The 72,089-nt window shown below is 36.2% G+C and overlaps 4 protein-coding genes across 6 annotated transcripts in view; 3 read left to right on the forward strand and 1 right to left on the reverse strand.

The window, feature by feature from the left end:
• Positions 1-6,903, forward strand: part of loxl1 (lysyl oxidase-like 1) — an 18,386-nt gene extending 11,483 nt beyond the window's left edge. The window contains exons 4-7 of the mRNA XM_066701669.1: positions 1,834-1,990; positions 2,388-2,483; positions 3,590-3,705; positions 4,965-6,903. Of these exons, the coding sequence (XP_066557766.1) occupies positions 1,834-1,990; positions 2,388-2,483; positions 3,590-3,705; positions 4,965-4,971 (376 nt within the window). The 3' untranslated portion in view covers positions 4,972-6,903. The remainder of the gene's footprint in view (positions 1-1,833; positions 1,991-2,387; positions 2,484-3,589; positions 3,706-4,964) is intronic.
• A 15,747-nt stretch (positions 6,904-22,650) lies between these two features.
• scamp5b (secretory carrier membrane protein 5b) lies at positions 22,651-39,030 on the reverse strand. 2 transcript variants are annotated; one of them, XM_066701671.1, is made up of 7 exons: positions 38,945-39,030; positions 35,753-35,809; positions 35,303-35,428; positions 33,484-33,640; positions 31,398-31,499; positions 30,306-30,423; positions 22,651-30,025 (listed from the first exon to the last, which is right to left on the reverse strand). In XM_066701671.1, the coding sequence occupies exons 2-7, from the start codon at positions 35,757-35,759 to the stop codon at positions 29,831-29,833; spliced, it is 705 nt and encodes a 234-aa protein (XP_066557768.1). In that variant the 5' UTR covers positions 35,760-35,809; positions 38,945-39,030; the 3' UTR covers positions 22,651-29,830. The 2 variants fall into 2 exon arrangements, with proteins under 2 accessions (XP_066557768.1, XP_066557767.1); XM_066701670.1 differs by lacking the exon at positions 38,945-39,030 and adding an exon at positions 37,308-37,527.
• A 154-nt stretch (positions 39,031-39,184) lies between these two features.
• ppcdc (phosphopantothenoylcysteine decarboxylase) lies at positions 39,185-58,308 on the forward strand. 2 transcript variants are annotated; one of them, XM_066701672.1, is made up of 5 exons: positions 39,202-39,491; positions 41,536-41,631; positions 47,117-47,245; positions 47,999-48,167; positions 49,422-58,308. In XM_066701672.1, the coding sequence occupies exons 1-5, from the start codon at positions 39,336-39,338 to the stop codon at positions 49,496-49,498; spliced, it is 627 nt and encodes a 208-aa protein (XP_066557769.1). In that variant the 5' UTR covers positions 39,202-39,335; the 3' UTR covers positions 49,499-58,308. The 2 variants fall into 2 exon arrangements, with proteins under 2 accessions (XP_066557770.1, XP_066557769.1); XM_066701673.1 differs by lacking the exon at positions 41,536-41,631 and having other exon boundaries at positions 39,185-39,491.
• A 5,866-nt stretch (positions 58,309-64,174) lies between these two features.
• c4h15orf39 (chromosome 4 C15orf39 homolog) overlaps positions 64,175-72,089 on the forward strand; it is an 18,866-nt gene continuing 10,951 nt past the window's right edge. Inside the window, exons 1-2 of the mRNA XM_066701674.1 lie at positions 64,175-64,427; positions 71,373-72,089. The exon at positions 71,373-72,089 is cut by the window's right edge and continues 2,487 nt beyond it. Of these exons, the coding sequence (XP_066557771.1) occupies positions 71,414-72,089 (676 nt within the window). The 5' untranslated portion in view covers positions 64,175-64,427; positions 71,373-71,413. The remainder of the gene's footprint in view (positions 64,428-71,372) is intronic.

Here is a 72,089-nt window from a genome sequence, read left to right on the forward strand (position 1 = left end):
TCTAAAACCCCATAGAACAGTTCTTCCATAAATAAAATACATTAACATGGGCAATTATATCGGAGACACCTTATTTCCAGTTGTATAATTAGCTTTATTTTTCATCTTGTGTCAATGAGCCAGCAAAAATATTTTGTGAAATATATGTGCAGAATATTGTTTTTATTTCAATTACTTTTCCCTGAGTCCATTGCTAAGAGTCTGCTTATCCAAGCTATAGCACTGACCTTTACAGCACAGAGTTAGAGATCCCTGCACCAAGATGGTAGAACAATACTGAACATGAGTTATGGGCAAAAATATTTTTTTTAGCTCTCCTGTAATGTCACTAAGAGATTTCAATTAATTTGAATTCTTATTTTTTACAATATATTATTACACGAATACCATATGGAAGTAAAATAGCTACAACGTGCAATTCATATTATTGCTCTTTAACCTTTAAAGGTTTATGCACAGTTTGAAACATCTACTGTATAACATTTAATTATAAAATGTTCTTAGGATTACAGAAAGTCTAGTTTCTATAGAGAATCTGCAGAAATGCTGCAAGTGTTTTCAAATTAGAAAAAATCATAATATTTATTACACATGAGCACAAACAGGAATTGAATTAAGACACAGGCCTTTTGAGGTACCGTGATAAAAAATAAAATGTTTGGAATTCCCTCTAAGCCACAAGCAGAGAACCTCAGATTAGTGTTTGCTTTGCTAATTCTGCTCAGCCACAGAAGGCCTAGGTTTTGCTTTTCCCAACATCTGACCATGAAGGATTGTAAACAAAAAATAAAAACATACATCAAAAGCATCATGCAGCGTGGTGAATTAACTGAATTACTGGATTCTGTGCATGCATGCTGTGGAGTGGCCAGATTTTGGACAAATCTGATAATCAGTTCATTTATGTACAAGCAAGCAAATGTATGCAGTGTTTTCATTCTCATTTGTAGCAGGATGTTGCTTAGGGACTAAACAGCAAGGCAATGAAAATATTGTGAAAATATAATATATAGTGAAATGTTTTGAAATTATTCATTTTCATTGTAATTAATATGCATTAGAAACATACAATCTCATAGTAGATATTAAGTCTATGTAGACTGATTGTGTGACATGAATTAGGTTTCCATACATCAGTACAATTAATGGATTGCTTCATCGTTGCATTTGTGTTGCTATTAATTAAAATGCACTATTCAATGCTATGTTATGTATTTAGTCAGGCTGGAAGAAATATAAATGTCAGCTATGGGAGCTGCTGCTTATTGTTCATTTGAAACAGAGATGGTGTATATGTGTCATCAATATGTAATCCTGATTGTTGTACTTTGGCAGATAACAAGGTTAGCTACCTTCCTTTTATCATTCTAGATGACATTCCTCAGAACAACATGCATGCAAAAAAGTATGAGTCTTAGAAAAGTGTTCCCTGTCCAGATCAGGGACAATTTTGCTGGCTATAGGGAAAATGCACACCTAAAAGAAAGAAATGTTTCTGTAAATTGGATGTTGATTAGTTTGTGGATATTGCACTTTGTTTGTTTTTGTTTCTTTTCCCTTAACCATGGGAGCCTTTTGACTGGAATTTTAATCCATTTACATATCACCGAATCATACATTTTACCCCCCCCCCCATTTCCCCCCAAAAAAGGCCAATGTGCATGGTTGCAGGCTTGTGATTGTTTTTTTAAATTCAGAATGAAATAAACTTTAAAGATGTCTTTGTATTTGAACAGTTAAAGAAGGTTTCTAAATAGTGCATCCTAACTAAATGACAAATGTAGAAAAGACAAAAGTAGGTTTCTCCCTTTAGCATTTCGCCTCTTCCCACAGACACTACCACAGCATGGATGAGTTCAGCCACTATGATCTGCTGGATGTCGCAACTGGGCGCAAGGTGGCTGAGGGTCACAAGGCCAGCTTCTGCCTGGAGGACACCACGTGTGACTTTGGTCACTTGAAACGTTATGCCTGTACATCTCACACCCAGGTACAATATCCCAAGAGCCCAGAGCATTTCCCCCTTTCTATTTCGGAAGTAGTAGGAACTATTTCAGATAAACATAATCTAGAACTACATTATGTAATAATAATAATAATAATAATAATAAGAAGAAGAAGAAGAAGAAGAAGAAGAAGAAGAAGAAGAAGAAGAAGAAGAAGAAATGTACATAACAATATAGCAGTATTTAATCCTGTTTTATCAATATGACATTTGAAAATAAGTTTCTGATTTCAGAACAAACTAACCTTTTATTAACCTGCTCTGAATGGTTGTGTTGACATCATTTTTCAAGGCATGTACTTGTAAAGAAACAGGGGAAGCAGAGACTGGTGCAAAATAATGCAACATCATATAGGATTCATCTTTTTTTGTGTCTCTGCAGGGTCTCAGTCCTGGTTGCTATGACACATACAATGCTGATATTGACTGTCAATGGATTGATATTACAGATGTTCAGCCAGGAAACTATATACTCAAGGTAACAGTAAAACATTTGTAACCACCCATACATTCTGTGGCACCGTGTGGGGGATGGACATGGTGCCGGGGCTCAATAAAGGCAGGGTGTAGGAAACAGGGGCACACAAACAGGGATATGGTGCAGGGAAGTGTGGGTCTATTTACAGTGCTTGGTGCAGACAACGGAAAACAGACAGAAAACAGAAATAAAAACCTAACTCTAATTCGAGCCTACCTACACCTACACACATGTCCCTCTCTAAACATGAAACTAAACGACAACAAAGACGGGCCGCAAACAATACAAATCGCAATGCAGCTCGTACTCCAAATTCAATTGCAAAGTCCGTACCGCAATTCAGTGTTCTTTGTTTCGCTCTTCTCCTTTTCCTTTTCCTTCTCCTACTCATGCCTTTCCTTCTCCTTTTCCTAGCAGTTTCTCTCCTGTTGTATTAAGGACAGGAGACCCTCACAGGGGTGCTCCCCCCGTTCAGTTCACCTCCCCCGGGTTAAGTCAGTCAGTCCCGCTGTATTCCTCCCGGCATGGCCATCACAAAATATATATATATATATAACTATAAAATTCTCCATCTCAGTTTTAATTTGCAGTTTATGGAATCTCATTAACATAATTAAGGGTATATTTCAATCATTTCCTTTTTAGTACATTTTTGGTTTCATGATAAGTGATGTTACTTGTTTAGGGATTAATCTCATTCAAAATCAAAGTGTTCGCCTCATCACAAGTATAAGGGAGATTGGCTTAAATGAAAACCTTTGTTTTATAAAATCCTTTTTGGTCATGTTAATCACCATCTTGCAAACATTTAATAAGATGTCATTTATAATAAATGTTTGTTTTAAAACATCATTAAAGAGCTCCTTTGAAAGCATTATTAAAACAAGGTATTATTTTTTAATTAGAATTTCAGATGTTGGTGCCTCTTAACCTGAAAGCTGATAATGCTTAGTTAAAGGAAATGTATAACTGGACAAATTCTCTCAGAAGATATAGAAATTATATTAATAGCAGTGTTCAGTTTGCAGAAGAATGTAGCATGTTTCATGAGACATGTTCCTTCAGAGAATATTCAGAAATATGTGCTGTTTGTCTCCCTGTTCCAGCTGCAAGTGAACCCCAAATATACTGTGCTGGAGTCAGACTTCACAAACAATGTTGTGAGGTGCAATATCCATTACACTGGCCGCTTTGTTTCAACAACAAACTGCAAAATTGCGCAGTAAGTACTTCTTCCAACAGTATGAAATCTTGGATTTGAGAAGGAACCCCACATGCTTCCTAAAAGGCAGCATGAAAACAGATGTATCATATGTATTTGTTTTGTTTTGATTGATCTGCTGCATGTGTGACTGCCATTACAATGTTCAGACATATACATTTTTATATCTTATAAGAAAGACGACAGCAGCTCCTGCTACTATGCACCACCAATAGTGCTTTAGAATTGGGCCAGATGTTTTCTTAAAGTGTCTAACCATTGCACTGATATGGGCAACATCCTCTGGGAAATTCATGTAATGTTTCCTTTCACTACAGAGATCTACAGAAAGATCCATATTAATTAGAAATATCAATGAGAAATACTTCCTTCCTTGAAAGGAATTACTCCCAGGACATCAGTGATTTATTCGTTTATAAAAAGGCCATGCTAGTGTTGAAATTGTAGATTGTAAGCATAATGTTTGTTTTTCAGGTTGTATTTCTGTCATCTGCCTAGGCAACAAGATATGTTAGACAGTTGTTATTGCTTAATGAAACAGATGACTGATCACAACAATTCAAACTCAATTATTTGTCTTACTAAATTCCTTTTAGCACTTGTGAATGTTTGCTTTTGCTGTACAGTTGCAGATATTGCAATACACCACCTGTTTTGAGGAACAAAGACATTATTTCTGAAAATACAAGATTGCTTAACTTAGTCAACAGAACACTAACATTAAATTGGGAGGAAACACATTATGCATATGCATTAAAAGATTTACATTAGCTAATTCACTCCCATTAAATAAGCATCAACTTAATGTATGCAGATTTATATGCAGATTCCCCCCAATGTCTGAAAGGAAGAGATGATGAACATCATCAGAATATGTACATGAGAATATGTGTAAATTAAGTATCTGTATTAATGAGACATAACATCATTGGGGCAGCAGCAATTTGCACTGCCTTCGTTAAACAGAAATACTTCTCTAATTTACTCATCCTTCTGAAGATATTTACAATGGCAATGTTAGAATAGCCAAGAGCAGGCCAACAAGAAAGCACCAAAATGGATTGGAATTGGCAAACACTGAAATGAAGAAAAGCAGATTATTTGAACTACCACTACAGTTAATTATCATAGGTTATTGTAAAGTTAATTGGTTACAACTTCATTAGTAAATCTATGGATTCTTACACTTGCCCTTTGAAAAGTATAGAGACTTGTATTTTTCTGTATAATCAAGATTTGTCCTCCTTGACCCCACACAGGTCCTGATTGATCACTCTCCTATTGCTGATAAAGAGGGAGGACTTTCCAGGGATTTGCAGTTCAATTGAAATGTGAATGGAATCCTTTTCTTTTATTTTTAACTCAGAGTGGGACTAGAAACCAGGAAGCACTGACAGTGATACTAAAGTATTGAAATGCAAGGAGGAATTCTGGGTCTCCAGTAAAATTGGTGGCTGCCTTTATTTTCTGTGTCTTTCCTTTTAATATAGAAGAAAATTGAGAGGGAGGACACTACAAAGATCTTGGACTTAAAAAAAAACAACAACAACAACAATCAAACCCAGTAACAATTGATGTTTAAACAAGTAATACATTCAATCTGGTGGTTCTCAAAGTGAGGTCCAAGGACTGTTGAGTGTCAAAACAGTAAACATTGGTTTGTGTTGTTTCATGCTGTGTTGTCCGATCTTAGTGTTAGTTTCATGATCTGCAGCCAGTCTTCAGTTTTTATTATTGGTCCTATAGTACACAGAGATGCTAATTATATGCTAGTCCATTCAGGTCTGTTATTATTTTTATATTTTCTAAATGTTTAGACTGTTCATACAGTCAATACAGGCAAAACAAACAAGGTGGAGATCTTGATCAGAATGTAAACTGCAATTAACCCACTGATGCATGGTTATATGTAACTTTTTTTAATGAAAAGATCTTTGGTAGTGTATCTGACTGGAGGTTTTTGTCATTGTTATTATTTTTATTATTTTAAGTAGTTTTAAGTAGTAGTAGTAGTAGTAGTAGTAGTAGTAGTAGTAGTAGTAGTAATGATACATGGTAGTAGTAGTAGTAGTAGTAGTAGTAGTAGTAATAATAATGATGATAATAATAATGATAATAACAATGTAATAACACCAACTTTCTCCAGATCCATTCATATTTCAAAATGTCTCATTTGGCAAACTGTAATTATGTTAATTAAAGTACTGTTAAAAACTAGAATTATTATGAATCAGTAAATGTGGTTGGAAGTGCATAGAATTATAGCACTGTCTCTACCTACCTCTGAATTAGTGAATTTTAATTTCAGAAAAAAGTGTTATATTACCAAATCTAAGTGATTTTCATGACCTCTTACACAGTCCCATGCAATAAGCTATCATTGAATTCTGTAGAATGTTACAGAAACTCAACTGGATATATGCAGAACAGACCAGATTGTAACATTTATTACAAATTAGATTGTGTTTATACAGTACTGTACAAATGTATTTTAATTGTATTGATTCCTTGGAGAAGGCCAACCAATTGATTCACAAAATGGTCAATTTATTGTGTTACGGTAAGATAGAATATGCAATATGAGCAAAGGTGCTATCAAATTCTTTTTTCTCTATAATATAAAATTATATTTTTGTCACAACTTTCAAAATCTGTGATCACTGTGATTTGCATGAAATCTCTTAAGATATGATTCCCTCTTAAGTGACTAGTTTTCAAATAAAATAATAATTTAAAACCAACTTGGATACAAGTGTTATAAAACAAATCCCACAATGTTATGTTAGCATGTAAGAGTACTTACACCGTGAGTCTTACGAAAACATGATTTTCAAATATAAAAAAGGCAGTGTGTTTTGAAGTCTGGAACTAAAGCCTTTTAGTTGTGGTTATAGGTCATACTCTCTCCAGTCTTGTCGTTTCCATGTTTATAAACCACCATACAAGTTTATTTCTGGAAGTTATCACCGTTCAATGACCCAGCGATCTGCTTAAAAGAAAATAGTTTAGTCATTACTGATCTGTAAACATCATTTTCCAGAGATTATAGAGTCTAGTATATTCTAGTTTGTAACTGAAACTTTTTGTGTTATTGTACTACATCTGTTGCTTTAAATAGCCTTTCCACAGAGTGCAAAAACATGTTGGGTAATATTAACAGAATTTATTAAAGGCATGTCCACATCTGTTTTAACTACTTCCAAAGCAGCTGTCACATTATTGAGACACAGGCACATGCTGTTATTCTTCTAATTCGTTCTTAACACCATTTTCTGCTCAAGAAATACACATGGTTTTCTGTTTTAAGAAATTACTGAATGACTAACAAATTACCATGCACAAGGGAGCTATTTACAATACAGCATGTAGGCCACTAATATCGTAACTTGTGATAACAAAATGTGTTTCTCTAATTATAATTTAAGACAATTTGAAAGTTATGGAATCCCAGACCTGAGAGTTGCCAGTTCATTGAATCCCTGTTTTTCCCCATCAGTAATGCTCATTATATTTTAAAGTCCTGAATTAAATTAGCTTTCCACTTCTTGACTTGGGGCCAGAAACAAAAGTGTGCCACGCTGACATTGTGTTCCTGCACACGGAAACGCAAAAGGTGGGTAAGGCAGATTTGCATTTTCCCCCACTGAGCTGACATCTGGTAAGTCTAGCTAAGGCTCACTTCTGCCTTGCTCATCTGTCTTTTTTCGAAGCCTTTGACAGGGACGCTGAGATTGATAAACACTTGTAGGACCACAGTCCTCCACAGTCACATGTGCGTTGCAGTGGTGAGATGAAATTGTAATCTTTCAAAGAGGTGTTAAACATCGGTCATGAAAACTAGAGATTAAGCAACAAGGATGCACAAATAATCATCATTACTGGCACCCCATGTCCCACTGGACGCAGTGAGAGAGAGATGAGAAAAGACAAAATCTGTCATTCAACTCATTGTAGCAGAGCAACAGCCACTGAGATGACACCTGGGGAGACCAAGTGGGAATCACAGAGGATTATCTGTCCTCCATCCCTGAATAGCTGAGACACATAAGCCTTGATGAGTGACATATTGAGAGACAGAGGACATTTCAGTTGAGTTTGATTTGACTCTTATTATTATTTTGTTATAAGATTTTTTACCCCTACAAGAATGTACTACTAAATCAGCCTACTTCCTACCTAAGCTGATAAAAAGAGAGATGGAGGTGTAACTGGATGCTTAACCAAATTGCGAACGTGTAAATATTTATTTTATATAGATATTTATTCAATAGACTTGACAAAACTCACAGCACCTCTAAGGAAATTAGTGTTCTTCTGTGGAAGGTTACCCTCCTCTTTCATGGTCCTGATGTGTTCGTTGCCTTGATTTTTATCCAATCAGATAATCATTAGTGTCGGTTGCTTTGAGTGGGAAAACATAATCACTGACTTAGTAGACATGGATGGATGAATGTAGGAAACAGTTTCTGATGAAAATGATCATGGAACATAAAGTTATGAGGCTGTACACAAATGAGCCCCCCCATCCCCAGTTACCCCATTCAACAGTGAGCATCGCTCTGATTGGTGTCTGGGAACCCTGCCAATGTGTCTAATTATACAGTAATTACAGAAAAAAAGAGTAATTAGAGAATCTATTGGAATGCGAATTGAATTTAGATTACAGATATATCCAAAGCAATTTGCAGAGCTTGGTAATCAGAAAGAATAAATAATTCTGCACACATCTGTCTTATTCTTTGATATTGCCATTCTGATGGAGTGCAGCTGGGCCTTTCTCAGACTCTGCTTGAGACTTTTGGATGCAGCCACATGGACACATGGTTCGTAATGTTTTCAAAAGGGTGTAGATGCATATTTTCTTTGGTCTGCTAGTTTGCTCCAGGTCCACACTTAGAGGATCTATGATGGCTGACAAGCTAAAGCTCCATTTATTGAAAATTCCTAACTGCAGTAAGTCTAGACCTTTAATATGAGGATTTGTGTTAATACTTAATAAAAAAAAAACACTACACAAAGTCATTTCCTCCCTTTGAAGAAAGGAGAAAAGACAGATAAAAAGAAAAATAATATCTCAGAACAGGTCATTTGAAGGTTCTCCAAGCAACAAAAAAGGTTGATCTCCCTGCTTTGCAGAATCAGCAGTACAATCATGAATGCAAACTCAAATTTAAGTAATCTCAAATCCTACATTTTGCTTTGCAGATTACTTTCTTGATGTAGTACAGATCTGCTGCACAAGTTAAGCAGAGTACGGTATGTCTGGGCTGAAGTGAACAAGGTGATAGAATTTGATATGGATGTTCATGCTGTGCAGAACAATTGTAGGATGGTAGGGATGGTTGTTTTTTAAAATATTTATTCATATATTCAGAGGATTCAGAGTTGGCTGTGTTAGCAGTGGCCACTACTTCAATGTTACTCATGGGCAGAGTATGTACTTATGAAGTAGTAAGTATATCTATAAGTAATATATATATATATATATATATATATATATATATATATATATATATATATATATATACAGTTAGGTCCATACATATTTGGACAGTGACACATTTGTCATCATTTTGGCTCTCTACGCCACCACAATGGATTTGAAAGGAAACAATCAAGATGTGCTTTTATCTGGGGCACAAAAGTAATTGGACAAACTAAGACAATCTTTAATTAAATTGTGAGTTTCAATACTTGATTGCAAATCCTTGGTGTTTTGCCTTCAGCAAGTGAAATGAATGTTCAATTGGATTCAGGTCAGGTGATTGACTTGGCCATTGCAGGACATTCCACTTCTTCACCTTAAAAAAGTCTTGGGTTGCTTTCGCAGTATGCTTCGAGTCATTGTCTATCTGCACCATGAAGTGCCGTCCAATGAGTTTTGAAGCATTTGGCTGAATCTGAGCAGATAATATAAATACATCATATTTCATCCTGCTTCTTTTGCCAGCAGTCACATCATCAATGAATACAAGGGAACCGGTTCCCTTGGCAGCCATACATGCCCTTGCTATAACATGCTTCACAGATGAGGATGTTGTTCCAGAACTGTACAGGGTTCTTTAGATGTTTTTTGACAAACTCTAAACTGGTCTTCCTGTTTTTGGGGCTTACCAATGGTTTACATCTTGTAGTAAACCCTCTGTATTTACTCTGGTGAAATCTTCTCTTGATTGTTGACTTTGACACAGATATGCCTACCTCCTGGAGGGTGCTGTTGATCTGGCCAACTGTTGTGAAGGGGTTTTTCTTCACCAGGGAAATAATTATTCTGTCATCCACCACAGTTGTTTCCCATGGTCTTCCGGGCCTTTTGGTGTTCCTGAGCTCACCAGTGCATTATTTATTTTTAATAATGTACCAAATAGTTGATTTGGCTACACCTAATGTTTTTGCTATCTCTCTGATTGGTTTGTTTTGATTTCTCAGCCTAATTAATGATGGCTTGCTTCTCTTGCAGTGGCAGCTCTTTGGACTTCATACTGAGGGTTTACAGCAACAGATTCCAAATGCAAATGCCACACTTGAAATCAAATCTAGACCTTTAATCTGCTTACCTGTAATTGAACTAATGAGGGAATAACACACACCTGGCTATGGAACAGCTGAGACAGCTGAGCAGCCAATTGTCCAATTACGTTTGAGCCCCTAAAATTGGGGGTACCACATATATAAATGGGTGTAATTCCAACACCCATTTACCCAATTTGAATGTAACTACCTTAAAATTAAAGATGAGTCTACACTTTAAGCACATCTTGATTGTTTCCTTTCAAATCCATTGTGGTGGCATACAGAGCCAAAATAATGACAATCGTGTCACTGTCCAAATATTTATGGACCTAACTGTACATGCACAATATATGCCTATCCTTGAGGTATCCAAGTACAACATCTGCAGAAAAATACAAACACTTACGTATAGATTTACACAGAGCAATGCAGACATATGTATAGGAAATTTGAAACATAGGATAATTTGTTTTTTCTGTTGTTTGTATAAGTACATTCCAGTCATTTTCCATCTGATGCATGAGTGGATAGAGATGTGTCGAATCTAGATTAAAAGGAAAGCAGCTCTAGTTTTCATTTCTCTTATTTATTTATTTTCCTTCCCGAAAGCCCCTTTTTAGGTGTGGCTGAAGTCAATAAACGAAGGTCTGTTCCTCCTCAAAACAGAACCAATAGCTTTGGTTTACACCTGGTACTAGGGATTTTAAGAAAACACTGGTTGCCTCACGACACTGTACATTCGAATACACTTTGGAATTTTCAAACACTTTTCATAAATCACACAATCTGCTCACACTGCCGCTCTGAGGTAAGGCCACGGGGAATTCGTCCCCTGGCCCCTGCTGAAATAGTGCCACATTGCCAGCATTCCTCTCACTCCTTGCCCTGGCAAGAACCTTTATTCCCTCTTCCTTCTCTTTTTTTTCTTCATTTTTGCAGTGGCAGGGTAGAGGCAGTTCCCAGACTAGTTCTCCGTCTGTGCCAACTTGAAGTGAGTGTCTGACATACACACGAGAACCCAACATTAACGGACAAAATACAAACAATTTGGTTTGGCTTGGAGGGTGATGATCTAACACCAGGCTGATTAAAACAAACAACAAGGCCACAGATGTCCTTTAAGAATAGTATGTTTGGTAAGAATGAGATTCTCAGAGACAAGATTATATTAAAACAAAGATCTCTATTTGAAAAGACTGTCTAAGGTCCATTCAATTACCATTAATTGTTATAATATTGTCAGATAAACATGTATTTATGTCTGCAAGAAATATCTTTCAGATTTAATATTGCATAAAATCAAGACCAGCAAACAGACAAATATCATGGCTTCAGCTTTAAATGTTTGCTGTCAAGTGACAAGAAATTCTTAGCCAAGAATCTGGAAGATTGCTCAAGAATTTAATTGTGGTCTTCTAAATCCTGAAGGTGGATGGTTTTTTTTTAAAGGTCTTTTACAGCTGATTTAACTAATGTGTGTGAAACAAGGTACAGTACAAACCATTGTACAGCATAAACCATTTTGAGGCCTGGACATAAGTGTGCAAGTTGCCCACTTAATTAATCAAATAATTAGCATATACCAATTATGTTATTGGGAGCTTGTGGCAGAACGAAAAACAACAACAGGCTTGACATTGGCCTAATCCTCCTGAATAAAACCAAAATCTGTGTTCATACGTATCATACCGACATGAATGAAGAGCTCCAATTTCCAACAAGTGCATGGTTTAAATTTAGATTCCTTTTCATGTCCACATCCTTCAAGTATAAATAACTTTTAAATACTCAGCATTTATGATTTGTCCTGTTTTTTAATGCCAGACATAACTGTGGGCACTCAATTGGAAGCCTCAGATATATGATCAACTATATAAAAGTCCCTGTTGAACATATATATTTAATATATTGAATGTGTATTCAGACTGCATGTCTGTCTCACATTATAAGATGGCTATAGTAGATATTTCAATACCTGGCTAAAAGTGTCTTTACATATACGTCACTATGTCCTGCAGAGTATTTAATACACCTTGCTTGCATTTTGTCAATAATGTCTTAAGACCTGTATGCTGCATATGTGCCTTATTAGCTAAGTCAATTGGAACAAACAATAGCAGCTAAATGTGTGTAAAACACACTTATTTAACTATAAACCACATTAGTTTGTTCAGAAGGAACAGGAGGGGGTGACCTGAAGGCCATAGAGTACAATCTGTTGACTTCAACGCTGTGAAAGAAGTCACACCAAATCAATGTTCCAAAATGTTTCTGACATTTTGAGGGCCTGCCAGCTTCAGTTTTAATTAACTAAAAACAAAACACTTCTTTGGTAAAGGAATGGGCTACAATTATGCCTATTTATTTAATAGTTAATCAAAAAACTATGTTGCTTTGTTGTCTTCCAGCATAAAAACATACAAAAATGCACATCTGTTTTGCTTTTCTCTGCCCTTGTCTCTTTTCACTGCCCTTTCTTTAAGAAGGCTTTGCTTATGGGGGCAAGATGTGTTTACCATTAATTTTAAATTTGCTATGACAACCACTGCAAAAACACAACTGGAAGCTCAGACAGGTCAAAAGTTGAGGCCAATATGTTTAGGAGATAGCTATTTGCAAATCAAAAACTCAGGAAGTTATTTTTTTCTTCTTCAAATACTTAGACAAATACAGTTGTTTAAATTAACATTGATCTGTGAAATGTGCATTCGCCAAGTGCTAAACTTAACAGAAAGTGGAAAGACTGTATACTATGTGTAGTTTATCTACCATTGAATGACTTACTGCAACTATTTATGATTTCTTGATTGTTTGTTTATTTGTTCAATTGATTAATTAACTGACAGATTGTGTACCCTGAGGTATAGAAATATTTTTAGGTTATGCATGGCATTCAGATTTTTAGCATAAAGGTGATCGATGAAGGATATCAATGTATTTGTTAATTGGGGAGTCAAATTAACAATATTTCTCCACTGAATGCTTCTTTATTCTTTATTCTTTTCAGCAGTAAATAAGTAAATATGTAAGCATGCAGTGGTGAGTAAACTTATTTAAAGCAAAAAAATGAGTACCTGGATGAACAGGCAGCCATAGAATAAACTGTCAACTCCTAAGACTGGAACAAGCCTGCCACCTATTGGAAATACTGTAAATGCATGCCTCTATCCTTTTAAAAAAAGAAATTAATTTAATTAGTTTATTTTGTGTATCCCCCAAGAAAAAAAGAAAAAGACATAACAAACTTAGGAACAGAAACTTGAATACGTAAGGGCAAAATCACAAATGTTATAGTTTTTTACTATAAGAAAAAAGGGAAAAGGAAACAGAAACATATTACAAATATAAATGTAATTTAATACAAGAGTAATGTGGGGTAGTGTAATCCCACGGTATACATATCACTGTATGTGTTTTACTAGCATTCAGCACTGGTAACATGATTAACCTCATTAAATACTACTCAAAATTGATGATTGCTTATCATCTATGAATGTGTAACTTATTACTGTATGGTCAACACCAAATGACTGATGTGAAGTAAAATATTATTGAAATTTCAAATTACATTACAAAAAACATACCCAGAGGTAGATCTAAATATACTACATATTTTGTTTAAGAAAACAAAATAATTAATGTTGATGTAATATATTTTTCCCTAACAAACCAGATGCTACAGCAGGAAACTTACAACTGCAGACATCTTCTCCCTGAACAAAGAAAATGTTTCCCGAAAAGTGTGGTAGATGGCATCATCGGGTTCGTGCAATACGAGAAAACTTTACCATAAATATTTACATGAAGAGACAAATTATCAAATATGACTAGCACCCGTAAATAAATATATACAGAGATAGAAAGCATAAACAACAGCGATGTGCAAACATACATATACAGCTCTAGAAAAAAATTAAGAGACCATTTAACATTAATTTCTGAACTTGGAGTGGTCTCTGCAGATTACATTTTTTTAAATCTAAAAATGTATTCAAATGAAAACTCACAATACTGGGGACCCATGTTTGGATCCAGATTAATGTCTCTGATTACTTGTTTCCATTTGGATTGCATATGTTGTACACGCACCAGAACATACATGGTACATACAGATATCAGTATACCTTATATAGCATTTTCTAATATGAATATTGTTCCGTTTTGCCGTGGATTTCACATAAACTTTAAGCATAAAATGGATGTTCAAACATAATGTTAATAAAATTAGACCTTTAAGCTCAGTGATCGACATACTTACCGGAATAAAATGACTTGATTTGAAAAATATTATGGGGCTAACTTTCAGTCGATTTGTTAATGTTATGATTGAGCAACAAGGCATTGCTCTGAACCCTATCACTTTTATGTTCATTCTGACTAATGTTGTCTGAGGCTTTAATAGCTGAAACGTTAAGAGAACTATGAAGCACAGTCCTTTCACCTTAAACACAATCACACCAAACATTTCTAGTAATAAATGCCTAGAGAAATTGCACATATTCTATACTAGAATCACAAGATATTTGTTAATTAGGTAAGCTGAGTGTTTCTAAACACTTATTGCGTTTACATGGCCACTCATTTTCCACTAGTATTCGGAATAGGCCTATTGAATATTCCGAAAATAAATATATTCCTACAATGTAAACAGTATATTTGGAATATGAAATGGAATATTCCAGAGCTGAATTTTCAGAATAGTGAGGGTGGAACTTTCCTGTAGTATTTGGAATACTAAACAAATTCTGACCCGTGTAACAGCAGTAGAATAGTGGGCGCTCGGGGCGTGGCCTAATAGTTCACCTTATTAATTATTCCTACATCATATCCAGAAGGAAGTGTACACCCATTTTGCCCTCAACCACAAAGTCCCCAATAGCCCCCTGTCCTTCTGTCCCCCCTCTCCCCCTCCCTCTCCCCACGCTGATTAGGTCTGTAGGTGTTTGTTCTTGCCAGAGAGTGTGAATGGGCCAGAGAGTTCAGAGCCTGCTGTAGTGTTGGGTGGCTCCTGCCCCCCTCTCCCCCACAGGTTATGTGTGTAGTTCTTTGATCTTGTTGGTCAACTGTAAAGGGTGAATGGGTCAGATCCTCCTGTAGTGGTGGGGGCTTCTGTGGGGGGCACCCAATCTCTTAATTCCTGACTGCAGACAAACGGTCTCTGTTGTTGTTTTTTTTTGTTTTGTTTTTTTAAATATGCATGTAATGGTTTAGGAAATCAGATTCCTTTATAAGATCATCAAGGTCTGTTGTCTGTGATGTGACCCAGGCCCGACCAATACAAGTTTCAGGCCCCACTCCTCATAGTGTGATTATCCTAGCCACACTGTATCTCTCTCTCTCTCTCTCTCTCTCTCTCTCTCTTAATGTGTTCATTCATTCATTTTTACTTAAATACAGTCTAGTAACTGCTTTCTAACTGTCTTAAAAGCTCGTAAGAGTTAAACTTAAGATATTAAGATGTTTTTTAATTTATTTTAGCTATTTCTATCTCTCAAAAACACAAAATTATAAGTCAGAGTTTAAAAATAATAAGTCTATTTAAAGAAGCTTGCGGCCATTCTTTATAGTGACAATTTGTAGTAAACTGAAGATATAACTGAAGTTATATAAACAATAATGGTCATGAAAAAATGAAATAAAAAAAGCTTGTGGTAATTCTGTATAGTTACAATTTGTAGTTAAAGTCTTCTGACATGTTTAAAGCTCGTAACAGTTAAACTTAAGATGTTAATATATTTAATGTATTTATTTAATCTCTCCCTCTCGCAATGTGATCATTTATTTTGTTAAATATGTCCTAGAAAATGACATCTGCCTTAAAAGCTCATAAGTTAAACTTAAGATGTTTATACCTATATATATATATATACACTCACCTAAAGGATTATTAGGAACACCATACTAATACTGTGTTTGACCCCCTTTCGCCTTCAGAACTGCCTTAATTCTACGTGGCATTGATTCAACAAGGTGCTGAAAGCATTCTTTAGAAATGTTGGCCCATATTGATAGGATAGCATCTTGCAGTTGATGGAGATTTGTGGGATGCACATCCAGGGCACGAAGCTCCTGTTCCACCACATCCCAAAGATGCTCTATTGGGTTGAGATCTGGTGACTGTGGGGGCCAGTTTAGTACAGTGAACTCATTGTCATGTTCAAGAAACCAATTTGAAATGATTCGACCTTTGTGACATGGTGCATTATCCTGCTGGAAGTAGCCATCAGAGGATGGGTACATGGTGGTCATAAAGGGATGGACATGGTCAGAAACAATGCTCAGGTAGGCCGTAGCCCATCCGCCTCAAGGTTGTACGTGTTGTGGCTTCACAAATGCTTTGCTGCATACCTCGGTTGTAACGAGTGGTTATTTCAGTCAAAGTTGCTCTTCTATCAGCTTGAATCAGTCGGCCCATTCTCCTCTGACCTCTAGCATCAACAAGGCATTTTCGCCCACAGGACTGCCGCATACTGGATCTTTTTCCCTTTTCACACAATTCTTTGTAAACCCTAGAAATGGTTGTGCGTGAAAATCCCAGTAACTGAGCAGATTGTGAAATACTCAGACCGGCCCGTCTGGCGCCAACAACCATGCCACGCTCAAAATTGCTTAAATCACCTTTCTTTCGCATTCAGACATTCAGTTTGGAGTTCAGGAGATTGTCTTGACCAGGACCACACCCCTAAATGCATTGAAGCAACTGCCATGTGATTGGTTGGTTAGATAATTGCATTAATGAGAAATTGAACAGGTGTTCCTAATAATCCTTTAGGTGAGTGTATATACATATATATTTAAAAGCTCATAAGAGTTAAACTTAAGATATTAATGTTTAATTTATTTTAGCTCTCTCTCTCTTAATGCATAATGATAAGTCTGAGTTTAAAAATAATAAGACTAATTTAAAAAGCTTGCGGTCATTCTTTATATATATACACTGATCAGCCATAACATTATGACCACCTGCCTAATATTGTGTAGGTCCCCCTTTTGCCGCCAAAACAGCCCTGACCTGTCGAGACATGGACTGCACTAGACCTCTGGAGGTGTGCTGAGGTATCTGGCACCAAGACGTTAGCAGCAGATCCTTTAAGTCCTGTAAGTTGAGAGGTGGGGCCTCCATGGATTGGACTTGTTTGTCCAGCACATCCCACAGATGCTCGATTGGATTGAAATCTGGGGAATTTGGAGGCCAAGTCAACACCTTGAACTCGTGATTCATCAGACCAGGCCACCTTCTTTCCATTGCTCCGTGGTCCAGTTTTGAAACTCACGTACCCATTGTAGGCGCTTTCGGCAGTGGACAGGGGTCAGCATGGGCACCCTGAATGGTCTGCGGCTACGCAGCTCCATACGCAACAAACTGCGATGCACTGTGTGTTCTGACACCTTTCTATCAGAACCAGCATTAACTTTTTCAGCAATTTGAGCTACAGTAGTTCATCTGTTGGATCGGACCACACGGACCAGCCTTCGCTCCCCATGTGCATCAATGAGCCTTGACCGCCCATGACCCTGTCGCCTTCCTTGGACCACTTTTGATAGGTACTGACCACTGCAGACTGGGAACACCCCACAAGAGCTGCAGTTTTGGAGATGCTCTGACCCTGTCGTCTAGCCATCACAATTTGGCCCTTGTCAAAGTCGCTCAGATCCTTACGGTTGCCCATTTTTCTTGCTTCTAACACATCAACTTTGAGAACATAATGTTCACTTGCTGCCTAATATATCCCACCCACTGACAGGTGCCATGATAACGAGATTATCAGTGTTATTCACTTCACCTGTCAGTGGTAATAATGTTATGGCTGATCGGTATATATATATATATAAATAAACAATAATGCTAATTTAAAAATAAAATAAAAAAGCTTGTGGTAATTCTGTATAGTTACAATTGTTTGTAAAAGTCTTCTTACATGTTTTAAAGCTTGCAAGAGTTCAACTTTAGGGGTTAATATATTTAATGTACTTATTTAATTTCTCTTTCTTTATATATATACACAGACAGCGACGGTGGTGTGGGCCTTAAACAATAGATGTAAGTTAAATGAAACCATTTTAAAGAAATGGAGTTACAAGCTTACAAAGATGATCTGTGTAGCCCTGTCCTTAGCTGTATTCTTGCTGGCTAGCTTGGGTGTGTGAATAGGGCAGAGCTCCCCAGAGTTTTATCTTTTTCCCAGGGGGTCTTGGGGGTTTAGGGCTTGCAGAGTTTCCCAAGGGATCTGGGTCTCCTCTCTTGATTAGGAAAGCTGCTTTCATCTAGATGGCCAACAACAAGGTTTGTCTGTGGGCCCTCCAACCTCAAACATCACCCTACTCATGGCCCACTTTAAGTAAGGAAAGTACGGAAGTGAATGTGTTAACTCTGCAGGGCCTGGGGTCCTGGCTGCTGGGGTTTTCACTCTTTGGACCCACTTAAGGTTAGGTTGTTTTTACAGCTTTTAATCCTAGGTTCATGAAGGGTTAAAGTTAGTGGTGCTCTTTTTTAGTTTTCTTAAGATACTATTTAAATATGTGTATATATATATACTATATGTCTGGAGCTATCTAAGAAAGACTGACTATGATGAGGAAAGCGGTCTCCCAACAATCCCTGGTGTGGTAATGAGCTCAAGAGCTAATGGACATTCATCTGCATGGCAGCCATTCTCATTTGTGGTGAAAATATATGCATTTGACTTTTATTTCTCCTATGTAGAAAAATACACAAAGGTAATTCAGGCCATAAAGGGGAGTATGACCATTAAAAATAAAGCCATGTGAGCCTCAAAGAAGGGCTAAAGACAGCATAGAAAGTTGACGATTCACTTTCTGAAGTAAAAAAAGACTCATGGTCTTAATAAAACTACATCTAATAGTAAGGCCTGTTTACGGAGATCTCAGTTGGGTATGAAGCTCAGACAAATACAGGCTCTAATAATGGTCTGGACTATAGCTTCGATAATCAAGCTTGGAGGGCCACAGAGCCAGGCCGGTAATAACCATTCACCTACAGGGTCTCCATAGTCCGTCATGAAATATAGTAGGGGATGGGGGGTTGGCTAGAGCCGTTCTTTGGGAAAGTTTTTTTTCTTTTGGGGTTGCAGGAGCAGCAGGGGTCCTGGAGTTTAACTTACTGAAGTAACAGATGTAAGTTACATGATTTTCAACTTAAATGTATGTGTAAATATAAGGAACTTAACTTCAGCCTCTTATTATGTATTTATTTTTAGCTAAATTATGAATGGTTATTTAAAGAAAAGTTAAATGTAAAGATTAAGTAAATACACACCCTGTTAAGTAAATTAAATGTATTAAACTAGCTTAAGAAATCATAGAATATATATGTTTACACAGGTAAATCGACATAAAACTCAATAAAATCTGCATTTGTTATATTAGTATAGAAAAAATAAATAAACATCTGTTCAAAAGAATAAGTAAATCTAAGCAATCCATGCAATAAGATTAAGTAAAAACCATTAATAAGTTTTAAACATAGGTCTGTGTGTGTGTATGTATATTTATATATGGTACACATTAGAATGGGGTGGAGGATTATTCTGAAGATCGTAATGTCCCAGGGTGTATTGATAATAAAATGTTTGAACAGCTTTCAGCACCGCTAACTTGTATAATTCTTATCATTATAAAGAATGAAAAAGTAATTTTAAATATATTAACACATGATATTAAGTAAAGGGGAATAAATCATTCTCAATTACCTTGAGAAATCCTGAATATATAAGAAGTTAAACTAAACAGAGCAGTCTTGGTTAGTTGACAACCCTCGGTGGTGTGGCAAAAGCCTATTTCTTACAGAATCAAAGAATGATTAAGTCATTTTAAACATTTCACCATCATTGGGGTGTTAAGTAAAATAAATTAATAAAGTAAAACTAAAGTAACATAAGAAATCATTAATACGAATATTTTTATGAAACCAGATTTGTACTTTTTCTAGTTAATATCAGTTCCATAGTCTCAGTATCTCAAAGTGTGAGACCTAGGTAGATGAGAAGGAGCTTCATTCATAGAGGCAAGAGTGAAAGATTATCACATAGAGGGACTGAGAGTGATACACCGTCACCCGGGGGTCAAACCGGCTCACGTGAATCAAGCAGAGTCGTTAGTAAGATAAGCTTACACATTGTTTTGTTGTTGTTGCTTTTCCCCTGCAAAACAACCAGCTGCCGAAAATAGAGACAGTGATAGAAATAGAAAAAACAGAAGGAATGAGGTAGGCACAGAAACATGTGGGTTTTACAGTAGGGGACTTTGTTTTAATAAAAAAAATACGAGAGAGAGAGAGAGAGAGAGAGAGAGAGAGAGAGAAATGTATGTATATAATATTATATACATATGATATCAACTGCTTTGGCAACACTACGAAACTGTTTGTCATGCCAATAAAGCACCCTTGAATTGAATTGAAATTGAAATTGAGAAAACTCAGACTTATCATTATGCGTTTTTGAGAGAAAGAAAGAGCTAAAATAAATTTAAAACATTTTAATATCTTAAGTTTAACTCTTTTAAGACAGTTAGAAATCAGTTACTAGACTCTATTTAAGTAAAAATGAATGAACACATTACGAGAGAGAGAGAGAGAGTGAGAGAGAGAGATATGATATAAATAAAATGTAGCAACAGCTTAACTCTGACAAGCTTTAAACATGGCAGAGGTTTTTTTTACAAAAACAATGCCCCTATACAGACTTAACACAAGGTTTTTTATTTTATTTTTAATTAAACTTAGTCTTATAATTAAGCAACCGGCCTATCCGCAGATGTTTCCAGAGAGAGAGAGAGAGAGAGAGAGAGAGAGAGAGAGAGACAGTGTGGCTAGGATAATCACACTATGAGGAGTGGGGCCTGAAACTTGTATTGGTCGGGCCTGGGTCACATCACAGATCACCTTGTTGATCTTATAAAGGAATCTGATTTCCTAAACCATTACATGCATATTAAAAAAAAAAAAAAAAAAAAAAAAACAACAACAGAGACCGTTTGTCTGCAGTCAGGAATTAAGAGATTGGGTGCCCCCCACAGAAGCCCCCACCACTACAGGAGGATCTGACCCATTCACCCTTTACAGTTGACCAACAAGATCAAAGAACTACACACATAACCTGTGGGGGAGAGGGGGGCAGGAGCCACCCAACACTACAGCAGGCTCTGAACTCTCTGGCCCATTCACACTCTCTGGCAAGAACAAACACCTACAGACCTAATCAGCGTGGGGAGAGGGAGGGGGAGAGGGGGGACAGAAGGACAGGGGGCTATTGGGGACTTTGTGGTTGAGGGCAAAATGGGTGTACACTTCCTTCTGGATATGACGTAGGAATAATTAATAAGGTGAACTATTAGGCCACGCCCCGAGCGCCCACTATTCTACTACTGTTACACGGGTCAGAATTTGTTTAGTATTCCAAATACTACAGGAAAGTTCCACCCTCACTATTCTGAAAATTCAGCTCTGGAATATTCCATTTCATATTCCAAATATACTGTTTACATTGTAGGAATATATTTATTTTCGGAATATTCAATAGGCCTATTCCGAATACTAGTGGAAAATTAGTGGCCATGTAAACGCAATAAGTGTTTAGAAACACTCAGCTTACCTAATTAACAAATATCTTGTGATTCTAGTATAGAATATGTGCAATTTCTCTAGGCATTTATTACTAGAAATGTTTGGTGTGATCGTGTTTAAGGTGAAAGGACTGTGCTTCATAGTTCTCTTAACGTTTCAGCTATTAAAGCCTCAGACAACATTAGTCAGAATGAACATCCTTCTGGATATGATGTAGGAATAATTAATAAGGTGAACTATGAGGCCACGCCCCGATCGCCCACTATTCTACTAACGCCATATTCTGAGTATGTGGATGAAATCACAGAAACTCATGTGTAAAAGGAGTCAGTGTGTCATAAATAATGAGGACAAAGAGCAGATGCTTGTTGTCTGATGATAAAACTTTAAAGAAATTGAAACGACCAACCAGTCTGATGGATAAACACACTGAACTTTTTAAAAGAATGGCAGAAATAAATTGAACTGCATTAATGTATTACAATGAATTAAAACCCACAAATATCTAAAATATTCAGAAAATATGCAAATTAATCTATTGTCAAGTATTAGGCTGCAAGAAGGCAGCACTCAAAAAAACTTCAGGTGAACTTCTAACACACTTTCACTGCTCTCATATTTGCAGCAGGAAGCAATTCTTACTTAACAGCATACACTCAATATTCCTTTTGCCAAACAAGGAATATCAATAATTTTCAGAATTTAGATTACAATGTTTTATATTCTGAATACTTAAAATTACTTAAAATTAAGAATATGTGTGTCATGTAAATGTAGTGACTGGAAGTGTAGTGTGGCTGGAAAGTATATCACTGGGAAAGGGAAATAAATGATACAGTGACAGGAGATGCAACAGTTTCAATTTAATATCCATCAGAAAAAGAAAAAATATTAAAACATAAATAATACAAGATCCCCTTCAAACTGTATTTCAGTTTCTTTGACAACTGAAATGTCCCTTTAAAGGAGCATAAAACAAGTGATCTCTCACTATACTGTACATGTAGGTACAAGCTGAGGGGTTTTAATCAATTGAGTTAATCTTACCATTTATAATATTAATGAATTAATGTAACCTGACTGAGTTTCACTAACTAGCTACACAATGTAATTACTAAGTATCTATTTACTAATTGATATACAGGAGTTATGGTAAATGCTTTGGTAAATGTTTAAACTTTCACTGAAATGATAATGAATGCTGTGCTAGAACTCTGTCTGATACAAATCCTTTAAATACTTATTATTGAATGTTAAAGGACAAAATGTTATAGGCCTACTTAATTGAACTAAGACAATGTATATTCATTAAAGTCATAGACCTCTGACACACACTGAATCACTACAATACAAGAAATTAAGTTAAATTAAAACCCCCAATAAACATACCCAAACCACATGTACAGCAGGTGTCAGAGAATACATGTATCTTCCCTTGCAATTTAATCCACAGGTTTACAGAAACAACACTTTTAAGTTCCGTTATTTTACACAGAGTAGACTCTAATATGTTCTATCTAACAAATGTGCGCATACTTCTGCATATCATCATTAAACATGTCAGAGCTGTGCTCTGTTGCTGGCCAACGGGAGGGAAGATGGTGGATCTCAGGCTCAAGCTGCCTTAAATCACAAGGTTCATTTGAACAGACTCGTGCTTTCCGTGTTCTCTTTGCATGGGTGGTGTATCAGAACATGCAATAGGAGCACGGGCATCTTAACCATCCACCAGCTTGGTACTGCATTAGAATTTGGCACCTAATTTTGAAATGTATAGACCGAATGTTCAGGTTGCTGGCAGACCAGGGGTGTATCACAGATTGCTTCATGTCTAGGACGTGCACAAAGGTTAGTATCAAGACACTATGGACGACAGTATGGCTTGCATGCCCTGTGCAAAACCATCTCCAACTTCTTTGTGGCATAGGATCTGTTTTGCATTGATACAGGAGAAACTAAAAGAATGCCTGCATGTCTATTATGTGAAGGCAACACATGGAAGTCTATCTAAAACGTACTACAGTAGGAATACTGGAGAAAAAATTATTAGGTGCCAACGGATATTTCATATATGTTGTTGTTGAGTCCCATTCCTACCAGGTACTAAAAGGCAGAACAAGCACTGTCACATACACAACAGCAACACTGATTAAAAACAATAAAGCACAAATCTATATACACGTTAATTAAAAAAAAATATATATATCACAGATACAATTGCACCTACAGGTCAGTCACTCCATAATTGAAATTACTGGCACTATGTTATGTTACATGCCTATCATAAGTCATCATACAACTTGAACAAATTGAACTATACATTTCTTAGGAATATCGTCTTTAACATAATCCCATTAGTCTTTTCCTTTTAGAACATAAAGACAATGTTTTATTAAATAAGTAACAGCCCCACTAACACACACAGCGCTCACTGGATTTAGAAGTCAAGACTGCACCAAGCTGCTGGATCAAAAACAGTGCCTTTTACAAACTCAACAGAACTCAAACCCAGATTCAGAAAAGGTGGATCAAGTGTCAGATTAAGCCTCCCCAAAGCCACCCCCGACAAATCACAATACTACATGTTATATACCTACCAATTGTATAAGATACTGACACTATTTAGACAAATTAACCACATTATGAATTCAATTAATTAGCTGAGAAACAAAATGCTGAACGATGGGATGAGAACTGATAAAACCTGCCTCACTCTGCATATCAATGTTGTCAACCTGTTATGTTCATGCTGGATATAGTAAGCAGTATCCCTAGTCTGGTACATAAGGCACCTGGCCATTCTTTGATGTATATATGTATTTATTTAAATAAGCCCTGCTGTCTAATCTTTGGGGCTGCATTAGAATCCATTAAAATGTCCTTAACTTAATGGATAACACATTCAGTATAATTTATTTAATGTTTAGGTTAGTTGATAGAAAAAAACTCAAATTTAAAATCCTAATTTAATTATTCTTACTCGGTATCCATCAAGCTGATACATTTAAAAAACACTGAGAAGTTCATATCAAAACAGAAAAATGGCCTTGCCAATACTGTGAATTCAGCTTTCTGTTTCGTCCCCATTTTTATGTGCTTAGAGTGTCTCTGTGGAAAGCTCGTGATAGCTTATTTGAAATCCACATTGTCCTCTATATCAGCCTTGCAAGTCTTTTCTTTGGTTCCTTATGTAAGTCATCTCCCATCCTAACCCTCTTCATTAATCAAATCTTAAAAATAAAATATTACAGAGCATATAGGGCCTTGATTAGAACTTCAATCAGAACAGTATTTTCATTTTCTTGACACAAACCTAAAACATTAAGAACCTTTAGTGTACTTGAACATCAAACCTTAGTAAAATTAATTTACCTTGCTATTTTGGGGTTTCTTTATAACTCCAAAAGATTTCCTTTACCTACTGAGAAAATAATTCAGCAAGTGTTAAACTGAAGACAACAATGAAAAAATGGGTCTGTAATTTTGAACACTGATCCAAACTGGCATATCATCAAAATATGAACTTATCCCACAGCTGATTTAAGCATTAGTTAAGTATTGGAGCAGTAGCACTTCTGTTCACCCTCATAGAAAGTATCCATCATAAATGCACATAGATATTGCATATTCCACAGCAATGAAAATACACAGCTCTGTGAGCCTTGCATTATAAAACTGCAGTTGAGAGGTACTGAAACTAGACAAATCAATTAAAAACGCTTCCAAATTCTTACACAGTCTGTGACCTTTGATTTAAAGGCTACATGGTCCTTTAAAGAATTCTCTGGATGAAAACTGAGGGATTGCTCGGCTGAAATGGAAATTCCTGGCAATTAACTGTTTGTAAATGAGGAACCGAGTAGCCAAGTAAGGTGACATTGATTCAACTGCTGTAGTTCCATAGTGCAATCCTCAACTTATTACATTATAGCAATGTGGATGGTCTCTAGGCTCTAGTTAATTACCACAGTCTTATGAAACTGAAGGACAGACGTGTTTACTAGTGGAACATAATGGGACATGGACATAAGAAAAGGGAGGAATTCAGTTTATAGACCAGACTATATAAGAGGTGGTTAAATTAAGAACTTGTTCCATTTTGGATCTGTTACTTCAATTACATACAAGGCAACTGAATGGAAATTGTGGCTCGAGAATATTATTAATATTCCACATATTTTACAATGTCTGTGTTTTGCCACAATGACTACAATGGCACTGTACAGCTGCCTTTTGTATATAACCATACATTAAAACAAAATATACAATGTTTAATGGCATGAAATGCATACGATGGAAGTATGATCCATCGATGTACAGGAAGTAGAAAAAGACTGGAGTTATTTTAGGGCTTTGTAGTGAACTCCTATAAAAAGCAGCACATCAGCTTATAGAGCACACTGTCCAATCATTGTATTGTAGTGTTGAGGTCTGTTTTTATGGAAGAGATTCCAAGCCTCAACAGTAACCCTGTAATTACACAAAGGTGCAAAACACAGAAACACATCCAGATATAAAGTTCAGTAAATATATATTAGTGCCGAGTTGTTTTAAAACCTCACTGGGCTCTCAATTATGGAGTTGTAAAGGGGAAAAAAGACAGTTCATCATACAGATTGTTTGAAATGAGAGAAGACGAGCATGGACTGACCTAGAGTAATAGGAAGAAAGCAGGTGCTAGCCTATTACCCAGATTTGTAGCTCTGAAGAGGTGCACTTAATTCCGCCTTATGTCCGAAATGAAAAGCTGTTTTGTATACGAGTAATATCCAGCCTCATTCCATTGTAGTCCAGACCACTAATCTATCATGAACATAGTAAAACAGGGCAAGGTAATCATGAAAATGTGTATTTAGGGTGAGACAGCCACCTACTGGCCTACCCTGAACTACCCTGTAAGTCAAAGGCCCCTTGAGTTCTGTAGTGAGGCACTTTGGTCGAGCGGTTCAATATGGGAACAACCTAGTGTCAAAATTATATTTTAAATGCTATGTCACCTGTTATGCTCTCAAGATAAGCTGATGGTGATCGGCCCAGAAAACGGGTCATGTTCAGTTCATTTACTGCAGCTCTGTAATATTAAAGGGTAAAATGCATTACACTCCACACAGGTTGCCCAATCTTCAGTGAAAACCACGGACTTACAACAGCGAGGTAAGGACAAACAGGTTAGACATTGACCTATAGGGATTAGACTGTTACCTTAGCACTAATATGTATTCCCAAAGCACAGAAAGTAAAGGTAAAATAAGTAGAAGAAATAAACCAAATGTAGTGGACACTGTTATTCATAGTTGTTAACCATATGATTATATTTGTAACATCATTATTTATAGGATAGTTATATACCTGTTTAGTATCGGGGAGATGTGAACATCATGTTCACTGCCATTTCCGTTAGTATAAAAATAAATAAAAATAAAATTGATGTCAAATGTCGATGCATTCTTCACTTAAACAATGAAAGACTGCATGCACATTATGTCATCCACAACTCAATTTAATGTATATTACAAAGAGCTGTATCTCTGAGTGCAATGTAAAACAACTGTTTGGTGTTTATTAGTTCAGAATTTGAGGCATACTGCAGACTTTGGGATTCTTAACTTGATTTTTATATGTTTACATTTTTATATTTTACTGTCACATTTACAGCAACATTTAGTTTTCACTGTCACCAACAAACTCACAGACATTTTTTTTTCTTTTTGTTTTAGTTTCACATAAGACCTTTTATGTTTAACATACTACAACCTTCGATTTATTGAAATTATATGAGTATAGGGAATACAAGTCTATTCCATTTACTAAAAAAATACTTAAAATTTTAAAGATTATGTGTTGCAAGCAAAACAAAATATGGTCACTTTTAAGAGGTTATTTGTTCCAAAACCTTTTGCTGTATCTAATTTATTCCATTTTATTGTATTCTGTAGAAGCTCTTATTCTTTCATCAGATATTTTAAAAACACAACATTTAGTTGTTTGTGCTTTTCATTTAAATGGATGGTATCTTCTTTTTACCCATAGATGTAGAATATAAAAAATAACTATACTCAGTGGTCTGTTTATCTTTAGTGTTAGAATTCTACTAATTTTAGTGTTTGAAATGAAGGAGTTCTGCTCATCAAGAGAAGAGCAAACACAGAGGGCAAAAAGTGTGAAAACTGAAACCAAAGGTACCTGACCACATATACCTTAGTCTAATACTTTGTGTTTCAAGTCATTTTTGATCATTAAAAAATGCATTAGAGTGGAAATACATCAAGTAAACAGCTATGAAGAAAAATAAGCTGTGGTCAAGAGTAAATCTACAAACTGCAGCAATAAAATCATAACAAAAGCAGACAACTGAAATTAACTAAATGAAAAGACTGTAATCTAATGTAAAGCACCAAACTGTTACACAAATTAAAGCCATAATTCAAATCCATGTTTGCGAACAGGATGAATCTGTGAACATTCTCCAATCTGCAAGGTCTCTGAAGACAACAGTTCAGAAAACAGGAGAGTGAAGTGCTATCTATTACAATGGGTAGACTTGCCAATGCTCCCCTGGCTATTGACACCCGTACCAACTCAACGTGTATGCCATCAAATCTACTTGTTATGCAGCACCTTTCACCTTTCCTCTCCTATTTACTCAGGGTAACAAAAAGGTAATATGTAGACCTAAGTAGGGCTAATTACATGATCCCATTCACAAAATCAAACTACCACTCGTTTTTTTCCTGAGAAGTAAGGGGAAGGAAAAATAAATAACAGGAAATCTTTTTTTTTTTTTTTAAGACTGGAATAAACTTGCACTCTTTTTAAACATCAACATGTTAATTTCACACTGTATTCTAAATATATGTATGTATATATATATATATATATATATATATATATACACACACACACACACACATACATACACATACACCAACACATTGTATGTTTCCATGACTGCTACATGATTTGAAAAAGATATTAGGTTTTCACTTTTTAAAGTTTTTTTTTTTTAGTTTTTTTTTTTACAAACACCTTGCACAACAACACTCAAGTACAGCAGCACATGGTGCTATATTTGCAGTCACTAGTGCACATCACAATCTGGAGAGGATTTGGTTACAAATAAAATTAACAAAAAACAAAACATGAAAAATAAGGTAAATTAAAAATCAAAATCGTTTCACATGTCATGACAAACCACAAGCTGGCAGCAGTGACCCAGTGACAGAACTTTCCAAAAACCTGGTCATGATACAGGCCCAAAACTAACACGGGAACTGTACACTGAAGCTGGTGCACAATAAGCATAATTCATTTTAAGATCCTGGCCAAGAATACAAAGGAGTGCAGTTAAACAAAGGTTCATTAAATAGTGCTGCCAGGGATCTAGTCTCCAGGACCATTCACTGTGTATAGAAATCTCAAACCCAATCTGGGAGTAGGGATGGGGGTGTTGGGGGCACAAAATGAAGAGTGACTCTCCATGTGAGGGTTGCCACCAGGAGTAGAGTACAGATATGTTCAGAATGAAAAGAAAAAATATTATTTTTGGCTAAGTTACAGGAGATTACGATAATATTCTAAAAACGTGTGTGGTGACTGGACTGTCGCAACCATGGGCAGTACAGTACAACATTACCTTACTGATTGCAGGAGGACAGTCAGGGTCTCCGTTTTGAGCCCAGAGAATGTGGAGTGGGGGGAGATGTGTGCGGTGTTATGTGTGCTGGTACAGTGACAGAGACACTAAATGTCTTACTCTCTGTTTACACTGTGTAGATAGTGCTGGGACAGTCCTGTTGTTAAAAAAATTTGCTTGACAAGCACCCTTCTTCAGCTGACCACAAACCCCTGTTGCCAGTGTACAGAGGCCTGGAGGGGAATATCAAACAGGAAAGGAAAACAATACCACCTAAAAAGGGGGTACAAGCATGCCTGTCTTAACCAGGTTCAAGGAAGGGTTTGGTCACCGATGCCGACTCGTAATTTGCATGCTCACCCACACCATGGCTGTTTGCTCCCAGTCAGCGGAGCCTACATCTGGTTATCGTAGGAGTAGTTGGGTGTGGCAGAATACTGCGGCTCCTGCTGGTGGATGGCACCCTGAGCAGCGCCCATGGCTGCGTTCTGAGCTGCCTGCTGCACGTGGGGGTTCTTCCAGGCCCCAGTGGTCCACTCCTCCTGGGCCTTGCTCAGGCTGCCTCCACTGCCACGATAGAAGTTGTGCACCTGGGAAGACCCCCCCAACAAAGAGTGGTACTATACTTAGGACAGAGTAGCTGCATGCTTTTTCTTAAAAAAAAACACACTAAAGTCCCATGTGTTTTTAGTTCATGGCTTACAGGGAAAGCGACCCTAAAAGCAAATACTGCACTGCTGCAAACTCTTCCCCGAATCTACAGTCTAATCTATATATCAGTAACATGCCACATGAAAATTCACTACTGATCTGAAATACATAATACATAAAGAAAAAAAAAAACACGATTTACAAAAATACAATACATACCTTAGTGAGAGCTATGAATGAGATGACAGCAATGCCTGTAAACATTATTGTTGGGATCAGCATGACCACTGCAGATCCAATATTAGTGCCAAAGAAAGATATTGTAGCAATCCAGCCACTGCAGGGGAATAAAATATCAATGTTAAACACAGGAATAAAATATGATTACCCACCAACAGTGGCTGACGTGTCTGTAGGCCTATATGATCAGGTACTGATTCCTGTGTGAGTCTATTCTACAAAATGAAGGAGAAGGGTTCTAAAAAAAATATGATGTCACTACAAATATTCATTAACATATATATATATATATATATATATATATATATATATATATATATATATATATATATATATATATATATTATATACACACACACACACACACACACACGTAACAGATTATCCTCTAATGGAGAACCATTCAAGGAAGGATGGACAGCAGCTCCCATCTAAAATGCTCACGATGCTCTGAGAAAGATAAGTCAAAACACGTAAGCATCATGATGTTCACTTTTTCTCCAATAAATTAAGTATGTTTTCTGTGACATCAGTGAATGCGGACTGTTTTTAGATGGGAGTTACTGTCCATCCTTCATTGAATGGTTCTCCATTAGAGGATAATCTGTTTCATATAAACTCCCTGGGATAAGGCACCCAGCATTTAAGGTGTATTAAAACTAGTATAGTGCCAGCAATTTTTGAAACTCACACACACACACATATATATATATATATATATATATAGCTCTGGAAAATAAGAGACAACTCCAAGTTCAGAAATCAATGTTAAGTGGTCTCTTATTTTTTCCAGAGCTGTATATGTATATATGTGTGTGTGAGTTTCAAAAATTGCTGGCACTACACTAGTAGTGTAATATATATATGCAACTTTGTACTCATTTTGAAGTTTAAAGTGTAAACTACAGGTAGCGGAGAGACCTACCAAAATGCAGATAGAAATAGCAAAGTTACAATGGCCATTTCCCAGAGAAAAGGCCATCCAGCTTAGTAGCATATTGGAACAACACATTAGAGCTCCAAGAGTCTTGAAAATAGCTAGTATCGGTTGAAACTGAACGCTGCTCTTACCATACTCCCCAACCTGGAATTCCTACAGCTTGGATAATGCTAATCACAACCTGAGCCATGAAGGTGAAGAAAAAAGCCATGAAGTTAAAGGAACTGTCTGTCCTGCAAAGAAAGATAGAGAGGGAGACCAGTGTGACTGAAAAGGTCCATAAATATTTGGACAGTGACACAATTGTCATCATTTTCGCTCTGTACGCCACCACAATGGATTTGAATGTGCTTTAAGTGAAGACTTTCGTCTTTAATTTGAGGTTAGTTACATCCAAATTGGGTGAACAGTGTAGGAATTACACCCATTTTCATATGTGGTCCCCCCAATTTTAGGGGCTCAAAAGTATTTGGACAAACTAACATAATCATTAATTAAACTGTGAGTTTCAATACTTGGTTGCAAATCCTTTGCAGTCAATGACTGCCTGAAGTCTGGAACCCATAGACATCACCAGATGCTGGGTTTCTTCCCTGGTGATGCTCTGCTAGGCCTGCACTGCAGCTGTCTTTAGTTCCTGCTTGTTCTTGGGGCGTTTTGCCTTCAGTTTTGCCTTAGAACCAATCACAGAGATAGCAAAAACATTAGGTGTGGCCAAATCAACTATTTGGTACATTATTAAAAATAAATAATGCACTGGTGAGCTCAGGAACACCAAAAGACCCGGAAGACCACGGGAAATAACTGTGGTGGATGACAGAATAATTATTTCCCTGGTGAATAAAAACCCGTTCACAACAGTTGGCCAGATCAAGAACACCCTCCAGGAGGTAGACGTATCTGTGTCAAAGTCAACAATCAAGAGAAGATTTCACCAGAGTAAATACAGAGGGTTTACCACAAGATGTAAACCATTGGTAAGCCCCAAAAACAGGAAGACCAGTTTAGAGTTTGTCAAAAAACATCTAAAGAACCCTGTACAGTTCTGGAACAACATCCTATGGACAGATGAGACAAAGATCAACTTGATGGGAAGAGAAGAGTATGGAGAAGGGAAGGAACTGCTCATGATCCGAAGCATACCACCTCATCTGTGAAGCATGTTATGGCATGGGCATGTATGGCTGCCAAGGGAACTGGTTCCCTTGTATTTATTGATGATGTGACAGCTGACAAAAGCAGCAGGATGAATTCTGAAGTTATAATTCTGAGCTATATTATCTGCTCAGATTCAGCTAAATGCTTCAAAACTTCACAGTGCAGATGGACAATGACCCAAAGCATACTGCAAAAGCAACTTAAGACTTTAGTCAATCACCTGACCTGAATCCAATTGAACATGCATTTCACTTGCTGAAGGCAAACCTGAAGGCAAAACACCCCAAGAACAAGCAGGAACTAAAGATAGCTGCAGTACAGGCCTGGCAGAGCATCACCAGGGAAGAAACCCAGCATCTGGTGACTTCTACACTAGAGTCTACACTTAAAGCACATCTTGATTGTTTCCTATCAAATCCATTGTGGTGGTGTACAGAGTCAAAAGTGTCAGACTGATAATTGTGTCACTATATAAATATATATGGACTTAACTGTATATTTCATCCTAATTCAAGGAATTGTCCTTCTATGGAACAAATACTCTCAAAAGTTGTTTGCTTAGTCATTTAAACCATGAAATACCAAATTAAATATTCTGGTCAGAGATATTTTAAAGTAATTATGTTTTTTTATATATACATAACATATATATTACAAATTTAATATGAAAGTAGATACACCACCTGTATTCAACAGCACATCAAACCACACTCTCTAGTCCTACATTTTGCAAGATCTTGTTTTCTCACATTTATAATGCTGTTTCAACATTTATTTATTTTTTAAAGTTAGTCCACACAGATAAGAAAACAAAACTTGTAGGCAGTGTATGAAATTACCAGGGACTGATGACAAATCCACACATAATTCCTGCAAGAAATAATTATTTCAGTAAAGATATATTATACTTAATTCTGTAATTATGTTGTCATGCTTGTGCATTAATAAAGGTCTGTTCATGTGCCATGTAGGGGTATTACATAATTTTCTGCTAAGAGAAGCTACATAAGATTACACTCCATTAACATACAATGATCTAGCTAAATGTATCCCACTTACTTGAAGGCTTTGTAAATGGGCCTAAACCAACACACATAGGAGCAGGGTGTGAAGAGGATGAGCCAAAGAAAAGCCAGTCCAAAGTTAACAGCTCCACCTCCGCCAATCAGCCATGCAAGGCAACCAATCAGATTTACAGCCAGAGTGATGCTGTTCACTGCAAACACACAGAGATCACACAGAGTTGCACACACAGTGCCAGCTCAGAGCAGGAATCCATCCAGCAAAGAGAAGTGACCGCACTAAGCTGCAGTAGTGCACAGAGCTGTTAAGGTGACTTGTTTTCAGCATTATAGCCAACTACATTGTAGCAGAATTCTACTATGGAGCACTATCCCTTAGATAAGCCAACTCTTATTTGTTTTGCCACCCAATAAAGGTAAGGCTATGTAAACAGCCTTCTCTTTAAGCACACTTAAGATTACACAATATGTGTTTGTAACACACATACAATTCAAAACTGTTGGGTGACACATAGGTACAAGATTTATCAAGATTCTCGGCTCAATATGTTTTTTGTAAGCCCTTTAAAAGTGCATATTCATGTGTTGTTGTTTTTTTTTTGTTTTTTTTACAGCACTACTTCAACATATGTGACCTCAGGGGTGAAATAAAGTTTGAGGTACACCTGACAAATCCTTAAAGAACAAGTCAAAGACACTTCAAGATTAATGGTACACATCTAAAATATGCAAGACTAACTTTCAGATCTAAATAGTTAATAATTATCATCTCGAGGTCACATGGCTTTGGTCACCCTCAGTGATCAACATAACTCTGATGCTGATTAGTAAAATTTGTCATAGTGAAATTAAACATAACATTGAAACATGTGTCATCTGAGGAAAGATCTGTTGATATTTGACTGAAACCTGTTTTGCCAGGACAAACCAAGAAGGAAAAGCAAAGAATGTCCTTGAAAGTCTTTATGTTAATATACACATCTCATATGATATTCAGCCCATCGTTGCTTCCAAAACACTAGTTACAGCATACCTTTTCATTATGTTTTTAGTTTTAAAATGCAGTTATAATGGCAATTGGCCAACTGGTAGTCATAATGATATAATTTATTATGGATAGATATCCTGAAAGTGTCTATATTTTATATGCATAGTCTGTTTCTCCAGGATTGCTCCCAATTATTCTTTACTTTAACACCTGTGTTAGTATCTTCAGTTAAACATACAATGTGTCTGTAAAGGCACTGCTCTGTGGATCTGAAGATCATAGGTTTCACAGAAAAGATAGCTACCATCCCCATAGCTGACCATATATTGTTTATTTTTTTTTATTTATTTTTTTTACAAAGTTTGTTATTGAAAATAAACAACACCAGCTCACCCTGGACAATTATTGCAAAACCAATTCAGCCACTGCTTCAGTCTATTGTCTGAATTAGGGAAAGTATGGGGTTTCTTAGACCAGTCAATTAAAAAAGATAAATATAGATTATAGATAAGGATAAAGATCAAAGGAAATTACTGTTTTGTGCATTGTTGTATGTTTTTTGGTTGGCTGCACATTATAACATTGTTACATTGTACATTAATTTTAAAGGCAACCTTATTGCAACAGTTCCTGATGTGGTTCTAGGTCTCTACTTGAATGAATTAGCATATACAGAGATCCATCTCTTGTTTTTGGTGGGTGACATTATTAATCTCAACTGACTATACCAAACATATCAGTTAGGCCTATACCATAAAGGAAGAAGTTAGAGAAAATCTTAAAAGAGCCTGTTCTTGAAATTCAGAAGGAAATATCTAGTATCTAATTTACGGAACTGGTAAAAGCCTGGGTCAGGTTAAATACTTACACATCCAGAGGTAATACAGACGCTTGGCCAAGGTGCGGTGCTGCTCAGGGATCTCATTGAAATCCTGGTAGAAACATGGCTTCAAGGGAATAAACCCCGGCAGAGGGGGGAAGTTGTTGATTTTTTCTAGACCAAAAATTGAATAATCATTATTTAACAAAAGCAAAACAAGACAACAATTAAGAGGCTACAACAATTGTAGTTCCATTTAGGTCTGTGTGCATTGTGGGTAACTCAGCACTGCACTATAAATCCCTAGATATTAATTACTTTTCATTTATTTCCATATACATCCCATTCCACATAGTCAATTTTCAAATTAATGAGTTATTTTCTCAGAGTGCTCAGAGTATGCATTTAGTACCTTATAAAGAGATTTAGTCAAATTTAACCTTCAGCCAAATTGATAACAAGGATTCTTCAAATACAAACTTCAGATCAGTATCTTACCTGCCATGGATGGACCTGAACTTTAAGGGTTTGTTTTTCAGGGCACTTCTTCCTTCTCTGTAAAATTAGAACAGCTAAAATCAGTGTCCTCCAACTTCATCTTAAGTTCTCATTTCTCCTTTTATCAATATTTCTGTAACATATTTAATAAGATGTGTTTCTTTAAGATACAAAAGATCAATAATCTGAGACATGTTATGGGAAATGTTTCCAAATTCAGATTAATACTATTAATTAATTCTAGTATCAGTCTTCAACTTTTTATAATGCCAATGAAACAAATTTAAGATGTTTTGTATTTATTTATATTTTACAGTTGTGATTAGCCTATAGCCATGCAGACTGTTTACTAGGAAAGGATTTCTGTACCTCATTTTGTAAAAAAATATTTCCAAATCAAATATATGAACTTTCAAATTTGGAATGTATGCACTTATTTTCATGCACATTCCCAATTTTATTTTATTTTTATTTTAAATGCATTCACATCCACAGATCAATTTTCCCAAATATTTTTAGTGGTTGCACCCATCTCTTACATTTAGTATTAAAATACAACAGTTCTATATTTCAAAATATGGATGACTCAGTCATTACTGCTGGACGTTTTAAAGAAAATGTCATAACACAGTCATAAAACTCCAAAGGCATGAGGCATACAATTGCAATAGTCAATAGCGAATGGGAGTCAAATATGCCCCTCACTGGAATTATTTTCCCAGCAGACACCACACAGTGTAGTTCACTGACTGTTCCAAAAACAATGGCTAGCTTATATGAAACCAAGATGTGAAAGTAAGCCCAGTATGTAATAGTTTTAATGAGAGATGCCTAATTTTAGTAATTCCCCCCCAAAAAAATACCCAGTTATTGACTGTATAAAATAAAATAGTGCTCTACAGTGTGTTTTAAGGTTAAATCAAAGATGACAGATATGAGAAAAAGAACCACACTTTTAAAGATGTGTGACACTAAACTGAGATTTTCATGTATATATGTTTTAATAATAATATTGTTAATTTCCAAGATTGTGTAGGCTATAGGCCACTACTTACCCGTCATGTATTTAGGCATATAACAATCAATTCATATTCCAGAACGACAATGAAAAAGGTCATTGCACGACTAGATACAATAAATAAGGAGAATAACTGGTGTATGGTAAAATACTTACATCAATCCTAACCGACACAGACTAAACTAATATTCGCATGTCTAAATACATGCGTGCATTATTCCCCCCCCCCCCCCCATATCTTTAATGTCACCACATCCCTTGAAAACGATTTACACCAAAGGGTGTAGCACACATCTTGCTCCTGCACTGAATAACTGTACACTGCCACCCCTTGATCTGATGCTTGACACTGTACCACGACGCAGAAGAGAGACACATATTAAAATGAATCAAAGCGACATTTGTCCACACTGTTCAGCTGCAAATGAACACGGTTCTGTTGTGGATAAGTGTTCAAATCTGAATGACCTAAGTAGGGCCTTGATTTACACTAGTAGTACTTAGGCTTCCGTTGGATGCGTAAAATAATCTCCTTACCTTCTCTTTCTGTATCCAAACAATATACTGTGCAATGTCGCTTTTACTGCATGCTATTTTTTGCAGATGAACTAAGAGAAAACCAGCTTCAATTGGAGGATGTTGTTTGCTATGAGCTGGGGAACTGGTGTATTTCTGTAGAATTATTATGATTATTATTGCTGAGGTCGTGGGTGTAAGAGTCTGACTCTCATTCCTCCTATCCTGCTCCTGCCTGCGCCGTCTCAGCCCTCAGCGACCAGCCAACAGCCGCCCAGAGCCCAGATCTCGCGAGAACTCCACCGGCCCCATCCCGCAGCGCTCTCCGCGGTACTGAACTGATGGGCGAGCGACCGAAAGATGGAAACCCAGGCGAGCTGAAGCCAGGTCACTATTAATGAGGGAATGACATCACTTATAACCACACACACACGAACACACAACGAGCTATTGTGATCTCTGGTGTGTTTCATTAAGATAACATTGAAACAACAAGGGCTCTGCCTTCTCCGCAGGTGTACCAGTCAACCTTTGTTACGCCTCACATCAATGTGCCACTGCCAGCATGCTTTATACATACAATCTGAGCTGTCCCAATACAGTGAGTGTGTATGATGTCTAAAATATTGTTTCCAAATATCAAAAACATCAATGAAGTGCTCTACTGTGCTGTCTATTTGTATTAATTCATATTTTCACATTTGATGTAGACTGTAAAAAGACTGTAAAATCAGTTTGTATACATGATCCTGGCATGGTAACATCTTTACTGCTAATGTACTGCTATATGCGATGTTGCCATGAAACTGTGTATCTGCATCACATCAAAGTCTAAACTATTTATTTGATTTGATTAATGTAGCGTATGTATTTGTTATTTATTTTAAAAGTTGTTACTCGTTTGCCATTTTCTCCCTCCCTCTCCCTCTCTCCCTCTCCCTCTCTCTCTCTCTCTCTCTCTCTCTATATATATATATATATATATATACATACATACATACATACATACATACATACATACAAATAATTTTCTCTAACCATCATTAGTTGATCGTTTAATTTGACAGATGTTCACGTTTATATATATGAGAAAATGGTTTCCTCTCACATAGTTTTTACTATGTTATTCTGCGACAATTGTAACTTCATCATCACTGGCAAAGCTATAAGTAATGACTATACATACACACAAATACAAATATATACATATACTGTTTTTTACTGTTCTTGCACAGTACTACATGTAAATTTAGTACAAGCGAAAACGTTTTTTTTTTCATTGTGTCGGATTACCAAAACAGCTAAAAATAAGGTGAAAATGCCTTTTTTATTTAAACTGAACAAGAAAAAATTAAATGTCCCTTAAATGTGTCCTACTTTGTGGGCATTTCCTTGATGGTAATAACATACTTTCGGATCGCAAATAAACTTTTTTCCATTTCCGATTAATGAATTAAAGGTTAAATGTATTTTTGGTAGTTCACAAAAGTTGATTCTCAAACACGTTTCCATTTTTGAGCGCCACTCCGGAAGGTGGCAGTATAGCAAACCGACTCGGGTGAAACCGCGGAGAGAGAGAGAGAGAGAGAGAGAGAGAGAGAGAGAGAGAGAGAGAGAGAGAGAGAGAGAGAGCGCATCAGCAGTAAACAGTGACTTACTCTTGCAGTGGGAAATGCTGCAAAGCCGAGCTTTGTCGGCCTGAGGCGTTAATCGCTACTGATTGTATTAAGCGCTTTAAACACAGTTTCACATTCAATCAAGTTCCGGTGAGTCCGCTTAAACCAATGTGTATGACGAAAGGGGGGGCTATTTCCAAATATGTCTCACTGTATATCACGTAGTTAACAGCAAATTCTTGAGATTAAAAAATGCGCATTGAAAAAATAAATTTGCATAATTTGTTGTTAATCTAGTACAGTAATACTCTCACGAAATTAGTTTTTGTTTACCATTTGTGCCTCCCGCGGGTCTGTATATTGGTTTGTCCGGTTTGGGTCTTCCGGTTTTCAACAACAACAACAACAACAACATCATCGCGCAGGAGAGCGCATGCGCGCTGGCCGAGAGGAGGCTGTGAGGGGCGAAGCGGACATGCAGCAGCCTGCGGGGAGTGAGCATAGCTTCCGGGTACTGGTAGGGGTTACTGGAAGTGTGGCAGCCGTGAAAATACCCCTGCTGGTCAGCAAACTTCTCGAATTACCCGGGGTGAGTAACAGGTATGAAACATGTAGCAAACAGATTCATTTTCCAATTGATTGCACATTATGGTGCAGGGTGAAGTGAACTGTTTCGGCAAGTCCTCAAAACCACGTGTTCTGCGTGTGTTGCTTTATTGTTTGGCTTTACTTGATTTGTTTGGAGCCTGCTGTGTACAGTTATAACACCGGAAAGTACACTGCTTGGCGTGAATTGTAGCATTCACTTTGGTAAAGAAGTATTCATTAAGTCGACAAGTGCCTATTCACACACACACTATTTTAAAGTACCTCAAAAGTGATCAGTTCAACTTTAATCGCCCAGCGTCTACTACACTGACCCAAACCAGATCTCAGTCCCCTCCCCAAAACAGTTTCATTTCACTTTCTTACTTACTATTCTTTATAATGTTTACATATTATATTTCCATATAATAATGAAAACATTAATTGCTATATTAAAATCATGACATGTATTAAGCATTTCGAGAAATATACTTTCTAGCCATCACATTCAAAATTGACTGGGCAGTGAAATTAAATGTAATGAAATGTTGAAGGAAAAAAAAAAATATATATATATATATATATATATAAATAATGTATGTGTCAACAAAGCAAACCAATAGTTATGCTGCATTAATGATGGAAATGTAATAAATACTAAATAGGCTACATCTGTTATTTTATTTTTTAGTAATGGATAGTTAATAACATCTACAAAGAAAGTTGATGAGTGTGTATGCTTGAAACGTTCATCCACATCTACTTACTTGTTTCTACCACTAGAGAGTGTCAGATCTCAGTGTAGAAGCTGTATTTGGGAAGATCTACCCTTCATGTGCTATTGTTATTGATTACCACTGTATGTCACTCCCCACTGAAACACATACACATTTGAATATGTTCTGGGAACATGTTTATTGGTGCTGATAGTAAACAAAAATATTAATATTTAATACATTCCCCTTAACAGCACAGACTAGGCAATTACTAGATATGTTAATATTATTGCTGACAAATTGTGTCATTTATACTGTAAAGTGTTCTTATAGTTTGTGCAAAAAATGTACTAAACCGACAATGTGTTTCAGGTTTAACAAAAAACTATTAAAAAAAAAAAAATGCAAGACTTCAAGATAAGACTAATCTCTTATCAAATATTAGCATTTTGCATATTTAAAAAAAAATATTCAATGCACTTTTATCTTTATATATATATACACACAGTACTGTGCAAAAGTTTCAGGCAGTTGTGAAAAAATGCTGTAAAGTAAGAATGTTTATAGATTATATTGATCAATTAACTAAATGCTGTTTTGAAGGCAAAGGGTGGTCACACTAAATATGGATTTGATGTAGATTTTTCTTCTGTTCACTCACTTTGCATTTAGTTAATTGATAAATATAATCTATTAACATGTCTATTTTTGAAAGTATTCTTACTGGACAGCATTTTTTCAAACCTAAAACTTTTGCACAGTACTGTGTGTGTGTGTATATATATATATATATATATATATATATATATATATATATATATATAAAGATAAAAGGATGTGTGCAGATGGACATGAGTTTTGTCCATCCGCATCGGCCTGGTTTAAATGTATTTAGGCCTACTTCTGAAGTTTACATCTTGTAAATAAGTCCATATATAACGGGTCTTGGTTTAAAATAAGCTTGATTTCGATATATCAAAAGTAGTATAAACATCTATTCCTCCCCAAATTATGTTGATCATCAAAAAAAAAATGTAATTCCCATGCAGTAAAAGCTTAGAATTAAATGGATTTCAAAGATAGGTGAAATGCATTAATATTACTTTTTTGTGTACTTCAACAAGTAGGTGAACTCAAGCAGGTGTGAACTTGGCTATAGAGAGGTCAGTGATCTAGTAGTTTTCCAAATTACATTCCTGAATGAAAATCTAATGGTAATCAAGCCGAAGGAAAACCTAAATCAGCTATTTCATCCATTTATGGTTTTCTACTAATTAATGTGAACAAAGCCTTCTCTTTGTCACTCACTCCTCTCTCACGCTTCTCCTTTAGGTGGATGTACGAGTGGTTACCACAGACCACGCAAAGCATTTCTACAATCCTGATGAACTTTCAGTCCAAGTCTACAGTGACAAGGACGAATGGGAGGTAGCGTGGCTACTTAAATATGATCTCCGTCAAAAGAAATAATCTTCTTGGAATATAACTACAGATTTCAAAAGTAGATGTACTTTCATTTAGCAATATTTATTTATTGTCTAATTTAACTTTAAGATGTCAGTGCTTATACTGGCAATTGTATAATACTGTCTTAGGGAACAGACAATATTGTGTCTATGCATGATGGATGCCAGGGTTTCGGACTAATGGGATCTACTCAGTTTCTGCTGGAATCATGCCACACATTAGATATTTGGTTCCCCTTCAGTGTGTGTGCTGCAACTTTGTGTGTCCCTCCAACAGCTTAGTAAACTGCTCGAATAGATAGTTCATTGTTGGCAATTGGAGAATATTCAATATTGGGACTAACACAACTGTGTACTGTAACAAGTTATTTCAGTTCACTACCATAGTGTTTGAATCTTATCTATTCATTGGTTGGTGTCATTCTTCCTTGTGTACTTTGTGTGGTCCGTAGACATCCAGTATCAATTTTGAGTAAAGGTGACAGGTACACCAATGTGACTTGTGCTCCAGATAAAATAAAAAAAGTCTTAAGCCCCATTCTCACTGAAATGCCAGCAACGTTTGCCTGCTTTTTTCCTGTTGCCCCCCATTCACTGGCTTTGAATGCCGAAAAAATAACTGCAAGGACCCATTCACACAGAAAACACAGACTGCCGGCGAGAGCGCTGTGGCCCTGGGGCCGAGCCGCTACAGAGCCCGTGGATCCGAGAGCAGAGCCGGACCGGCACAGTGCACACGTCTGTACAAGTGCGATCATCTCCCCGTTTAAAGATATGGCAGTAGCAGTAAAATACTCCGAGATGGATATTTAGGAGACGTCAAACTATTGTGTTATTGTATATTTTTATACAGACAAAACAATCAGCATTCGGCAACGCAATGCTGATTATAATATTCACAAATAGAGCAGCCTATTGTTGTGTTTAAATAGATGGCTGGATGCACCACTATTCACACTGTTGTCATACATTATGAAAATGAATCGCTTTGCTGGTCAGATCTGCACACATCCTGCACAACGTGAACACACCCATGTATTATTTGGTTGTATCAGAAGTAGTCAAATGTGTTAGAGTACATGTAGTATTGCCGTCTTTATTATGATTATTTATTGGCAGACGCCCTTATCCGGGGCGACTTACAAATAAGAGCAATACAAAGTGCAAAACTACAGTACAGTTCAAAACATAATACCATTTACAAGTGTATAGGAAATATACAGTAAACAATACAATGTAGTCATATGTATTTGTTATTGTACGTGTTATGCTGCCATTTCTTATATGCACTAATCATGTAATATGTAAATATCCGGTGTTTTATTAATACAAAAGGAACCGAGCTCACTTGATTATTGCAATATGATCTGAGTCCTGAGAAAACACGGAGTGAATGAGGAAAACGAGCCGAGTGACGAGCTGACAGTTTGTGCACAAGAGTGAGCAGCAGCGCAGTGACGGACACATTGTGTCACAGCAAACCAACCGAACCGATTTAGTTCGAAACGAACCCAGTGTGAGGGGTAACACGTTTGCCTGTATAGAGATAATCTTTTGTATTATTTATTGCTAGGCTACATAACTTCTGACATGTGTGACAATAGTTATCATTACATATGCCAACTTGTTGGTTCATCAATAACACTCAATTGCTGCGACTATATTATTTTCAACCTCCATTTCTAACAACAAATCGGTCACAAGTTCTTGGTCAAAGGTGGCTTAACCTTGTTGTGTTGTGGTCGCAAAAATGCGCCCCTATTCTGATTGGCTGCGTCAGTTAGCTGACGCTCTGCGTCGACACGCAAGGACTTGGCGCTGAATTTGCCGGCAATCATATTCCGGCTCCATTCACACGATTGCCGGCAACAAAATACCAGCAAATTGCCGGCAGTGGTTTCAGTGTGAATGGGGTTTTATTTATGCAGTCAGTATCATTAATTGTCAGTGTTAAAGCCATTAGGTTTCCATATGACCTGTTCACTTAAGGGATATTACTTATGAGTTTGTATTTATGTATGTATATGTTTATTTATTAATCTTTAAAGCACTGAAAATCATCTCCAGAGCACTGTGCTGATGGAATATTGGCATGATTTGGGAGTGTATATCCTGCCAGAAAACATATAATACTAGATTACATTATACATCTCATGCTAGATTATACATATATATTGTACTTTTTACTTATTAAACTGGTACATTGTTTGAACATTAATAGTAACTTTTTTTTGGAGACACCTGCCCTAAAGGGATAAGAATAAGAATGTTTTTACTATTTTTATTTACTGCTTGCACAGGCGTCTCACAAATGTATTTTTTTCCACACAAAATAAATTGTGAGAAAAAGTGTCTTATGATTTCTTAGAAAGCTTTTTGTAGAGGGACATTAGGCTAGATCCTACCAGATTTCAATTGACCTTAAAACACCTTTAAAAATAATTTCCTTTAAAATTTAGAATTTAAAAAATCCTTCTAAAATTCTTAGAATTTTACTAATATGCCCAAAATACAAACTGACTGCATTACTTCATTCAGTGTAGTCTCAGATGCATCTAAAATTGGATATGATTTCATTTTTTGACTCTTAATTTCCTGAAACTATTTTACCTCATACTCAACCCTAAGGCTACAAAAGCAGAAGTATATTGCCACTTTTTAAATTATGTTGATTTTGCATGTTCCTTATATGGAGTTGTTTTTCCACTAAACTTAATTTATAACTATGTCTAAATTCAGAGTTAGGGAAACACTCTAGAGGACTTCCCTCTGTGTTGCCCTGGACCTCCAAAGGCCTTCATAATCAAATACACTGATTCCTGACTCCGGAAAGAAACCTTCTTTAACATATATATCACTTAAAACATTTTAAAGCCAGTTAACGGCTAAATATTTTCCTACATTTCAAATTATATCCATTAGTATATAAAATTATATAATTTTGTGGTCACCAGATATGTAATGCACATGCATGTTATTTTACACATAAGAACCTAATGTGTGCTCCCTGTGTTTCTTCCTTGCCTCCATTCCCACATTAGTATGTGACCTACTCATCAATAAAAGCAATTATATTTATTTGTTTGACAGCAATTACCAAATTCAAATGTTGAGGGAATTATATTTTACTGAGCCAGCTTGAGCCAGCAGTTTAAGTAATGTTTCGTTCATGTTTTTACCAGTGTGCTGTTTTATTCTGAGGGCAGGTGTGGCATGTAGGGTTTCATTATAGAAGCAACCTTTTTTTCTGCTTTTGCTGCTGATGTTCATTTAAATAAACAACATTGTTTTGAGTCATCTTCAAAAGATTCCACTCTGCTTTAGGATGCAGTCTTCAATCTTCACTGGGTGTTGCTTTTACCTCACTTTTGAAGCACAGATGTGGACAAAATTAGTCAGTGCATCAACTTGTAATAGGACATATGGTATTTTGATGAGTATTGATGCATTAGAAAGGCAAGTGAGTGACAAGTGAGACATTGAAATTATCGGCAACAGAATTAATACTTCATGCAGTTTGGCCGGATATAGTTGCGTTTTCTTTTTCTTTCCCTTATCACTGACTAATGTAATACAGTACTCACTGAAGTTACATTTAATATAAACTCCTGCTTCTTTTGAGCATTTCCTTAAGTCGTGTTTTATACTGTACTTGTTATAAAATACTGTAATAAATCACATCCATTCTTTGTGTTTGTATTTTCCGTGAATGTCTCAAATCACAGCCTAGCTTTGATTTAGATATTTTTTTTCTGTCGTCTTGTAGTTTCACAGATATAAGGCATAACATAGTTAATATTGTTCCTTTCCACAAGTGGAGTTTGCCTTCAGTCATTAGAATTTGTTAAGGTACAACGCTTCAGTTGAAGCAACCCTTCGGGTTCCAGTGAATCAGGCACCCCAGTCAGCGCTTCCAGTAACAGATGAGACTTTTCAGCAGGAGACGAGTGCTCGGGAAGATAAAAGTCACAGACACCGAAGTCTGTTTGTTTATCTTCGTTTATTGAAAGTTTCACACAGCCTTTTATACATCTACAAGCAGTATTTCAAAGGAGTTTCTGGGCACTCCCGAACCTGGATGATATTTTCTTGGCATATGTCCGGGGCAGTTCTGAGACATGGGAAAGTATATTTAATAAGGTATTCTTTGTAATTAGTTCAGAAAGGGAGGCATTGATATCAAGGATGCGGTACAAATCATGGTAAACAAAATTTCATAAGGTTTTCTTTGTAATTAGTCCACACATGGAAGCGCTGGTACCAAGGACACACTATACTAATAAGAACGTGTTAATAGATCATTTTGGTTCGTTACCCAAAGAATTTCCATGGCAGCAGAAATTGCCACACAGATAACTCTGAGCAGAGAAATCCTAATAAAAACAAGTTTTAACTAGTAACTTACTGGAAAGTTTCTTATATTTTCTAACAGTTATACAGTGGGTATATACAATACATTGGGGGCAATTTTACCCCAACAGAATTGCAAAATTAATTGGAATTATGCAGTGGTGCTGTACCACTAGCTTGTGCATACTGCCTGACATCTGGTGTCTTGTACACGTCTCTGATCTTGGTTGCCTCTGAGAATGTAATCCCTTCAGTGCAATATAACCGGTTGTAGAAAATATCTGAAAATATATTAATTGGTCTTCAATTACATTCATTACATAATTTGGGGACACATACACATACAAAACAGAAGATTTAGGATGTGAAAATCATAAAAACGGATTTCATTAAATCTAAAGTAATTATGTTTTAAAAACTTGTGTGGTTTTGTTACAACACTGCACAGACATCATATGCCTTTCCTTTGATAAGAATTTCCTGTATTTTCATTTGCACAAAAGGTAACGTACTCAACTGCAGGTGTAAACTTTATCTTTTGTATCTCAATGTATCTTGCCTTTATTTAATATGAAAGTACACCAAGTAGATTTTTCTGGCAAGTTTCACATTGTTCCCAGTTGAACAGTATACTTAGTAAAATGAGGATACATTGGATTGCCATTACACTTCTGAAACCACTGGCATATATAGCAGTTGAGGCCAGCCTTTTTCCTGGAGAGAAACAACCCTGTGGTTTTTATGTTTCTAAATCATCAGTCACCAAAAACTTTGAGCACATGCTAATTTTCACTAATTAAGCCAAATGTTGGGCACACTGAAGTAGTTAGTGGTTTGGACTTAACCAAATCCAGAGGATGTTGTGGCTCTAAAGAGGAGTTTATCTGTTTGGGCACATCAATATTTTTCTAATGCATATAGTACAAGAATCGACCACATTGAACTCTTCCTATATAAGTCTGTCATTTGTTCTCCAGGCTTATATATTTAAATATCTTCTATTTGTTGCTGATTAAGGTGATGAACACTGGTAAAATGTTCCTTCATCATAAACTCAGGCCTGTGAGATGTGTCTAATGTGCTGTATTTCTGTATAGCTATGGAAGCAGCGATCTGATCCTGTTCTGCACATTGAACTGAGACGTTGGGCCGATCTCCTGGTGATTGCTCCTCTCGATGCCAACACTCTGGGAAAGATTGCCACTGGGATTTGTGACAATCTCCTGGTAAGGATGACATGCGTATTGTAAATGGGGTACTGTTTTAAAGATGGTTAAATCATACTGTGTTCTCTTTGTTGTTAGTTTCATTTGTTAGACTATTATACGTTTGTTAGACTACATTTTCAGTCTATTATATAGAATTTGCAAATAAAAACATTTTTTTCCACTTGCATGCATTTGTATATATATATGTATTGTGAGCTGGCACCCGGAAGGCAGAAACAATTAAATTGAACAAAAATACACCAGTACATGGGACCTGAATCCTAAAGTTCAGGTACTCAGGGTCTTTTCTCTCAGTCTCTCTTACAGTCCCTCTGATGTTTGGGTGCTGAGGCTCATTGAAAAGGGTGTGGTGTTGCCCATGGGGATAATTGACCGACCATACATGAGGCAGTAATGTGCAAAATTTTCATGTCAATTAAGCCTCCCAGACTGGCTCAGCAAGTCCACGTGGCAGGGGGGAGCTGACCCTGTCATGGTGTATTACCCTGTCATGTATGTGTGTATATGTTCATACAGCTCTTTAAAAAATGGAGACCACTCCAAGTTCAGAAATCAATGTTAAGTGGTCTCTTAATTGTTTCCAGAGCTGTATATATACGTATATGAAATGTATATAATATGTTAGTACCTACGTTTACCTAAGAATTTTACACCAGCTTTAAAGACCAAAAGACTTGTCCCAGCTGCATTTACATGTAGGCTACATGGTATGGACAATGGTGGCTATCCATATCTGGTTGTTGCTTGCAGACATGTGTGGTCCGGGCCTGGGATCTAAGGAGACCCCTTCTGTTTTGCCCAGCAATGAACACGGCAATGTGGGAGCACCCAATCACAGCCAGACAGGTCAAAGTACTGAAGGAATTTGGATATGTTGAAGTTCCTTGCATTTCCAAAAGGCTCGTCTGTGGAGATGAAGGTGAGAGAATGATTGGCTACACTGTTTAAAACAAGGAAATATAATGTTCTTGTAGATGCATCCAAAATAACGAATGCTTTCAATATTAATATAATATTGCAAAACTTATCAGGTTTTGGAAGTAACTTGACAATTGAAATATGTAATGCTTTACAACAACGATTAATCATCCACTCATATCTTTTAATATTTGCTCACTGATAAGGTTTGCCAACAAACTCTTAAGATAAAATTATGTACTTTGTGTTTTCCCTTCTGAAGTGGATTGGGAAGAAAAAGGATACACTTTTGAGTTATTCAATAAGCCTTCCAGTTTATGCAATTCATATCTTATTGATACTAATTCAATTAATATACTTACAAAAAACAAAATCTAAGATTTAATTGTTAGTTTCTGTTAATTGTTCAGTACTATCTGTCTTATGCATTTTACTACATCCCCTGATTATTGTGCTTTCCAAAACATGATGTACTATTTCTAAGCGAGAGCTCCAATACCCCATTTGATAAAATCAAATAATGTCCATGTTAAGATTTAGTTTTGAGTTATTGACACAGCTACCTAAGCATATTTAAAAAGAGCATATTAATTGTCCATAATTCATATTTCAAAGGTACCCACTTGGGTGATTGGGCTGATTCATCAGACGTTTTCACGTGTCATGTTTTGATACGTTTTCTGATCATGTTAACTGTGTCATCTTGTTTTTCTTAGGAAGGCATATATTTTCAAATGCTTGTTGACATCATATTCTGGTACATTTAACTCCGTAGGATAATTGGCATAAAGATTAAGACATGCTTTCCCTATATTTGCCTGAAGATTTATAAGGGATTTTACATGATTTGGTTATTCAAAGTTCCAATGCCTTTATCAGCCCGTTGTCCTTAGTATATTTATTTGATGATAATATAGCATTGTTTTTCTGTAATGTTGAATAGCTCCACACTGTTCCTGGAACTATTAATATTTGCATTACGTTTAGTATTACTCTTTATTATTAGGGGTATAATAACGTATATAGATATTACAACAGTTACTGTTCTTGTCTTTACTGTATAACTTATCATACATATGTTCTATATTATTGTTAACTCACTAATACAGTTTATTGGAACCTTGTTTTGACTGATTTATTAATTTCTACATACAGTTCCTAGAACCAATTCACATTCACAGAAAACTATTTACTATTCAAGGGTCTTAACAAGGATTCTTGGCACTGTTTAAATGTCCTTATCGTCTCCTTACAGGTAAAGGGGCCATGGCAGAACCCTCAACAATTACAGACATGGTCAAAGAATACATCCAGAAGTCTAGCTCTTCATAGCAGATATCCGTGACAGGGTAGTTTCTATATGTTTAGTTCTGTCCGATGTGATAGTGGTCCTTGTTGGATGAATGTGTGACCTTGATTTTGAATGCCTAGACTGATACCTTTCTACTCACTCTATCTTAGACCTGTAAAGTTAGTGCTAAAATCTTCATCCATTGTGTGGTTTGGACCATACTTACTACAGTTTTATTTTTAGTTTTGTTCTAATGAACGGTGAGTCACTAGGGAAACTTCAATTATTTTTTGATTTTCATTGTATCCCACCCATTTCTGAAATCCAGCTTACAAGGAATCCCAGTTACAAGGAAATTCACTCCCAGTCTAATGTGAACTTCAACACATACTGAAGGGGCAGACGATTGCAACATTAGATAGTGGAGTTAAGGAGGAACACTGAAGGCCTGCAGCCATTCATTGCTTTATGTAAAATGGGTAATAAGAGTTTTGCAGAGCTCATCTGGGTGCTTTGGGTTTTTTCTTATAGGACCTTTTCTTCTATCAACATTGAAATACAAAAGCAAAACAATTAACAGAAAATTACAACAGACAGATTGCAGTAATCCTCCAAAAGATGTTCATGTGTACAGAAATGTAACATACTACTCTTTCTAGTGTTTTATTTTATTACAAAACACTCAGCTATGAATATAACTGTAACGGTTAGATGGGAACACAGTGGGGTTGGGTTCTTAGCCATCATTATTAAATCAACTGGTATATGCACAAAATAATATAAGTTATATCCTTAAAAATAGCCTAACAAAAGAAAAGCAAATTAAACCATCGCTCTGAGGCTCAATACTGGTTGTGGTGGTGTGGTAATTTACCTGAAAGCAATGAGCCATGGTGGGTTAAATAAGGTGAGGCACAGCCGTGGTGAGATCACTGGTTGCCGTCTGTATCAGCAAGACAGGTTTGTCCTGCACCTAAATGAGACACAGCCGCCGACACTGATGAGACAATCCAGCCCTCACCATCAACTGTGTCGTGACAGGGCCAACCTGTCACAATACAGGGATTGCATGTGGGTTTAATGACAATATATGGAGAGAATGTGAAAAGCATTTTATATTAAAATGTTCAGCTTGTACAGGTTTTGTTTTGTTTTTATGTAGCCTTGATTGTTTGTACTACAGTTCTTGAAGTCATTACCTGATGTCTTGCATCCCTGGCATAATTTATCTTACAATATGGTGTTAGAATTCATTATTGATGAGTGTTTTGCAATTTTAAAGGGTTGTCATGTGAACAATAAATATTATTCCACTTAAACGGAATAACAGAGATAAAAAGGTTAAATAATTTCTTAAACTCTTGGCCTTGCTCCATCTCTCATATCTGCCAAGTGTACAGACTCACATTCATCCATAAAATAATTATAAGGTAGCTGTCACAACCATGGTTTTCGTAGGGAATGGAAAGGTATTTCACATCATAATACACTATCCAGTAACACCTATTTAATATGAAATGGGGTATTAGCGCAACAGAGCAAGAAAAGTGTTAATATGAGAAAAAAATTGTGTTTTTTTGCAATAATCATTGCATTAACGTGAGATAATATTGCGTTATTTTCACAGTAATGATTGCGTTAATAAGATGATAACAGCATTGTTTTGCAATAATTTTTGTACAGTTCTAGATAGTTTAATATCTCATTTAACTAGCAACTAGACATTTTTAAATATAGTATATTATATCTTTGGACACAAATTTAGTCTCAAAATAACAAGGATAGATTACAGGTTTTCAGATTTGAGACTCCCAAATTTACACATCTGTTTTAAGTGTCTGTAGCTAAGAGCTGATGCATGGTTTACCCTAGGAATTTACATGGGTCCGGTTGCTAGTATTGACAGGGGTGGGGGTGTTGGACACACAAGGAGTCGCCACATAACTTCTCATGATATTCATATCTATATATGCCAGTATTCATATTCATCCATCTAAGTCTAAATCTAAATCTGGTTTTCATTTCCTTGGAGCACCATTTACAATGCAGCTAGGTATGTGTTTGCAAGCGACCCCGCTGAACATGGTATGATATTCAACATTCAACTTCCCAGTGAGCACAACATTAGCGCCATTTTTATTGTACATGACCACTTCTCTTTTGCTGGGAAAATTACCATATTTGTCTAAGTGACAATGTACTGCCAAAAGTGGTAAATTAACTTTTAAATGCTTGCAAAATACATGAAAGCTCTACACTGCAGTAAACTGTAATTGTTTTTCAAATAATAAGTTGTAATATTACTAAAAGCCTGTACCCTATTCTATTTTGAGTAAGACAAAAGCGGGGGGGTTGAGTTCAAATTAAATTTTTATGAATCATACACAGCAGTGCTGCACTGGTGTCGATGTTGGGACAAAGTTATCTCCTATGAATGCAATAATTACTGTGAAATAATACTAATATATATATATAAAAATCTTTCTTTCTTCTCCTCAGTGGTGCTAATAAGTTTCCATAGTCAACAATATCAATATGTAATTTTGGACCAATTGTAATGGGTCTATCATGTTAGTTTTAGTCTCAGTATAAGGAAGATTTACGGGGTTGAGTTAACAAAAAACTAAAAAGTTAAAAGGGGAAAACCCTGTTGCCAAGAACGTTTTTAGTAGTTGATCTGCAAACAGATTCACAAATTCTAACTTGTTTTTATTTGTCACAGAGGGATACGGAATGGTTATACATTGTGTATTGCACTCCCTTCCAGCTATGTTCATACAGTTCATTTTCCAGTCCGCAAAAACAATCCATACTCATCAGTCTTTCCAGGGCTCAGCAAATGGTGATTACCTGACTTCTATGGCACTTTACCAAATTTTATTGAAAGAATCCAAGTAGGAGAAACTGTCAGGGAGTCAGTTTTACATTACTACAAGGTTATTTGCTGGGAATTCATCTGTTTCTTTGCTATATATACTGGTAAATGTATGGGATCAAACTGTCTAAACTGGAACAAGTGTGAGATGAGAGGTCGTGCTTGAACAGGCATTTTTATAGTGACTAACAAAGGAAATGGTTGTGGTTAGGAAGAAGGGAGGGCTGAGGGGTATTGGGGAGTGGATCAGAAAGTAAAAGGAACAAAATGTGTTATATTTTGATAAAGAATCTAGAAAATGACATTTAAAAGCTGTGGCAATAATCCACCAGAGGTTTGATCTGCATTCGAGAATTTTATGTATTTATTTATTTGTATTATAATTAAATAGACAAAAGCTATATTATGGCTAAGCAAGATGTAATGGTAAGGCCTACACAATTTATAGTCCCTTTTTTTTTTTTTTTTTTTACCTTCCAGTCTTTTTGAGGATTGAAGTCTTGGTGGGTTGTTTGCCTATTGGAGCAAGATTAATATCGGACATGTTTATCAAGCAATACCAGTTTTGCAGAAGACTACTTCCTGTCTTAATCAAGTTATATCTGGAGTCAGGTGCAGCCCGCACAGATAACCAAAACCAGAAAGAGAAAGCATATGGCATACTAATGTACTCTTGACAGCCTGAGCAGATTAGGGCATATGTTCATACATAAACATTGCATCACCTCTCTTTAATATATATATATATATATATATATATATATATATATATATATATATATATATATATATATATATATATATATATAATTTCTTTAATTTCTACCACTGTTGATTTGATTGTTTTGCAATGTTTTCCTGACAGCTTTCTGGGCTTGGCTGCCTTCCATATTGCATGGCCATATTCTGCCACAAATTGATTTTGGATTACATTTCCTTTCTATCGTTACACAATCAAACTGAACTCACTTGCTATTCCTGCATTATCGCCAATCAAGCAACATGCATGAAGGAAGAACAGAAGAGCTATGCTAATGAAGTACTTCCCTAGGCAGTTATGCAGCAAGGGAAGTCCCAGCTCAACAAGAAGTGTTAGTAGTAATGAGTCATGCTATGGAGAGTTCTGTTTGTATTTCTGTTCAGATGGATGTTCACTTTTGTATTTGCAGGGTTAAGAGTGATGAAATTACAGATGCATTCTTGTATTAGTTTGGCATGGTGGATGAGGATTTGTTAATATGAATAAAATATTGAATAAACACTTTTTACAAATAAATATTGACTAAAGGAAACCTAAAGGAGACCACTGCAAAATTATCAGTTTCTCTGATTTTACTATGTATAGGTATGTGTTTGGGTAAAATGAACATTTTTGTTTTATTCTATAAACTACTGACAACATTTCTCAAAAATATGGAATGGCTGCCAAACATCCAATATTTTTACTATATGTTTTTAGGAGGGGGGGGGGAGTACCTAATACATATTTTTCTTTTAGTACAGTAAGACAAATTCATTATGGGGAACTCTTCACAGATTGTTTTTTTCCATACTGTAAACTGGTGACAGCTTGCAGCTTTTTCCCCCAAGCAGTGTGTGTTAGAAATGCATGCTTGAGTCCCAGGTGTGCTATGGAGATTGGTTGAGCTGTCTTTTTATGGCCATGCACCACTTGTAGTTAATGAGCTGATGTAACTCTGTGGCTGAATGAAATCATGTCAGTATAGTGCACAGTGGGACTGTGCTTGTGTATTTTTATCAGGTAACCCAAGCCCTTGTGCTGAACGACAAAAAATATTGGTTTTGTTTGTTTTTTACTACTGGTGTTGTTTTCTTTCTACTTAAATTTTATTTTTGTTTTGCTTTTTTAATTCTCAAATTATATTGGAATTAATGTTTCGGACTTTATGATGTGCATGTACCAAACTGCTGGTGCTTGTTAGAAAACATTAAATAAAATATATCTGTAAATAAATGTAATAAACTGTGATATACTTAAATCAGACAAATACTTCAAATAAGTCAAATAATAAGGATTATTCCTGTTGAACTGAATGTAAAAAAAACAATCAGAGATTAGCTATTCAGCACAGAACAAACAGATCAGGAATATATGGCATTAAATATGGAACAAGACAAAGATTTGTGGAGTGTAACAGTCATTTTGCTTCGAGTCCTGAGAAGTTATTTTACCATAGCTCTGTAACTACACATTTTCCAGGAGAGATTTGAAGACATTAATTTATAATTTGTGTTTAAAATACATTTTTGCACCTTTATTAAGCCTGCCAAGAATGTTTTTTTTTTTGTATTTTGACCTCAAATATTGTTTGTTTTAGCAACTATTTATTATGGTGTAATATGGCCAACAAAAAAGGTAATACAAGGATAAACATAAAGATTTAGAAAATTGTTTGTTATAGATGATCGAATTTAATTTAAAACAGGTTGATTTGTTTATTTCATAATCTTTGTTCATTGTTCTATAGTGCAAGGCAAACGTATCTCTTTTCAACCTTGAATTAAAATGTGTGTAAATGTATCCATTTAATTAATTTTCAAGTCACATAAAAATGGTTCCACTTCAGCTACTTCAAATTAGTAACAAAAAAGGGAAATGATTTATGCTTCCATTAACTGAAGGAAAACAAATAGCTTTTTTACCACAGGCCAACATATGTTTTTACTGGGTGTAATTTTGTTAATGTAATAAACTGCATGTACAATGTGTGCTCACTATAATGAGTTAGGGAGGTGTTTATCCGTCTGAGCATTTGGGATGGTTTCAAGAAGGGAGATGAAGGTCACGGTCTAAGTTTTAGGAGCAAGACGAAAGTTAAGACAAAAAAAGCTGCAATCTTTTTAAAAACATATGATGTAATGTCTTGTCTTTATGTAGTATGTACTTGGATTTGTGCAGCTGATTATCGGAGTTGTGCTTCAGCAAGCCTCTAGGCCTGCTTAAGTTGTTGGACTAGACCAAATCAAAACTTTGACAAATGCCCTAATGGCTAATGGCAAGCATGTATCCGAAGTTTCATTTATTGACAGGAGCCATTTTCTACTACTTATAAATAAAAATAGGGTACAGGTTATTTGTGATTTGCAAGCAGCTGGTCAAAGTTTTGATTTGGTCTAGGCAAAATACTTTAGTCCTGGAACTAAGTAGTCAACATTATGAATCTATTATCTCTGCATTACAATCTGACATCTCTTACTATTTAACTGGATGATTTGTATCACGTGTTTTATTACGGGAGTAACATTCTGTTGCTAAATATGGGGTGGCAGTGTGGAGTAGTGATTAGGTCTCTGGACTCTGTGGAGGCTTGTGGGTTCAATCCCCAGGTGAGGGGGCACTGCTGTTGTACCGTTAAGCAAGGTACTTTACCTAGATTGCACCAGTAAATGCCAAGCTGTATAAATGGGTACAAATGTAAAAATAAGTTCACCTCCTATGCCCTACACCTTTCAAAGTCATAGCTTCAAATGTAGGTAGGGTGTAGGAGGCGCAAGAAGCATTTAATTTGGAACACACTTCAGCATCATCCGTCACAGCTGGGGAAAGGTGGAACTGGGGAAATCAACATTTTTGTTTGTCTGTGTAACACATGCTGCTCTGTTAACTATTGCTGCTTAAGTTAGATCAATCAGATTATGGTTTACTATATCATACCTATATTCAGTGCCTAATGACACCATCATATACATTAAAATTAAAAATAAGTTTGTATTGTATATCATTATAATGTGATAGGGAACTAATATTACATGTGTATTATACCCATCTTGCTATAAAACCAATTTTTTCACGCTCTGTGTTTAAAACACAATGTTTAAGGGGATTCTCACAGTGCTTGGTGGGTCATAAAAGAAAATCTCTGCAGAAGTGGACATTGCTTGTACACTTTAGGGAACCCAACTTGAAAAGAGCCCTTCAAAGGGAGCATGTTACGTTCACTATGCACTACTTAACATGGCCACCACCCACTTCTGCCCTTCGAGGTGCACTTCATAGGAACACAGACAATATTTTTGCACTGAAGCTTTTACAAGTTTGTTGCATTTATTGTGACACTAAAAAAAACAGCAACCTCCCTTGTACTTGACAGAAACTGGAGGTGATTAGTTGTAGTGGACATGGGTTATAATACTACACATTTCTGTTTTCTGTTTTCTTTTATAACATGACAGTGAGGACACAAGTTAGCTTTAAATAAGAGCTATTAATATACTATCCTGGCTCATCTAAAACTGGCATCTATTTGTTTGCAATATTGCCACATGTCTTCTGTTGTGTGCCATGCACAGAAACCTAGTTGCTTCTAGCTGTTAAGTGACTTTCTGTGCCCCAGGCCTTAGACAAATGCAGTGCATCCAATCCATCTCTTAATTAGTGTTGTTCCTCACATCTTTATTTGCATCACAGGCAAGTACATACAATGTTTTTTGTTTACCGTTTTGCCTAGAAATTGACAGGTCTGTAAATCCAAGTATGATTTAGAATAAATGAGTCTTGTTGTGATGAAAAGATTAGAAAGTACATTTCTAATTAATACTAAGTTGTGTATTTACAATAGAGCCTTCATGAAGTATCCATTAAGTCTTACTTGTAGGTTGGGACTTAATGGGAAGTATATGTAACCTTAATAAAGGTGACATTCCAGTTTTGGGTGATTCATTATTGTTTATTATTCATTTCATTTTTTAATTATTCATTATTGAAACTTTCAGCACTGCCAATGGGAGTCCAATTTCCAGATCCAAAAAGGCTATATTCTGAAATGCAACTTTTAATAAATGCTTACACAGAATCTCTTAATTTAAGATCGTAAACCATGAAATCCCTTCTCTTTTCAGAAGAGTAGGTGGGAGTTAATGAAAGTAGGATGAATATTTGTACAAATCTGAAGTATAAATGCCTTTCATGGGTCCTTTGCTGGACACCACTTAGCTTCTTTGGATCACCTCACCAATATCAGAAGGGGGAATTCTCCACAACTGTTGATTGATTGTTGAATAGTTCATCTGAAGAAAAAGTAAATAAATAAGCTACTGAAGAGAATCATGTGTTCTGTTCCTGTTCATGGGCTTTTAAGTGAAACCAACTAATCTTATTTGAACACACCTGTATCATGGGGTCTTAAAATGTTCATATAATATCATGGGCCCTTCAAACTAGTGTTTTTTTTTATTGTTTTTTTGGCTGAATTGGTAAAGAATTTCAGGTTCACAAGGTCATGTGGACTCACATGAGTTCATACCATATAAGGGCATGAAATGGTTAAAACTCCAGGCTGACAGGATACCCAGGCTGGTGAGGAGAGTGAGTGATCCTATCTTAATAGGAAGAGATACTGGTGCCTAATAGAGCATACACAAACAACTTTTGTAGAAGTTTTGTCTTGTTAGGAGGTGTATTCATTATTTTTATTTTACTAAATGCATGTTCTATTAAGGGGTTTGGTTCAGAAGTTGTTTATTATCTATTATCTGCAAAAATATTAATTTCTGTGAGTTGTTGGTGTGATATAATATTGGAATGTTTCTCTCTTTTCTTTATCAGGTTATCAGGTTAACTTGTTTATTTAGGTTAAATTCCATAATGTACATTTATTTGATCATCCTAATAAGATCATAGTATAGATTAAAATAAAACTCCTGTTCTGAACTTACCTGCATTTAAAATTCATTCTTTAGTGGCAGTTGATAAAGAGAAGTCTTAAAAATGACAAATGACTGTGAAGAACAGGCTGTAAAACAAAACAAAAAAGGCTACAGACAACCACATTTTCTCATAGGAGATAAGGAACCAGAGACCTTGAGAATGGCCCCACTAATCATTAAGGGTGTTAGTGTTTGATATTAGCCAGAGCAGAGAGTTTTTTTTATCAAGTGGACTGACTATTCATTGTTTCTCTATTATGCACTGCTGAAATGCATTAGTATGTTTGCTATATAAAAGATGAGCATCAATCTATTTTGTCTGTATCTTTTCATTGCAGCTACTGCTTTTATTTTTCAGATTCTTGAGGTTTTCATGTATTACATCTTTCAAAAAAGTAACATTAGATGGCAGCCATTTGCAAGTTTTTATAGTAGTTAAATGTTTAAAGTATTCTTAAATTCTTTCTGGGGAAATTTAGATAATTAAATATTGTTATTCAACTTATACATGAACAGTATACTGTTGTGTCTAAAAATTGATTTAAAGCATGTTATATTTTAAAGTATTTTATACTGGTAAAGAATGTGGTCTGATTATTTCTATTCTGAATTGCATACAATTCTAAACATAATTAACTTTAAGGGTCGGGTAATACTTATCACTATTTAAATCTTGAAAATGGCAGCAAATATAATGTGCTTTTATGCATTTTAGTTATAATTGATTGTGTAAGGTGAGCTTATGTTTTTAATTGCTTGGCATACATCTTTTAATAAAGTTGACCCAATTTGTGATTGTAACTCTCAACACAGCCAAGGGTTGGAGCCAAACTCAAATTCCCTTGAGAACACATTGGTGAAGCTGGTGGGCCATAAATAATGCCAAGAATGTCTCTTATCCCTCTAACCCTCTAACATACTTAATAGTATGTCTGAAAATAAGGAGAAATGGAGAATGTATAAAATCATAAAGAAGCATTCTCTGATAACTGGATATACAAAAGTGGGGGAAATGGAGAGACTACTATAGTGCATGACCCTAAAATTAATTAAATTTTACCTTCATTTTCAAGAATGTATATTTTGCTTCTCAGATTAAAAGAGACAGTATGTGGTAGAACACACCTGCTGCAAAGCCAGAGAGTCAGCACAAAGAGACGCAATGTCAAACTGCATGTTTGTAAAACAAAAGCTTGCTACAGCACACAGTGCTTATAAACTACACTTTTGACCTCTATATTTAGAAAGTGGACTCTTTATTTTGAGAACAGCTTGTTGCATTCCCACAGCAAAATGCAAGAAAGAAAACTGGCACTGCTGGATGAAGCAAACAGGAAAACCTGTAATTTTTTCATTTATCTGACGGCAACATGGGACAACATTTTAATTGTAGGGTCTGGATTGTGGGCCTCTAGTCTCTAAAGGTATGGTAGGCCTCAAGGTATTAGTTGCCATAGTACCTGGAAATGGAAAAAGACTTTTGGGAGCCTTCTAGAGCGATCAGGCTTTCCAGTGCAAGGCTCATAGGTGTTTGCTTAGACCCAAGGGTCCTTTTTGAACTGGTGAAGCCACCTGCTTGTCTAGACTTTATGCTACTACAGTCCCCCAAAGGGGTTTGAAATCTACTCCTCCAATATAGACAATTAGCGAGATTCTACAGGTGCAGAGCTTGATAGCATGATGCAACAATGTCATGACATGAAAGCATTCTCTTTATTTTTTGCCATTCCGCTCAGTAACACCATATTTATTTTCATGTAATGAAAATTGTGAGGAAAATGGGCTATACAAATATCCTGTCATTTTCCTCAGATTCTTCAACTTCAGTACAATATAGCACAGTAAATATATGAATAAATTAATACATAATCGGAGATGAGAATGTCCAATGTCCAGAAGATGTCCAAGTAAATATTAAACCAAAATATTCTTGGCTATCCTTCATTTAACATATAGGGAGCAACTACAGGACCTGACTTCATTCATTTTAAATGCTTTTAAATTATGCTTGTCCAAACACTATTATTATAATATACTATACACCGATCATCCATAACATAATGACCACCTGCCTAATATTGTGTAGGTCCCCCTTTTGCCGCCAAAACAGCCCTGAGCTGTCGAGGCATGGACTCCACTAGACCTCTGAAGGTGTGCTGTGGTATCTGGCACCAAGATGTTAGCAGCAGATCCTTTAAGTCCTGTAAGTTGTGAGGTGGGGCCTCCATGGATTGGACTTGTTTGTCCAGCACATCCCACAGATGCTCGATTGGATTGAGATCTGGGGAATTTGGAGGCCAAGTCAACACCTGGAACTCGTGATGCATCAGACCAGGCCACCTTCTTCCATTGCTCCGTGGTCCAGTTCTGATGCTCACGTGCCCATTGTAGGTGCTTTCGGCAGATTACAGGGATCAGCATGGGCACCCTAACTGGTCTGCGGCTACGCAGCCCCATACGCAACAAACTGCGATGCACTGTGTGTTCTGACACCTTTCTATCAGAACCAGCATTCACTTTTTCAGCAATTGGAGATACAGTAGCTCGTCTGTTGGATTGGACCACATGGGCCAGCCTTCGCTCCCCACGTGCATCAATGAGCCTTGGCCGCCCATGACTCTGTCGCTGGTTCACCGCTTTTCCTTCCTTGGACCACTTTTGATGGGTACTGACCACTGCAGACCGGGAACACCCCACAAGATCTACAGTTTTGGAGATGCTCTGACCCAGTCGTCTAGCCATCACAATTTGGCCCTTGTCAAAGTCGATCAGATCCTTACGCTTGCCCATTTTTCCTGCTTCTAACACATCAACTTTGAGGACAATATGTTCATTTGCTGCCTAATATATCCCACCCACTGACAGGTACCATGATAACGAGATTATCGGTGTTACTCACTTCACCTGTCAGTGGTCATAATGTTATGGCTGATCGTTGTATATCTGAAGGTTGGAAGAGCTCTTCAAGTGTTCTGTTTTTATCGGGAGGATGGAGGTAATATGTGCAGTCAGGTCTGAGCAATGCTCTGGCTGCAGTTACTAGTGACAAATGTACCTTGGCGAAAACAATGATGCAATATGACACTGCTGCTGCAAATCTTAAGTAAGCACAATTCAAGCTGTCAAGCCCTTCCCAACCTTCTTCACGAGTTTCAATCTGCACTTTATGGTTATTTATGTTCTTCTATATTATTTCTTTCTTATGAGTACTACTCTTTGGGATTCTGTTATTTGTCTTCAACATATTTTTTGTGCCTCTTTCTTATTTTTGAAGAAGACAGGAGTGATGTAAAATACAAAGGGGAAGTATATTTGTAGTGAGCCTGAATGCCTTACCTGTGGTTTCTGCAATTTAGATTTACTTCTCCTTTTGCATCACCTTCCAAATTGATTTGACATTCCCTTGTAAACTGCTTTCTTAATTTCTATAAGGAGTGTGGGTGGGATCCCTTAGCATGGGCAATAATATTTGCAGAATTGTTTAAAAAGCAGGCAGAAAATTATTTAATGTAATGTTCTCTCAATGTGCCTCTGTAACAAGTTTGTCCAGATTTATTTTGAATTGTTCTCTGAAAAGTTGTATCAAACACAATTTAAGCTAAAATAGTTAGCATAGCAAATAACAATCTAAGTGCAAAACAAAATTACCAGGGATTATATAACACTACTTTACACCTTCCATTTACAGCCTGTAGATCTTATCTTGCACCTCAAATGGAGTCTCCAGGTTTATTTTCTTTAGACTCATAAAAATGCCTGTTTGTATGGTAGGGTCAGTGAAACAAAAAATAACAAATACTATATGTGACAGACATGAAGAATATATAACTGTACACTGAGGTCACAGGTTTATTTTTAGACAGATTTTTTCAGGTCTAGTGTTCTATACCACATATTTTCATTAATATATCAAAGAGTTTTACATTTTATTTCCTTGGCAAGGCTCGCCACAAATATACCCCAACAAATAGGGTGAACAAAATTAACACATACAGATGTTGATAAGACTTTTCATTCACACCCATTTATGTGGTATGTCTTTAAAACTAAATATAAAAAATAAAAGAATGCAGATATAAAGGGCTACTTCTGAAATAAATGGAAAGTTGCATTACTCTGATGTACTGTTTGAACTTTTTAAAAGCTTTTTGTGCAGATGTTAGTAAGTGTCAGTGAGGTATTTAAATTCCTTCAAAATTTGCAATCACACTGAGAAACTATTTCTATGTATAATTGCACTAAACAAGAAATTCTTCACACAATAAACTACCGTGGATTTTGTTTAGGATTATTGATGGAGGCTTGCTATTCTCCAAGCTTAACACATGAGCTCAATCAACCCTAGTCTGATCCAGAGACTTTGTATGCATTTTCCAAGAGACTTGTGGTGTTTATTTAAGCCATTCATAGTCAAACACAACAGAAAAAACAAATGTGGAACTGTGTTATAACACAAATAATCTAGAGATGACAAAATCAGTGTGGACACAACAGCACATGACCAGTTGTTTGTGAGTTTGGATATTTCTGGAACACTATTTCAGCCACACTCTACTAAAAGTAATCTCCAGCATCCCTGAGAGAAGACTAGAGGAGATTGGTGCATTCCGGCCCATCTCCATGCTTGTGCTGCTGGTCACAGTGACCACTTACAATAGGATGTGTGTTACCGTGCTTCTGGTTGGCCAGATATTAGAAGTTCTCGTTCAAGAATAGAAGTGGTCAAAATATCATTTTTCTTTGCTTCTTACACTATTTTATATCATTGACTTTCAGTGATGCTGATCATTGTTTATTCCATGAGATGTTGGTGATGTTTTCTCATGCGTGGGTGACTATTTACAGTTTTTGAAGTGTGTATAAAGGAGTTACACAAGTACAGAAGGTTTTTAATTTCAAAAGCTAATTGTACTGCATGATTCAACACACATTGTAGTTATCAGATGTGTTAAATGAACTGAGAGTCTCCATCATGCTTAATTGTAGGCCTAATTAGCACCTGGTACAAATTAATCTAGAATATTCCTCGGCACTTTTGTACTTCAATGTTGAAGGTTGTATTGGAAAATCACAAAACTTTTGAACTACCCTACCTTGGGTGTTTTGTTACACAGAAAGTTGAAATACATTTGCAATACAAAATTAAGTAACACATTTACATGTTAAACAAAACATCTGTATTCTTCAAGGGGCATTAATTTGGCAGATCACCTCTGGATGAGAGTTTAGCCTTGCCCAACCTTCAGTTTACTTGCCACTTTCTTATTTTTATCTGTTCCACTGCCTTGTGCTTCCATGGGCTCTTTGGGAGGCTTGGCGATCTGCTCATGACTATTATAGTGATTGTTTATTTTCTTATTGACCTATTTTGTGACAGATTTATTGATCCTTAATAATTTATTTTAAAGAGTTCCTGATCCTCAAAGACCATTACAGTTTGAGGATTACAGTTTTAATATATGTAATATATTACAACTGTAATGCCCCCATAATGACCCCCCACCCCCAAAGTGTGTTACTTTCAAATTTCAAAATGGAATTCCTTATGGAATGGTTTCCTGTTTAATCACATACATAGTGTCTGTTGTGAATATGATTATATCATTATTATTATAATTATTAGAACACTTATTTTTCTTCACATACTTATTTATTCTTAATTAGATTAACTGTTTAATAAGGTATATAGCCTTAAGAATGTTGGTAATTGTAGAAATCAATCTTTATTAAATTATTTTTCTATTTTTTTTATATATATATATATATATATATATATATATATATATATATATATATATACACACACACACACACACACACACACACACACACACATACACACACATACATACATTATCATTTGTTAATTTTTTAGGGTTAATAAATTACTTGCAAAAAGGACCCATGTCTGCATTTAGAAATGTGTATACATATAACTGCTCAAACTAACACGGTTCACATATTAAAACATCTAAACTTTTGAGCATTTGTGATCACAAAATACCCAACTCTGACATCTTACAAACTAAGTACATAAACATGCAAAAGCCCACATACACAAAACCAAAAGCCACACACACGAATTGACAATTATATGTCTCCACCTCTCGATTGATAAAAGAAGCCTTCCTCTTTCTCTTTGTCTTCTTCTAATTGGCTGGGTTTACGTCAAACTGTCATGGGACTTATTACCACAGTCTCTCTGCAAAACACTTGGAGGCAGGACGAGGGGAACCTGGACAGGGACCTAGACCAGCGCTTCTTCTGCAGCAACCGTGCAACCATGTGGACCTAATGATCTGCTCTGGGGAACCCAAGCCAGGCGCTATCGAACCGGTCCAGAGCTCCAGTCCCGGTCATTAAACTGAAACATGTGTTTGATGGATACAACACGGCAACGTTGTTTGGATAAAAGCGGCAGTAAAAGGGTATGTTTGGATGGTTTGTTGTTGTTTTTTGTTTTGCTGTAAAAGGTTACTGCACAGTAAGGATGCAGGATGGCTTTCATAATGTAGAATTTGGGTTATAATGCACACATTTGGCGTGGTGCAACAGTAAAGGCCGCTGCTTTTTAATGAAGTATTTGCTACAGGACCCGTATCCAGCACACAAACATTGAATGATTAACTTCCACGTGTGAGAGACGGGTCCGCTCCACGTTAAACTAGTTTGTTTGAGAAGTGGGGGGTATGTTTGTCAACTTCGCATAATAAAAACGCATTCATAACCTGATTTCAGAAATGATATTTGTTTAAATGTTTGGTAGAATGGTTGATCATAAGGTTTCAATCACACTTGACCAGGAAATGGTTTACAAGAAGTAGAGAATGAGTAAGAGTGTGTTGGCGGGGATACTTTCCCAGCTCACAATATCACGTTGCTACAATGTTGTGTTGGCTGAGTTACACTTTATAGCTGCCTAGATCATTGCAAAGGCATGGCTCTAACGATTGTAATGTATGTCCAGTTTTGGAAAAATAATACAATTATAAAACTGCCGTGGTTCATTTGGATTGTGGTGTAACCAAGTCATTAATGTAAAATAACAAACAAGCAAACAAACGCCGCAGTGCAAACAGCCTTTTGAATACAGAGCGTACAGCTGTAATCACAACATTATGGGCACAACTTTTTATATTTAACTGTTCTTGTAAGCGCTGGTTTACTATTAATAAGTGGCACACATCACTTTTTGCTGCAGTGCAGAATTTCTTCCACCTTTGTTAAATTCCCATGAAAGTACAAATTAAGTTCCAAAAGTGCCTTTTAAGTCGGGGGGAAATCTGTGGTTTCTGTCCCTACATACTCTTCGTTACAAGTATTCAATTTTTGCCTTTAGGGAAAATGTGTAACTTGATAGTATTTGTTTAAGTAGCCGAGTACATCCTTTATCGATTGCGACACACAGTACAAAGGGGAATATATATGTTTTTGAGACAGAGATGCCTGATCAATGTATTTTTTAAATTGTAATTTATTTTTTTCGGGGGTGTGTGTATATATCCTAGTTAAGCAGCTTTTGTTTACTTGAAAAGCACTAGTGCTGTCATGGCCTATACCTGTAGCTCAGCCTGCGTCTGTCAATCCTCTGATAGTGATGATGTGTTCTTATGTCGAAATTTTCATATCCTCATTTGCATGTGGGCCTTGAGACTTTCATGCAAAAATAGTCATGTGGTGCTTAGCTGAAATGTATTCATAGGATGAATTTACGAATGACCTTGGTTTTCAGTTGCATTCATTTTATATATTAAAAAAAGCAAGCGATGTTAACACCCTTAATTCTTGCCTGTAGTATAAATGTAGAGTAAGCAGCACATAGTGAGCTGAAGCCAGGGGTGATTTTAGTGCTTGGTGAATAAGATTTACAATTTCAATTTACAAATTACAATTTCAAGATTTAGTAGCTACTTTCCTGCCTCTCACTAGATACTAATGTTACAGGTTACTACAAGACCTATATAGGTCTGCTGTACAGAAGCAGCCTTGTACAACTCTAGGAATTTGCTGACCTACGCTTGTAGTACTAGCATAAGCAGGGCTGGACAGTAGTTGGTATGTCTTGTGGGCCAATAGGGTTGTCTGACCTGATGCTGACCTGGGTTGAAATAGTAACGCACAGCTGGTAAACTAGTTCACTGATAAGTTTTCATTTGGGATGAATGTTATTTTGATGCCTGCATGCAAAATGTGTATGAATGTAACATCTTTTTAAGATCTAAAATTTAAGTCTTCTATTTTGATGCATCACTTAGGCAGTAGCTACTTATTTCACTGACAAAATAGCTTTTTAATATCCCTTTTTTTAATGAATAATGGTTAAAACACTTTTTTATTTAACAACAATATTCGTTTTGCCACATTTTTAACTAAAACATTTTACAATACCTAAGAAGCCATGTTGAAACTTATTACAAAATGTTAACAAATAAAAAGTTTAACATAGATAAAGGGATTTCTCAATTTAAAGTAAAAACTAGTCTCCATGTCGTTATAATGCAGAAATTGTTAGCTGTCCATTCTCATTAATTAAATTAATATATTCTATACAGCAAGATAACATTGATTCAACGTCACTTAAAAGGTTAACCATATCATCCTAGACATTGATACAACATTGATTCAATGTAACGATTTCAACTTCTTACTTAATTGTATGAAGTCCTTACCCTCATGGCCAAGTGCCCTCCTTTCCAGAGTCCGCTGTATTAATACTTGCCCACAATACGTCGGCCACCACCACCCCCCCTTTTGAGAAACCGTCAGCAACCACTGCCACACCCCACCCCCTTCGGCAATTAATTATTTTGAAAATGTATAATTTTATTTCAGAAGAAATAGACAGTAAAATTATATATATATATATATATATATATATATATATAAAAAAATTGTATAATTGTGTCCTACAATTAAACTTTTATTTTATTATACTAATTGTTCTTGACACTTTAATAAAAAGTAGTCTTTACAATTGAGCCTGAAAAGGTTTTGAATCGTCCAACACCTATCCGTCCCTTTACCACATACCTGGGATTTAACTATTATAATGACAGCATTTATCTCACTGTACTATGATATGCTTTTGTGTATTTTGTACTGATTGTATTAGGCCTGCTGCACCTTTGTAATGCTTTAAAATGTTTCTGGATAAGGGTGTCTGCTAAGATTTGAAATAAACAATAGTACAATAATTGTGAAAATATTCTTTCATGAATCTGTGGTCAACCTTGAGCGCCCACTCGAGCTCTTCAGGTGACTTAAATCAGAGTTCTATCTCTTCAGTCAGAATAACAGCTTTTCTCAAGGAGCTCGGATGAATCTAGCTTTCAGTCCAGTTTTCTGGTAAGATATATATATATATAGTACAATTATACAATTTTTCAATTTTATTGTATAGCTTATGTACTCTAGAAATTGAACTAAATACTTGTTTTATTATTAAATATAAATTAACAGATATGCACCGTATGTATTTCAAGATTAAATTGTTCTTTACACGCAAATACTGTTTTCCTTCCACAAAATAAGCTGTTTTTCGGTCGATATCAGACATCTTTTTCTGAGAAATGGCTATTGCAGTCTGTAATGACATACAGTAAAACTACACATAGTTTAATATGAAAGATTCACTTATTCCTTTCCCTTCAATGACAGATGAATTTAATACATTGTGTATGTTCAATTCAATATATATTGCATGCAAATTGCAGTGAATGTCCTTTTTAAGGTATATATTAGTTACATAACATTGAAGCAATTTTGTCAGCATTTTAAATCTGATGCTCTGACATCTGATTCAAGTTACTTTCAATGAGCAAACTGATGTTGAATCAACATTATGCCTCAACACTGAATCCGTTATCTTGCTATCTGGATATACACCAAAAACAAAGAGGCTTTAATTTAAGCTAAAATCAGTAATTTTCATTTTTAAATAATATAAATACACCATCTTTGAATTACCAGCATGCCCACTGTGAATGTAATTAATCTACCTCCTGATAAAAATACTATCATAGTAGGTAGTGCCTGTAATCTCACCTGTCAATATTGACCTTTTGAGATGAAGAAAGCTCTGAAATATGTATATATTTTTTCATTATATGGCTTGATATCTTGGTTCATTTCAAGCATCACAGAAATTAGGGAAGCAGAACTTAATGTGTGCAGTCTAAAGTGTTGATCACAAGCTTTACCAAAAAACACAATTTAGTTTTTAGCACAGCTTTAGGGAAGTAAAAGTGCATTCCTTCTAAAATAAGTCCAAGTGAGGACTCGTAGCTTTGTTTTTGTTTTTTGTATTTTTGTTTTTCACACATATAGGCCTAATAGGATATGTTTTCTCAGTTTTATTTTCTGCACACACAACCACTATCCTGAGAACTATGAATATCTGGAACTCACTGGAAACAGGTTGAGGTGTTGAGGAACATCATTCTGCATCTTCTAGTTGTAGATACCTACATGATTGGCCTGCTTCTGTTTTCAGACTTGGTTTCATGGTGGTGTAATGTTCCAACTGTTGGTTTTTACAAAGTATTAATTTTAAAATTGGTTGTTTTCTGGCTTCTCTTCAGCAGTTACTTTTCCTGGAGTCTTCTAACAATGCTCCATAGGAAAGCATGATTTGAGAGAGTCCTATATTGTAGCTGTTGTAAGTCCCCAGACTAGGGGGGGTTGTGCAGAAGGGCGGTCTCATTTATTTGAAACTGTCTTTAGGTAGCATATGATGTAGATTGTGGTATGGATATTGTTGAAAAGTATGGAGTTTTAAAACAAACTTTTGAACTGCTGACATTAGGAATGTATGGATACTGTCATTTTCCAATTTCATTTTTAAACAATGGTCCTTTATTAAAGTATAGCCTAATTTTATAAAAAAAAAAATTTGGGAACACAATACTGCTGACCAAGATGCAGTAAATACTTTACGGTTCTGTAAAAATTAAAAAAGGAACCTGGTACTCCTACGAATATTGTTGTCCATTGTGTTTTTTTTTTTTTTTTTAATGTAGTGTAAAGCAATGGCAGTTTGCAAAATGCAAAAAATTGACTTCCAGTAATTAGTCACTAGTTTGTATTTAGTGACTCTGAATCACTTTAATTTAGTTCAATAGTTCTGGGTTTTCATGACATGATGGCATTAAATCTTAAGGTGTTTGTGTTACTCTATATGAGCCCAGTGTTAAGGGCTCATACAGTATACAGTAAAATAGATTAGAAAAGGTCAAGAGGAAGTAGGATATCTTGAGCTTTGCATGTATAGAACCTTCCAAGTCTCGCTGACAAACGACTAAGCAGTGTGCTTTTACATAGTGCAGTCTGGGGGGTGGGGGGGTAGGAGGATATGTCTGAACAGTGGAAAATAATCTATCAGTCTCTGAAATGCAGTAGTTGACTTTTTTTGTTTTGACAGTTTGACTTTGAAGGGAAATATTCTTGTTTTTTTAAGTTCATTCATATTGTTCCATCTAATGACAAAATGTATAAAAAGCAAGATTCCCTGGGGTTCAATCTTAGTTCCTTTAGGACATCTCTCTGTATGGTTTTGAATTCCTTTTTAAACATGTTTGACCGGAATCACTGCAGACTGAAATGTGAATTTACTTTACAGTGATTCTCAAATTATTTTATACAGCTAATTGGTAGCTATTAGCAGATATTTAACTCTGCCCAGAAATAAAATATATGAGGAAGGGTCTGATTTCACAGGAATTGTACCTGAATGTTAAAGGGGAACTCCACTGAAATTCCATATTTTCTCAGGTTATTCTATAAGTAGAAGCATATTCTGTGCAGTGAGTTTTTCATGTCCAGCTCATTCTGTGTAACAGAATTCTGAGATTGAGAAATGTGCCTTGACATCACGGGGGTGCTAACTCTGGAGCTGCTTTGCTGGAAGTCAGTGGAGAAGATCTGAAAAGTCACAATCTTAACTTTTTTTTTTTTAAATGCATGTTTGATGGCCACATCACACCCTATTTCTTCTGAAAGATCGGTTTGTAGTCATAAAAAGTAGATTCCACCACCCAGAACTGGTGGTTATTATTATTTTACATGATTGTTTTATTCAGGGGACTGCCGTGTAGGCTACAGCAGAGTGCGAACTGTGCACGTACATAGGGGGATCCTGGCCCTTTGTTTTGATCTGGCTACTGGCAGAAGCAATAAGATTGAAGAAGAGTAACAACATTTTTTTTTTGACTGAACACCAGCTTTCTCTCGACACCAGAGCTTCAAACAAATGACTAAAAACAGATGGTTCTTTCAGAAGAATAATGTGATTGACTTTTTTTCTGCTAGTTTTTTGACTGAAGTAATAACAAACAGTTTTTTGTAGATAAGAAATTTGAAGACCGTTATGTTGGGCAGGCACACATCAGATGTTGACCCCTGATCACCCTTGATCCCCCCCTTCTTGTTTGTGATACGCCAAAGCAGGTGAAATCTAAAGCTGTAAAGGCATTTTTTTTTGTATTAAATGTCTGATGTTCCATCACAACACCACAAACACCTGAGGAGTTGCAAGTGGTTTCTGTATGTATGTGTGGTAGTTGAGTGTGAGCCATCATTGACAGTAACCCACAACCTTATCCGGCCTCAATAGTGTCAAGTGTATTTTACAAGTTATATTTTTTGTTCTATGTGGGGCCTTTTTTCCCCCCAAAGTGGCAAATAAGATGCTTTGTGCATATGTTGGCCTATTTCTGCTGTATGTGTAACTGAAGTTGACATCTAAATGAATGATCATGTTGAGAACTGAATTAATGTGAAGTGATGTGTGTTGTGGGCATTTTTGATGTGCCCTGTCTGGTGTAGCTAAATGTGTATTATAATGTATGGGCTGAATAGGAAATGACTGTTTATGCAGATACTTGCACCTGTTGCCTGATTTAGAATGGAAAAAACTTGTTCCCGTCTTTGACTTGCCTTTGGTAATTTTCTCAGACAAAGTAGATTTAATTTAAAAATGTATAATTACTTTGTTCAATTTGTTTTATGGTTTTCTCTGTCACTGTCACTCACTCTTCTAGTGAACAGAATGTCTATAAGAGAATTGCTTTCCCTGGTTTGTGGTATCATGTTTCTGCTATGAATCATTATAATTCTTGAGTCTTCCATTACTTTTTCTTTGTATATATGTAATGAGAGATTTGCTACAAACAAATGTAATGTTAGTCATACCATTTCATGCTTGTGTGTATTATTATATGAACACAAGTACCTGGAAGTAGCTTATGACATCCATTTGATTTGGAGTATCATGTCCAAACTATTTTTAAATATCAGATGGAATGATGTACTAAATAAAATGGTTTTAAAATGGTAATTATGTATGTTTGCATAATCTTTCCCTTTTTGTCTTTCAGATCTTCATTCTTCTGATAAAACTTCAAAGACTAAAGAAATTATGATGAGCAGTAAACAGACATTGAGCTACATGGATCCTGTGGTCCACGGCAAGGTGCCCAGACTAGAGAAAGGTGTAGGTCATATGGTGTCAGCGGGCCTTTGCAAACCAGGAAACATGCAAAAGTATTCCCTTGAGGATCCCCTAAACTATAGTGGGACTTACTTTACCTATTGCCTAACTGGGCAGGATGTGACCGAGCTTCCTCCTCCTTGGAGTCCCTCAGGTTCATGTTTGCAAAAAGGAAGAAATCCTGTTATTCACCCTTTAAGTGCTGAAAGTGCATTACCAAACCGATTTGTATATAGGTCAGAAGACCTTGGCTTTTCCACAGAAAACAACCCCCCCGTGGCTGTACAGGACATGATTGCAGCAAAAGAAAAATGTGCGTATTTTGGTAAAAGTCAGCAAAATGTAAAGCATAACCCTGGTGCACCATCAATCCACACTCCAGTGGCTGTTAGAAAGTTAGCTGTTGGAGGTACCACTGTGTCCTCTCAACCTGAAAACTCTGTTGGCTTGGCTATTCCTAAACCTATTTATGGACACGGTCCTTGCTGTACTGACCATGGATGCAAATCAAGAGCCTGCTACATTGAACGTACGACTGACCAAGTCCAGCACAGTTCCTATGAGGAGGAATGGCGACCAGTTTCAGGGCTACATTATGGTCCCA

Source organism: Amia ocellicauda, chromosome 4, assembly GCF_036373705.1.
Source record: "Amia ocellicauda isolate fAmiCal2 chromosome 4, fAmiCal2.hap1, whole genome shotgun sequence".
Classification (NCBI taxonomy): Eukaryota; Metazoa; Chordata; class Actinopteri; order Amiiformes; family Amiidae; genus Amia; species Amia ocellicauda.

What these genes read in the sequence shown, in the direction of transcription:
- scamp5b (XM_066701671.1), bottom strand. An exon ending in ATTCCAGGTTGGGGAGTATG is followed by an intron (nt 30,424 to 31,397) that starts GTAAGAGCAGCG and finishes ATTCCCCTGCAG; the next exon opens with TGGCTGGATTGCTACAATAT. An exon ending in CATTCATAGCTCTCACTAAG is followed by an intron (nt 30,026 to 30,305) that starts GTATGTATTGTA and finishes GGGTCTTCCCAG; the next exon opens with GTGCACAACTTCTATCGTGG.
- ppcdc (XM_066701672.1), top strand. Translation starts at nt 39,336, where the DNA reads ATGCGCGCTGGCCGAGAGGAGGCTGTGAGGGGCGAAGCGGACATGCAG. An exon ending in GGATTTGTGACAATCTCCTG is followed by an intron (nt 47,246 to 47,998) that starts GTAAGGATGACA and finishes TGTTGCTTGCAG; the next exon opens with ACATGTGTGGTCCGGGCCTG. An exon ending in GCTCGTCTGTGGAGATGAAG is followed by an intron (nt 48,168 to 49,421) that starts GTGAGAGAATGA and finishes GTCTCCTTACAG; the next exon opens with GTAAAGGGGCCATGGCAGAA.